The 72089-nt window shown below is 42.2% G+C and overlaps 1 protein-coding gene across 1 annotated transcript; it reads right to left on the reverse strand.

Moving 5' to 3' along the window:
- Positions 1-2964: 2964 nt before the first annotated feature.
- On the reverse strand, positions 2965-40397 carry LOC139407803 (protein cornichon homolog 3-like). Its single transcript, XM_071151665.1, has 6 exons — positions 40283-40397; positions 30529-30597; positions 25206-25253; positions 9089-9201; positions 5959-6102; positions 2965-3560 (listed from the first exon to the last, which is right to left on the reverse strand). The coding sequence occupies exons 1-6, from the start codon at positions 40358-40360 to the stop codon at positions 3533-3535; spliced, it is 480 nt and encodes a 159-aa protein (XP_071007766.1). The 5' UTR covers positions 40361-40397; the 3' UTR covers positions 2965-3532.
- Between the last annotated feature and the right edge of the window lie 31692 nt (positions 40398-72089).

Consider the following 72089-nt stretch of genomic DNA (forward strand, 5'->3'; position numbering starts at 1 on the left):
AGAGAATCCCACAATATTCCATTTGTATATAATGCTTTGTCAACCATATTTCATTTTGAATTGCTTTTGTTAAGAATACACAAAGCACACACACACACACACACATCACAAAAGCCATTCACATAGTCATGTAATGTTGTATATAAACACACAGGCCATGTAGTGTAATGCGGCAGGCAAAAATGCAGGATGTTCACCTTGTCTCTGTACAGGATGTGTCATCTCCCCTTCCCACCAGTAAAGAAAAAGCTACTGTCAGTGAGACTCTAAGGGCAGATAGGTGAAGAAGAAGACCTGTTTGTCCCACTGACAACCACAACTGTGCTGTGTCTGAGACAAACTGTGCAAAATAATGTAAAATATACTGTGTCTGTAAAAAAATGTATAGGTTCAGGACTTTTGTGAAACACAATTGCACAGTTGAAAAATATATGGCAAATAGAAATCAAAACTGGATTGTCTTCAGAGATAGATGGGAGGGGTTGAGTATGTATAAGCTGGAAGTAAAAGCCTAAGTGTTGTTGTTCATCAGTTTACTCCAATTAGGGGAGGAATGGTAGGGTTAGGGGAAAATAATAAAGGAACACAAATACAAAAATATATGCATTACCGTTCAAAGGTTTGGGGTCACTTAGAAATGTCTTTGTTTTTGAAAGAAAAGCACATTTTTTTAACATTAAAATAACAGAATTGATCAGAAATACAGTGTAGACATTGTTAATTTTTTTATGGAATATCTACAGAGGCGTACATAGGCCCATTATCAGCAACCAACACTCCTGTGTTCCAATGGCACGTTGTGTTAGCTACTCCAAGTTTATCATTTTAAAAGGGTAATTGATAGTTGAAAACACTTTTGCAATTATGTTAGCACAGCTGAAAACTGTTGTCCTGATTAAAGAAGCAACACAACTGGCCTTCTTTAGACGAGTTGAGTATCTGGAGCGTCAGCATTTGTGGGTTCGATTACAGACTCAAACTGTCCAGAAACAAAAGACTTTCTTCTGAAACTCGTCAGTCTATTCTTGTTCTGAGAAATGAAGGCCATTCCATGTGAGAAATTGCCAAGAAACTGAAGCTCTTGTACAACGCTGTGTACTACTCCCTTCATAGACCTGTGCCAACTGGCTCTAACCAGAATAGAAAGAGGAGTAGGAGGCCCCGGTGCACAACTGAGCAAGAGGACAAGTACATTAGAGGGTCTAGTTTGAGAAACAGACACCTCACAAGTCCTCAACTGGCAGCTTCATTAAATAGTACCCGCAAAACACCAGTCTCAACATCAACAGTGAAAAGGCGACTCCGGGATGCTGCAAAGAAAAAGCCATATCTCAGACTGGCCAATAAAAATAAAAGATTAAGATGGGCAAAAGAACACAGACACTGGACAGAGATATGGCTTTTTCTTTGCAACTCTGCCTAGAAGGCCAGCATCTTGGAGTCGCCTCTTCACTGTTGACGTTGAGCCTGGTGTTTTGCGAGTACTATCTAATGAATATTTTTACTATTTTCTACACTGTAGAATAATAGTGAAGACATCAAAACTATGAAATAACACATATGGAATCATGCAATAACCATAAAAGTTTTAAACAAAATCAATATATATTTTCTATTTTAGATTATTCAAAGTAGCCACCTGTTGCCTTGATGACAGCTTTGCACACTCTTGGCATTCTCTCAACCAGCTTCACCTGGAATGCTTTCTTGAAGAAGTTCCCACATATGCTGAGCACCTGTTGCTTTTCCTTCACTCTGCGGTCCAACTCATCCGAAACCATCTTAATTGGGTTGAGGTGGGGTGATTGTGGAACCCAGGTCATCTGATGCAGCACTCCATCACTCTCCTTCTTGGTCAAATAGCCCTTACACAGCCTGAAGGTGTGTTTGGTCATTGTCCTGTTGAAAAGCAAATGATAGTCCCACTAAGTGCAAACCAGATGGGATTGCGTATTGCTGCAGAATGCTATGGTAGCCATGCTGGTTAAGTGTGCCTTGAATTCTAAACAACTCATATTTATTTGTTTACCTGATACTAGGTGTCACCAGCAAAGCACCCACACACCATCACACCTCCTCCATGCTTCACAGTGGGAACCACACATGCAGAGATAATCCGTTCACCTACTCTGCGTCTCTCAAAGACAAGGCGGTTGGAACCAAAAATCTCAAATTTGGGCTCATCAGACCAAAGGACAGATTTCCACTGGTCTAATGTCCATTGCTCATGTTTCTTGGCGCAAGCAAGTCTATTTTCTTATTGGTGTCCTTTAGTAATGGTTTCTTTGCAGCAATTCGACCATGAAGGCCAAATTCACGCAGTCTCCTCTGAACAGTTGATGTTGAGATGTGTCTGTTACTTGAACTCTGTGAAGCATTTATTTGGGCTGCAATCTGAGGCTGTTAACTCTAATGAACTTATCCTCTGCAGCAGAGGTAACTCTTCCTTTCCTGTGGCGGTCCTCACGAGAGCCAGTTTCATTATAGCACTTGATGGTTTTTGCGACTGCACTTGAAGAAACTTTCAAAGTTATTGAAATGTTCCATATTGACTGACCTTAGTAATGATGGACTGTCATTTCACTTTGCTTATTTTAGCTGTTCTTGCCATAATATGGACTTGGTCTTTTACCAAATAGGGCTATCTTCTGTATACCACCCCTACCTTGCCACAGCACAATTGATTGTCTCAAATGCATTAAGAAGGAAAGAAATTCCACAAATTAATTTTTAACAAGGCACACCTGTTAATTGAAATGCATTCCAGATGACTACCTCATGAAGCTGGCTGAGAGAATGTCAAGAGTGTGCAAATTTGTCATCAAGGCAAAGGGTAGCTATTTTGATGAACACTTTTTTGTTTACTACATGACTGACTCTATATGTGTTATTTCATCGTTTTGATGTCTTCACTATTATGATACAATGTAGAACATTGTACAAATAAATAAATACCCTTGAATGAGTAGGTGTGTCCCAACGTTTGACTGGAACTGTATAAATATTAACCCCCAAAAATACATATTATCCCCCAAAAATATATGAGATATTGGCAACGACGCAGACAATTACATTGATTAAAGCCACAATCTATCTGCAATATTAAAACGGATCCACCCCCTAAAAAAAAAAAAAAACACTACTGTGTCCTACTATGGTAGTGGTGGTGCTACTGTACTTCTCCAGGACAGGCTGTGAGTACAAACATTGGCCAGGCAGTGACAGACAAAAGTAGATATGGTGGTCGCTGTGACTCATCATGGGCTGTTGACCTACAGAGCACTGTAAACAGTACTGTAAGGTCTCGTTACATGAGGAGACGATGGGGACTGGTGCTGAAACCCTTCCTTTCCCCCCAGACCAGACCAGCACAGCCCAGACTCAACAACTGTCCTTCTTCTCATGAAACAGAAAAGCTGTGACACAAAGTGCTCTTTTTTGCTCCAAAGTTGTTGTTTGCGCTAGCTAACTCATATTCCAGAAATCAGTCTCTGATATCCGGAGGATGGCTCAAATACAGAGAGTTCTGCTGTTATGAGGTTACCAAAGAGTAGACCATACTGGAAGACAAGAGAGGAGGAAAAACACAAGATAACAAATCAATGACTCAGACTACATGATTGGACCAAACAGAAAAGAAACAACAACAACTACAAACAACATTGACAAAAACTATTCGATTATAAACTGGTCCACTGGAATTAATACGCATTCAAGAAAGGAGCATTCAAGCGTTGTGTTAAAGTGTTTAAGAAACGTCTGATAAATCCATGCTTGGTTTAGTAGTGGTTGATGTGTTCAGGCTGGGTGTCTGGGTGGCTGCCAGATTCACTGAGACTTTGTTTGTGTTTGTTTATTTGAAGTTGCAATTAAAATAGCTCTTTAACGTTGTGCATATGGGCTTTTCAACTAGAAAGGATAAACGTTTTGCCTGTTTAAAACACAAGCAACTAAATAAGCAAGAAATATATGTCAGGCTGCGGTCAAGTTCTGCTTGAGTAATCTTATCGATAAATCAAACGTAAATATGAAATATTTATTTGACGAACTGGCCTCGAAATAAGAGGTAGGGCTACTGTATGTCCTAGCACACACAACACTTCTCATGAAATACACAATCTGATGGTTTATTCAAATGAGGACAGTTTTGTTCTTTACAAACCATGATTCATGTTAGCATAACAACATCTTGTGAACTGGTCAGACGAGCGAAGGTTTCCAAGAGGCCAACACCTAACATTTGTTCTTAGCATCAGGTAAACGAATAAACGTCTTTGAAAATAAGATAGCCTCCTAGCTAACTTTACTACAACAGCACATTTAGTGCTTAAACTAAGCATGATCACCTTGTCATCTGTCTGAATGTCATTGAGGTTGTTTTAATTCCCCCAGTAGTTTGGCTTTCATAGGCGAATACAGCACATTCCTCACTGAGCTAATAAACTTGTATATTGAGCTCGGCTTCCTTATCAAAGCAACATAGTCATTTCTTGTTCCCTTATATTTAAACGGATGTTAGGCTAATGAGCCGAGGCAAACCTGGCCATTGTAATTGAGAGGGTTATGCCTCCAGAGTCAATCTTTGATTTCCCATCAATCTGTGAGTGAGAGAGCATTACGCAGCTGATGCTTGATAGTTTCAGGCAGTGTGTGTGTGTGTGTGTGTGTGTGTGTGTGTGTGTGTGTGTGTGTGTGTGTGTGTGTGTGTGTGTGTGTGTGTGTGTGTGTGTGTGTGTGTGCGTGTGTGTGTGTGTGTGCGTGTGTGAGTGTGTGCCTCTGCATTTGTTTGTAAGTGTGTATGTATGTAAGGAAAAGTTTAGAGATCATGCCAAAGACAAGTGGAGATGTGAGTGAGAACGGGTAGGCTTTGGAGCAGTATTACAGTAGTAGACAAAGAGGGAAGCATTCATATACAGTAACGTAACATAACATCCCTAGCAGTGATTAAACATTAGGAAAAATCACACATCTCTTCAAGGTTAAACAATGGAGGACTCCATATTATTATATTGCTATGTTATATTCCATATTAGACTCCACTAGAGTGACCGTCTCCCCTGTGACAAACACCAGCAGGTCAGGGGGGCGGGAGTAATGTAGGTCAGAGGTTAGGGGTTAAAGATGATCTCCTTTAGGAGGCTCATTATCCAGGCAAGGTTGTGCATCAGTGCTACAGTATCGCTGAGGGGGGAAAAAGAGAGAGAGAAAGAGTGTGTGCAGGGGTCAGTAGGTCAGTGAGGGGGTCAGAATCACAAGGTGACAAACCCACTGAAGAGAGACTCACTAGTAGAAGGACAGCGGAGCACCAAATGGCAGGTCAGGTCCAGTACACGCTACAGCCGAGGGGAAGAGAGTCAAATGACCACATTCACCACTTCCGACTGGTCAATTACAAATTCACTGTGCCTCTGGTGAGATGTTACTACTACCAGGGGCTGTAGGGTCAATTCCATTTAGATTTAGTCAATATAAGTGATTGTTTAAAAGTTTTAGTTCAGGAATTGAAAATGTCCCAACCAGAACCTGAATTGGCTAAACTGAAAAGACAATTTACCCCTGCCCCTGGGCTGCAGGGCCAATACATTGTGACTGGAGGATATACTATGTAATGTACTGCATGGCTATGTAAACATCAATAAGAACTGAGCCTCCTAGATACCTGTGAAAAAGAACAGGTATCTATCTAGGAGGCTCACTGCTGGCTGCATGGAATACTGCAAGGACATAATGTCCTTGTGAATTCAGATGCTGGTTGAGGCCCAGTAGAAATCTACACTTGGGATCTTTAAACTTTAAACAGCCAATACAGCATGTATACATGTCTGAAAAGCATGTATACATGCCCTGAAAAGGAGTAACAACTATACTGTAGTTAGTCACTTTGAGGTGAAAGATGATCGTTGTCTGCATCTTAACACCTTACCAAAAAACACAGTGGAAAGTGTCTTTGTCACTCACCAGTAGAGATAGTAGAAGAAGGAGAGGACGAAGAAGGACATCTTGCACCAGGCCTCTTTTTGGCAGAACTTGAGTGTGTCCCCATTCATGACCGAGGCTGGGTCGTAGAGGAGCTCCTTAGTGTCTGTGGGGCTGTGGAAGTACCTACCGAATAGGGACACGACACACGAGGGGTAGTTGACCCGTAGAGACAGAAGGGAAGATGAAAGGAAGAATGGAGAGATGGAGGATGAGTAGGGGGGACACCCTCTTTACATGAAACATCTGACTGTTCATGATTAGTATGATTATGTTGTGCATGACTACAGGTAGTAGTAGTAGTTGTAATGCATGGTTTATGAACATAGGTCCATGTATTTACTTATGTAAATAGATACATGAACAGATGGTTTATAATGATTTACCAATAGTTTGCTAATGGGCAACAAACTATTCAATAATGGTTTATAAGTCATTTGTACTATAGACAGACTTAAAGAAATGATGACAGGGTTTTTGAAATTCATGAGAACAAGATTGCTACAGTATAAATGAGAATGTGCGTGAGAATGTGTTTTCAGTCAGCTTAATGTACCTGGTAAAATAAAGATTAGTCAATAATAAACATTCCAGAATCACAACCATTCTGCCCATTCCATTAACACATCTGTACCTCTCCCATCGGGGGGGGGGGGGGGGGGGGGGCTGTCTGTAACCTCAGCTCCACTACAGGCACAGAGAGAGGGACCCAGGTGGAGGTTGATAGAGAGAGACAGTGAGGGGGAAATGGTGGGGGCATAGTGGGGACAGGGGGGCAGCTGTCTATGTCTGTGTCTGCTACCAGGGTGAGTTCAGTCTCAACACAGAGAGACAGAGGGATCCCTTCTACTTTAGCAGTGCGCTTCCAGTGGACCCAGCGGCATTACCCTCCAGGTAGCAGAGACTGGAGATGGCTGCACTAGCTCAGTCTGACTAGTGAGGTGCTCTGCTGGGCACTAAGAGCCAGAGGCATTAGTTTCACTGGCACATTTTGGAGGCATTGGAAGCCAACCACACTTTTTGGAATGCGTAATGGTCCTCCTATGATGAGGCTATATGGAATTGGCCTTAAACTGAGACATTTTTCACAGAAATGTAGACACCGCTTTTCATCTGCAGTACCCAAATCCAGATAGCTGATGTTCTAATAGAGCTGCAAAAACTGGACCCCTACAAATCTGGACCCCTACAAATCACCTGGGCTAGTCAATCTGGACCCTCTCTTTCTAAAATGATCCGCTGCAATTGTTGCAACCCCCATAGCACGAGCTCCAGCAGGTATATTTCACTGGTCATCCCCAAAGCCAATTCCTACTTTGGCCGCGTTTCCTTCCAGTTCTCTGCTGCCTATAACTGGAATAAATTGCAAAAATCACTGAAGCTGGAGACACATATCTCCCTCACTAACTTTAAGCATCAGTTGTCAGAGCAGCTTACAGATCATTGCACCTGTACATTGCCCATCTGTAAATAGCCCACCCAACTACCTCATCCCCATATTGTTATTTTTTTTACTTCTCCTTTTCACCCCAATATCTCTACTTGCACATCTATCACTCTAGTGTTTAACTGCTAAATTGTAATTATTTCACCACTATGGCCTATTTATTGCCTTACCTCCCTAATCTTACCTCATTTGCACACACTGTATATAGACTTTTATATTGTGTTATTGACTGTACGTTTGTACTCTGTGTTGTTGTTTGTGTCACACTGCTTTGCTTTATCTTGGCCAGGTCGCAGTTGTAAATGAGAACTTGTTCTCAACTAGTCTACCTGGTTAAATAAAGGTGAAATAAATAATAATAATAAACAGTATGTGTCTGCTTTACACAGATAGTGATGCTCTGTTCCACTGTGTTGCTGCTGCTAAACCTAAATCTAAAAATTTCCCCTGTTGATGTGGCTGTGTGTCACTGAGCCCCTGCTGCATGTGGGGGCTGATAAAGAAGGAGGGGGACGAGCTGAAGACATTAGGCATCAGCTGTACTCACTGGGAAGGAAATCAGACGGACAGATCTATAGCTGCTGTGCGTCTCCCACCCTCATATCTCCACCTCTCTTTCGTTCACTCTTTTCTTTCTTTATTTCTTTCTCTTTCTCTCGCTCTTGCGCTCTCTCTCTCTCTCTCTTTCCATCTCTCCCTGTCTCCTCTCAGCTGTGCAGAGAGAACAGCATCTGTAGCCACTGGGCATCTGGCAGTCTGCAATTAATGAGTCAGAGAGCACTGCTGCGTAACTTCAACCGGCTGAGCAAAACAATCACAGAGTTCTGCAAGTGATTCACATCAAATAACGAAACAAGAACAAGCCAAAAGAAAAAAAGAATATAACGTGTTAATGGGAGGGAGCCGTGACAGGTGACCCATTTTCAGGGTGTGATATTGTCACGTTCTGATCGTAGTTATTTTATTATGTCTATGTTTTAGTATGGTCAGGGCATGAGTTGGGTGGGTTGTCTATGTTCTTTTTTCTATTGATTTGGGATTGCTGTGTTCGGCCTGGTATGGTTCTCAATCAGAGGCAGCTGTCAATCGTTGCCACTGATTGGTAGTGTTGGTGCCACACGGGACTGTTTCGGTTTGATTTCTTCACGTTTATTGTTTTGTTCATTGTTCATTACTTTATTAAAAAACATGAACACTTACCACGCTGCGCTTTGGTCCTCACCTTCTTCCACCACAGACAATCGTTACAGATATCAGATAATCATTACCAAAGTCACATACAGCCTGTCTGTCAAATTACAATTTCAACTTATTGAAGTGTTCAATTCATTTAAAAGATACAATATTTTTCTTTATTGCGGTAACTTTTGAAAAGCTCTATAGATTTTTACAAAGGATTTCTAACAAAACGCAAGGTATTGAAAGACTGTTTGTCCCTTTGTTGCGCAGAGACAAAACAATCTGTTCATATTTACAGTGACGGCAGACTCCACTAAACTCTACTTTGTCAGTCAAATTTATGTCCATGTTTTACGTTGGCCTTTGTCTATGAATGTCTCGTGAATATTTCAATATCAGTGCTTATCTTCTGGGCACCACACTGAATTCATGATATCTTACAAATGAGAGAAACACAACGTAGACTGGTCCAGCTTCGATAGTTACCTCCATGTGTTGTAGAAGAGGAGGGGGATGTTGAGGCCTACTGTCAGCCACTCCTGGGCACACAGGAACATGATACAGAACAGCCCATGGATAGAGTACTCTGGAAGCACCAACTGGCAGGGAGAGAATGAGGGAGTAGGGGGAGTGGGGCGGGCGAGAGAAAGGGAGGGAGAAGAGGGGGGTCGAAAGAGAAATGCTCTTGAGAGAGGTAATTTTACATCTCCTCATTCACAGATTATTCATCACCATTTGACATTAAACATACACAATAATCCATTATAGACAAGGGGTCATCGTTACGGTAACCTTGCGTGCTAGCCAGGCTTCTACAGCTTTTGAAAGACACTATCTCATCGGCAATCATAGATAGCTTGAGACAATTACACGCAAGGCTTCATGAGGTTATGGAGCAACTGGCTAGCATGGATAATGACTTATGTCAATACATTGGCAATTATCCTAAACTTAATTGTTATTGTGCCATGTCGTGTGTCTAAGCATTACTGTACCTAGGTTTTATCAAATGTATTCAAAATGGCAAGATGTGACACAGCAACCTCATCATCAGGGTTTTGAAACCTTCAACATAAGCTACATCATGTATTGCTCAGTAAGACCAAATGTTGTATTTTAGATAGCAGAGAAGATTAGTGAGTGTGGTTAAACACAAGATGGCAAACCTCCATCAGTCACATGAATGAATCCAACAGCAGCAGATAGTCATTAGAGCAGAGCTCCAAACATGGTTAGAGTCTGGCAAAGAGTGAGCACCGATATTACAGAGTAGTCATTAGCGCTAGCAACACCACATACAGCATCTCGCTCCCCAAAGAGCCAGCGCCGAGCCGAGCCTCATCTTTCATGTGGTGAAATTAACGCTGTGTGAAATTAAGATTTTGGAAGCAGCTCGGAGCCTTCCCAAAGAAATTTGCAAGTCAAAAATTAAAGCTGTGGTTTAAATTGAGTCTGCTCTGAAGAGATTTAAAGAACTTTGTGGGTATGATTATGACATGAATCACGCAAAATGTGTGGGCAGAACTGAAAAATTGTGTTCGAGCAAGGAGGCCTACAAACCTGACTCAATTACACCAGCTCTGTCAGGAGGAATGGGCCAAAATTCACCTAACGTATTGTGGGAAGCTTGTGGAAGGCTACCCAAAACGTTTGACCTAAGTTAAAGGCAATGCTACCAAATACTAATTGAGTGTATGTAAACTTCTGACCCACTGGGAATGTGATGAAAGAAATAAAAGCTGAAATGAATCATTCTCTCTGCTATTATTCTGACATTTCACATTCTTAAAATAAAGTGGTGATCCTAACTGACCTAAGACAGGGAATTTTTACTAGGATTAAATGTCAGGTACTGTGAAAAACTGAGTTTAAATGTATTTGGCTAAGGTGTATGTAAACTTCCGACTTCAACTGTATCTATGCTTAATGCTATTCTCGAAGCCCTTCAGAAGTTCATGAATATTTAACACACTACAAGGCACAACTGGAGCCCTGTCTGAAACACCTGGACTACATCATTCACAGCACTACATACAGTACTTCCTAATAACATAAAAATATATTGGAGCACAGAGGAGGAGCTCTTCAACAGCAGGTGATGGAGTAACTGCTCCTCAAACAGAACTATATATACACACACACACACACGCACACACACACACACACACACACACACACACACACACACACACACACACACACACACACACACACACACACACACACACACACACACACACACACACACACACACACACACACGACACGCCGCCACGCTCATTAAAACACAAATAATCACGCTAACCTTTTCATTACCCCCGCTAATTCTCAGCCCCCATCCATCAAGTCCCTACCCTCGCTGTTGCTGGCTAAACTCCTGCTGAACGCAGACAAACATTATGAACCGCTCCCATGCTAATGTACCAGGCATAACGGAATTGAACCTTCAACACAAAATACATTATGAACACATAAACACATTACTGTAGTCCTACAGTAACAACGAGGTGAGAGTAACAACACTGATGAACTGTATATGCATTTATTAGGGATCCCCATTGGCTGTTGCCAACGCAGCAGCTACTCTTCGTGGGTCCAAACACATTAAGGCACTTATGTTACTTATAAAATACAAAATATAAAACAGTACATCAAACAACATTATTACACCACTACATATCTACAATACAAAATGTATGATACCACCATACAACAATATTACAATGTACACTACTGTTAAAAAGTTTGAAATGTCCTTGTTTTTGAAAGAAAGGTAAAAATGTTGTCCATTAAAATAACATACATTACATCAGAAATACAGTGTAGACATTGTTAATGTTGTAAATGACTATTTGTAGCTAGAAACGGCTGATTTTAATGGAATATCTACATAGGTGTACAGAGGCCCATTATCAGCAACCATCACTCCTGTGTTCCAGCGGCTCGTTGTGTTAGCTAATCGAAGTTTATCATTTTAAAAGGCTACTTGATCATTAGAAAACCCTTTTGCAATTATGTTAGCACAGCTGTTATTCTGATTAAAGAAGCAATAATACTGGCCTTCTTTAGACTAGTTGAGAATCTGGAGCATCAGCAATTGTGGGTTCGATTACAGGCTGAAAATGGCCAGAAACAAATAACTTTCTTCTGAAACTCGTCAGTCTATTCTTGTTCTGAGAAATGAAGGCTATTGCATGCGAGAAATTGCCAAGAAACTGTGTACTACTCCCTTCACAGACCTGTGCAAACTGGCACTAACCAGAATAGCCCCGGTGCACAACTGAGCAAGAGGACAAGTGTCTAGTTTGAGGAACAGACAAGTCCTCAACTGGCAGTTTCATTTAATAGTACCCGCAAACCACCAGTCTCAATGTCAACAGTGAAGAGGCGTCTCCGGGATGCTGGCCTTCTAGGCAGAGTTGCAAAGAAAAAGCCATATCTCTGTCCAGTGTCAGTGTTCTTTTGCCCATCTTAATCTTTTCTTTTTATTGGTCAGTCTGAGAGGTGGCTTTTTCTTTGCAACTCTGCCTAGAAGCGCTTGAGTTTCAAGTTTGGGGAATAATATTTTTTCCATTAAAAAACACCTTTATAATAAAAGCATTACATGCATAATTGCATTTGCAGTCACTTTGATAATGGTATTTTCCGCTAATGGAACATTCACGCTTAAAGGCTACTACCACGTGCTCATTGCTGCGCTTATAATATGAAGAAATAGCCTAATAGTTTATCAACATTTTAAGCTAAACGTTCCAATCTGTTGCGTCAGACACATTGCATAAAACATGTTTTTTGATGCTAGTGGTTGTATTAATTTGGGATCTATCGCATCCCACAACTGTCCCAGACTATTTTTGGAATATTTATTTCTCGCACAGAATATAATAGGTTGACTTTTGTACTCTGGGTGATAATAGATTGACATAGGCTAGTGCTTTTGCTGTTTGTTATGCCAACTCATCTTGTTGGCTGACGAAAAGTAAATGTGGACAGTTTTTCCAATATCTTCAATATGCACCTCGGAATTGAATAAGGACATGTTCGGTTGTGTCCCCGATGTGTCTGTCTTCACTTGTAGCCTGTAGACCACTGGCCACAAAAGGCATGGATTTGTTTAGGGTGCATTATGGCCACACAAAGGGGATGCTGCTGAGAAATTCTAGGCATTATCAAGTGCTGGTCAAATTGTGAATGTGACTGGTGTAGTGTGTACAGCCTGCACAAAAAATAAAGCAGCGCTCATGCCTTTCAAGCGACTTTTTTCAAATCATCATTAGAGTCGCATCACGCAGCCTTATAAATGTATTAATCAATCAAAATCAAAAGATATAGCTCAATGTTTGTAGAACAACTAATGTTACATTAATAACTCTAAATTAAGCATATAGGAATTCCCATTTCTTTGTTGACTGCTCAACACAGAATAGCTGCATGTGCGCACTTTCTCAAATCCTTCGGAGAAAAGATCCTTTCTATTTTGTTTAGCTTTGTTCAATTGTATTCTTCATACTATGAAATAATGCCACGGAATTCTAAGCAAATCTTGTCTGCTAAATGAACTAGTGTAGTCCACAGCCATATGGCATAGCCAGATCAGGGCCTCACATAAGGACAACTCAGGGTATGCTATTCTGTTCTTCTGAAACAGACTACATTTTCTTCATATCATGTTTCTTTAGATCTGTCTAAATTAAATGATGGATTTATTGTGAAGATGTAGGCTAAATTACATGGATTTATTAGACTTTTTAATATGTAGATGTTCCAAAGGTCAGCACTTATGGAAGCCAGGAGATGCTAAATGTGTTGATGTTAATTAACGGTCAATTACCGTGAGACTGGCTGACAGAATGTTGTGACAGCCACAGCCCTAGTAACAGCCCTAGTAACAGCCCTAGTAACAGTCCTAGTAACAGCCCTAGTAACAGTCCTAGTAACAGCCCTAGTAACAGCCCTAGTAACAGCCCTAGTAACAGCCCTAGTAACAGCCCTAGTAACAGCCCTGGTAACAGCCCTAGTAACAGCCCTAGTAACAGTCCTAGTAACAGCCCTAGTAACAGCCCTAGTAACAGCCCTAGTAAAAGGTCATTGAAATATGGCAAGTAGGAGTGGCAATATCGTACTCTATTACCTTCAGTAATTTTCCAACCAGGTTGTCAGACCCTGGTGGCTTGTCATTGTTGATAGATAACAATCATTTTTTTCACTTCCTCACACTCACTTTACGGAATTCAAAACTACTCTGCTTGTCTTTCATAATTTGGGGGGGGGGGGGGCAAAACGGGACTGCCCAGTGAGAGCTCCTGACAGACGTTCACGATGGTGCATCAAGTTAGTTGGAGCCTCTCCAGCATGCTGACAATAAACAATGATTCATTTAGGATTGACATCGAGTGTCCCTGTGTAAGAATTTCCACGACACATTATCCAGATATTGACTGTTAGCACTTGGTGGTCTATAGCAGCTTCCCACCAGAATGGGCTTTAGGTGAGGCAGATGAACCTGTAGCCATATTACTTCAACAGTATTTAACACGAGATCCTCTCTAAGCTTTAAAGGAATGCGGTTCTGAATATAGAGGGTATAGGGTTGATCCAGCTGTGTGGAGCTCAGGGCTCATCTGGGACGAGCGAGGCTAGGATCAGGGCTCTCTCTCTGTCTTCCACATCTGACCACCCCGGGGCACATACATATTCTGATATCTCCACGACTCGACTCCTCGATGAGAAGTCAACTTGTAGCTATCTGTAAGAAGTAAGAACTAACTGAGGCCGTTTGTGCATCTCTCTCTCTCTATCTTTACTACAAAAAGGAGAGGAACCCCAGAAGGTGACAACACCTATTGTATGTCTGCTGCAGAGCTACTGCAACGTTTTTCTTTCTTCCAAAGATCACTCTTTACATTTACATTTACACATACACCTCACACTACATATTATCTTTAATTCCATCTCATTCATTCTAATGCAATACAAACACCCACATTTCCCTCTAACATGCCAAGCCAATATTCCAATAACAGCCACTGCTGCAAGCCAGAGCCAATCCACTCCACAGCCCCAGACAGTGGCAAAGCAGGGTTTAACCTGTTGGCCAATTCGAGCTGATGTCTGCGAGGGCCCCATTCAGCCACAGTTCAAGAGGCCAGAGTCCTTTTCGAGTGTGACTTTTGAGGCGCCCCCCTGGGAGGGAGAGCAGAGCAACACGGGGAGGCAGGCTCTCTACAGCACACAGTTAATGAGAGAGGGCTGCTGCTGCTGCTGTGGACCGACTGCTGGTCCTCTACTCCACTCAGGCGATCTACAGAGCTAGCACCCACTCTCCTCTACTCCACTCTCATCCTCTTCTCCCTCTCCTTGACAGTCCTTCACTCATTCTCTGCTTGCTGACTGTGAAGTTATTAGGCTGTGGAGTTATCTTCATGCCACTCGACGGCGGGTCGCTTGCAACAGCCAATTAACACCACTTAACGGTGATTATACGTCCCTCAACAGAACCAGGACCCCTTATGATGTAGCCTTCAGTACGCTCCCAGTACAACGGAACCAGAGGATCATACGGTTCAAAAATAAGTTTTAGACTAAGAAGTTTCATTTTCAGAGATCATACCCCTTCTGCTCCTAAAATCCTGCCTGGGTTTGAACTGCTATCATAGCTGAGAGAGAAAGGCTAAAAACAGACCAAACATGAAAGGGAAGAAACAGGGTTTACTAACTGAGGCCAAAGACAAAACCCAGCAAACTCATCTCGTGTCAAGGGCCATGACAGTGTGAGGTCCTTTATTCAGTATTCATGTTCATAATTATACAGTAGCAGTATGTTCATTATGGAATGAATACAATCAATTCCTCTTGGTAACTTGATGTAGAAAAGGGGTTGAAACTAACTAAAGGTCATCTGGTAACAGATATACAATCATGTATGAAATATTGTTCTTCCTAGCTCCTTTGCGTTCATGACTAACCTGGATATAGCTCTCATTTAAGCAGCAGAAAGTGTCTTCTGCTGTCGCCAGAGATCAAAAGAGCTCCTACTCTCCAATTACTGTCTCTCCCCTTACAACAGCAACGGTAATTAAGTGCGGCAAATAATTATACATATTTTCTCTTTAAAAGATACGTATTCCTCTGAGACCTGGGAGCAGATCAAGCCATAGTACATTTAGTTTGTCAAATTTTGCGGGTAGATGAAAAGTTGGCCACAAAGGCTAGACTGAAACGCTTCTGTAGAACATTAGTGTACACGTGCATACACGTCAAATCAAATCAAAGTTTATTGGTCACCTACACAGTTTAGCAGACGTTATGTATGTTACCAGCTCCTAAGACTGCAGTAAAATGTCAAACAGGTACACAAATAATACCTTTTAAAATATAAAAAAAAACAGAAAGCATAACAAGAAATCAAAAACATTTCTAAACGAATCCAATAGCAACCCAAATAACAGTGTAACAGTAATGCAAATGCAATCTATATGTATCTATACGAATTTACACCAGATATACTAGGAAGGGTATGTACAGCAGTAGATATACTAGAGTGAACTATGCCAAGAATCCAGTACTGTATATAAATGAATATACGGTGTGTATAAACAGCCTAGTAGAAATATTAGAATGAGCTATGATAAATAAATACAGAGCCCAAAACCTCATAGCAAAATTGATACATTTGCAAGAAATTAGTCTGGTATATAAATAATATACAGTATATGTATGTGAGTGGTGTGTATAGACATTATGGACAGTATGTGAATAGAAAAAGAGTGAATAGCAGTAGTTAAAAAGGATGAGCCATGACTAGAATATAGTATACTGAACAAAAATATAAACTTGGAATGTAAAGTGTTGGTCCCATGTTTCTTGAGCTGAAATAAAAGATCCCAGAAATGTTCCATACGCACAAAAAGCTTATTTCTCTCAAATGTTGTGCACAAATGTGTTTACATCCCTGTTAGTGAGCATTTATCATTTGCCAAGATAATCCATCCACCTGACAGGTGTGGCTTATCAAGAAGCTGATTAAACAGCATGCTCATTACACAGGTGCACCTTGTGCTGAGGACAATAAAAGGCCACTCTAAAATGTGCAGTTTTGTCACACAAAACAATGCCACAGATGTCTCAAGTTTTGAGGTAGAGTGCAATGGCATGCTGACTACAGGGATGTCCACCAGAGCTGTTGCCAGATAGTTGAATGTTAATTTCTCTACCATAAGCTGCCTCCAATGTTGTTTTAGAGAATTTGGCAGTACGTCCAACTGGCCTCACAACCGCAGACCATGTGTATGGCGTTGTGTGGGCGAGCGGTTTGCTGATGTCAACGTTGTGATCAGAGTGCCCCATGGTGGCAGTGGGGTAATGGTATGGACAGGTATAAGCTACAGACAATGAACACAATTGCATTTTATCGATGGCAATTTTAATAGACAGATATACTATGACGAGATTTTTAGGCCCATTTTTATGCCATTCATCAGCTGCGATCGCCCCTTATTTCAGCATGATAATGTTGCAAAGATCTGTACACAATTCCTGGAAGCTGAAAATGCCCCAGTTCTTCCTTGACCTGCATACTCACCAGACATGTCACACATTTAGTATGTTTGGGAAGCTCTGGATCGATGTGCAACTTCGCCCAGCCATTGAAGAGGAGTGGGACAACATTCCTCAGGCCACATTCAACAGCCCGATCAACTCTATGCGAAGGAGATGTGTCGCGCTGCATAAGGCAAATGGTGGTCACAGGAGATTCGGACTGGTTTTCTGATCCACGCCATAACCTTGTTTTAAGGAATCTGTGACCAACAGATGAATATCTAGATTCCCAGTCATGTGAAATCAATAGATTAGGGCCTAATTAATTTATTTCAATTGACTGATTTCCTTAAATGAACTGTAACTCAGTAAAATCTTTGAAATTATTGCATGTTGCATTTATATTTTTGTTCAGTGTACATATAAAGTGGTAAAACTGTATGTTAACATTATTAAAGTGAGCAGTGTTCAATGACTCTATGTACATAGGGCAGCAGTCTCTAAGGTGCTGGGTAGAATACTGGGTGGTAGTCGGCTAGTAACAATGACTATAGTTCAGGGCAGGGTACTGGGTGGAGGCAGGCTAGTGGTGACTGTTCAACAGCCTGATAGCCTGGAGATAGAAGCTTTTTATCAGTCTCTCAGTCCCAGCTTTGATGCAGAGTTCCTTGATGATCTTCTTGGCCTTCTTGCGACACCAGGTGCTGTAGATGTCCTGGAGGGCAGGCAGTGTGCCCTCGATGATGCGCTGGGCTGGCCGCACCACCCTCTCGAGAGCCCTGCGGTTGCGAATCTTACAATTGCCGTACCAGGCGGTGATACAGCTCAACAGGATGCTCTCAATGGTGCATCTGTAGAAGTTCATGAGAGTCTTAGGGGCCAAGCCGAATTTCTTCACATACATACATTTCCAACTGATTTCACAGAAATGTATATTTTCATTATAAAGATACAGAGTTGCTGCTTTGATAGTCCATCATACAGTAACTCCAAAGTCTTGTCTGACTTATTTTTTCTACTCAGCACCTCAGCGCATATTTTACATGCTTGAAGATAGAGTAAATCAGGAAAAACGGTTTCTAATCAGGTTAAACATTGTCCATGTTCTGAAGATCAAAGTCTGCTGACCACTCTTGTTTTACAGTACGAAATGTCTTGGGTTTAGAATTCTATTGCAATCCATTCCGGTGAAAGCCATGACCACTATACCCCAGAGTAATAGGAATGAAACAGAATCAAAACTCTGTGTCTATATAGCATGAGCTAGCGTGACTTCAGATGGCACTTGACAATTAAGTAGGCAACTGGTATCTCTGCAATATTCTGCTACTAGACCTTTCATCCTAGAATATATCAGGAATATATCAACACTCTGAAGTGCAAATGTCTGCTGCTAGCCCCTTTGGTCTAGTGTCCAGGGACAAAGCAGAAATATGCAGGGACCTGCTCTGCTCCTCACACCTCTTCTGGAAGAGTCATGGGATCATGAACACTAAGCTCAGACATGCCTTACTCACTCTTATAGCCTACAAAGAGAGGTAGAACAAGATACAATGACATAAAAAGTATGGGAAAAGTGTAGACTGATAATGTGAAGACTATACTAGAGGATCATATTGATCAAGACAATGGTTGGAACAGAGGTGTAATGCCCATAGGGGGCACAGGGGCATGTGCCCCCTCAGATGTGTCCTGTAAAAAAACAATATATATATAGATATATATATTTTTGTTGTTGTTGTTGTTTCTCTGTAATACTACATGCTTCTACACCTGCATTGCTTGCTGTTTGGGGTTTTAGGCTGGGTTTCTGTACAGCACTTTGAGATATCAGCTGATCTAAGAAGGGCTATATAAATACATTTGATTTGATTTGAGTTACTGGCCACCTACTAGTGATTTTATGAAGTTGGCTTTAGCTTGCCCAGATAGGGCAAGAGTTGCTTTCCAACGAGATATCCGGGATTGTAGCATACTCTGTTTCATGGAAACATGGCTAGCTGGGGACTCAAGCTGGGACTTCAGTGCATCATCTCTCCAGTAAGAAGAAGGGTGGGGGTGTATGTTTCATGATTAACAGCTCATGGTGTAATTTTAACAACATACAGGAACTCAAGTATTTTTGTTCACCTGACCTAGAATTCCTCTCAATCAAATATCTCCCAAGAGAACTCTCCTTGGTTATCGTCACAACCGTGTATATCCTCTCGCAAGCGGATACCAAGACAGTCATCAAGGAACTACTGGACTTTGTGCAAACTGGAAACCATATATCCTGAGGCTGTATTTATTGTAGCTGGGGATTTTAACAAAGATAATTTGAGAACAAGGCTACCTAAATTCTATGAGCATGTCAATTGCTGTACACAATCGAGTAACACAAATGAACATTGCTACTATAACTTCCGCGATGCATTCAAGGCCCTTCCCCGCCCTCCTTTTGGCAAATCTGACCATGACTCCATCTTGTTGCTCCCCTCCTATAGGCGGAAACTAAAACAGGAAGCGCCCATGCTTAGGTCTATTCAATGCTGGTCTGACCCATCGGATTCAACGCTTCAAGATTGCTTCGATCACGTGGACTGGGATATTTCCGGGTAGCCTCAGATATTAACATTGACGTATACGCTGACTCGGTGAGCGAGCTTATAAGGAAGTGTATAGGAGATGTTGTATCCACTGTGACTACTAAAACCTTCCCTAACCAGAAACCGTTGATTGATGGCAGCATTCGTGCAAAGCTGAAAGCACGTATCACTGCATTTAATCATGGCAAGGCGAGAACATCCTTGCTTCATGGCCTGAGCTACAGGCAGCTAGATTTGGGTATGTCATTTCAGGCGAAAATGCACTCTGCTCATTCAAATCATGCACAGAGAAATGACAGTGAGATGAGCACTGATTTTATGCAGTTCACAATATCCACCAAAGTGAGTTAATGTGCTCAACAGTCTGAACCGATGATTTGGGGGATTTCCAGTACGACTGTCTCGCTCTGTCTAACTATGTCTGTGACTGTCTATCAGTAAGTGAAGTAAGTGTAAGTGAAGTATCCTAAGCATACTGTGGCATATATGCAGCCCGAGGTCCTCTACAAAAAAATATTTTTCTCAATCAGAGCACAGAAAAAATGTAATGCATTTTTTATAGTACCTCAAATTGGGCAAATATGTTAATATACTGTATATATATGAAGGAGATGATCGTTGGCTAGAGGAAAAGGAGGGCCGAGCACACCCCCATTCTCATCGACGGGGCGGTAGTGGAGCAGGTTGAGAGCTTCAAGTTCCTTGGTGTCCACATCACCAACGAACTGTCACGTTTTCCAAGACACTTGTGAAGAGGACACGACAATGCCTATTCCCCCTCAGGAGACTGAAAATATTTGGCATGGGTCCTCAGATCCTCAAAAAGTTCTACAGCTGCAACACTCCAGCCACCCCCCCCCCCCCATTTTTAAGCTGTTGCTACTCTCTGTTTATTATCTATGCATTCACTTTACCTCTACCTACATGTACATATTACCTCAATTACCACGACTAACCTGTGCCCCCGCATATTGACTCTGTCCTGGAACCCCCTTATATAGCCTCATACTGTTATTTTATTGTTGCTATTTAATTATTTGTTATTTTTCTATTTTCTTATTTTTTCATTTACATTTTTATTTATTCAATGTTTAACACTTATTTCCTTCTTAAAACTGCATTGTTGGTTAAGGGCTTGTAAGTAAGCATTTCACTGTAAGATCTACACCTGTATTTGGCGCAGGGGCGGCAGGTAAGCTAGTGGTTAGAGCGTTGGGCCAGTAACTGAAAGTTTGCTGGATTGAATCCCCAAGCTGACAAGGTAAAAATCTGTCATTCTGACCCTGAACAAGGCAGTGTAGGAATATATCGAAGATACACAATGCAGAGGATGAGAGGACTAAAAACTAGAGTACTAATGGTCAATAGCGAATTGTAAATAGGAGTTGGGTTTCAGTTCATCATCTGTTTAGGATCTGTGGAATGTCACTCCTGAACTCAGAGAGACGTGTGCAGGGGGAGCAGGATACTTGTTATTTGGCCATTGGCCAAGTTGTACTGCAAGGACTTCTGATTGGTCAACCCCAGGCTAGGGTGGGGCATCCTGTTCCTTGGTTCGAGGGGGAAATGCTGAGGACAGGGGAGACTGAACATCTGACTCCCAGCACAACATCTTGATTTGTCCTCTCTGAAAAAAACTATTTTTCTCCCCCTGATTTGCTTTGGAGTTTGAGTTATTGAAGAATAACATAAATTGCTAACTAACTGTTCCCCGGTAGGCCGTCATTGTAAATAAGAATTTGTTCTTGACTGACTTGCCTAGTTAAATAAAGGTTTTAAAAAATGTGACAAATACAATTTGATGTGTTACAGTGAGAATGAATATGCATCCCACTATCCAACCGTATAGAAGGTGAGGAGAAAACCAGCAACAGTGTGGACATCATACACTTGAAACAACACACATAATGTCCCAGTGTGACAAGAAAGCCCTGAATCACAGTAAGTATAGCCCCAGGTCCTCAGTGCAGTGTACCATGTTGTACTTCCTGCTCCACATCAACAGTCCTTACAGGAGCTTCGTCAAACCAGCAGCTCCTCTGTAGCTACATCATCTGACTACACCACAAGCCACTTGTGTCTGTACCCTGGTAAACATCTTCTTTCCCATCTAGCAGCACTCATCTCATCTGTCAAGCCAAACCCGCCCTGCCTCCCCACTCCTCTACTAACTGAAAATCCTTTAGGGGGGAGGAACCTTTGTACTTAAACATCAAAAGTAGCTCCTTGTTTGAAGAATAAACACGCAGCGCTACGGCAACCACCGGAGACTGTTCCGTGCTCCTCCGCTCGCTGGGCACTGATTGGGTGTGAGGGAGATTCACCATGACACTCACATTGGAGAAGAAATAAAAAAAACAAGGCTTCTTCATCCAGGAGGTTTTGTGCGACCAGGACATGAACCGTACTCCATTAGGGAGGAAAAGAGGACTGAACATGGGATAAGAAGCAGAGACAGAGGTGTAATGGTAAGTGCTGGAGAAGTCTTCCTGCTGGGGACGTTTCTATTCTTCAACAGCCCGAGCATCAAAGCAGAGGAGTAGAGTAGCACTAAAGCAGGGGCTCAATCAAAATACTGGAGGCTACAGGAGTAACACCTACACAAGTTACCCAAATCAATGAATGACGTGGAGAAATACTAAATGGAAACATGAATGAATCGATCCAAGATTCAATGTGCAGTATTAAATTCATTAAATTAATTCTTAGATAAATGCAAACCTCATTCATCCACTGGGTTGCAAGAAAACAACACCAACACCTATGTCCTGTACTCCTCAAATCCCGGTTCCATTTCCAATGCCCAACACAATGCGCTGGCATGATTATTATTCATTTCAATTACTTAAAGGTGGCTGTGAATCGCCAGTTGAGTGTTATTTCCCTCTCTGCCACTGCCTGGGATCAGAGTAGCCGTTCTTTTGCATAAGCTCTGATTATTCTGGCGGGGGAGAAGTACGCAATTTCATGCACCTGGGCGAGGGACAGAGGGAGGGTGTTGAGGAAACACTCAGTCCTATTCCTTATCAGTGCTGAGCTCACAAGGATTTGTTTGTTCTGTCAGTATGCTGCATTTCCACATGCAGGATTTGAGGAAGAGTTTAAAAAAAAATGTATTTACTTATTTTTACATGTCCTACTGTAGTGTAATAATATGGCTCTGGGAACTGGGGAGACCTGTTAGAAACACAAGAGGACTATAGTACAGTCAAGTAAGAGAGGTCTAGTATTAACAGTTCAAAATCCATTTTCAATATCCCGTGAAGACAGATCCACAAACACAGCTATCTACCAAGACTTTCTAATGGTAATCCATGGTAATCCTCTCTTCCTTGGTTGTGTCATAGATTTACATTAATATTTCTTCATCATATCTGTGTGCAACATACAGTACAACCTTGCTCCATTAATAGCACAAACTGCAACATGCAGACACACAAAGAGGATATATGCTTCTTTGACTAGTAATGGCACTACCAATGACTTTCTACCCCATTACATTAGGAAACAGCATAAGAGGAGAAGTGCGAACAGCTTGATGTGCTAAACTTCTGGTAACATAGTAGGACAGATTAGAAGGATTATGCTCCTCATCACTTTATAACCCCTTACATTGGGAAACAACATTCGAGGTGTTCTGAGAACTCTCCATGAGCTGAACTTTGCTTGGGAGTAAAACAGTAGGTCAACATGACACTCCCCATCCATTTTCCAAAGAACCTGTTGAAGTGTTGTGAGAAGTCTAGTTTGCTGTGCTAAATAGTCTGTGGTAGTGCAGCCTGAAGGACTGGAGGCTGTCTGTTCAGTCTGTGGTAGCGCAGCCTGAAGGACTGGAGGCTGTCTGTTCAGTCTGTGGTAGTGCAGCCTGAAGGAGTGGAGGCTGTCTGTTCAGTCTGTGGTAGCGCAGCCTGAAGGACTGGAGGCTGTCTGTTCAGTCTGTGGTAGCGCAGCCTGAAGGACTGGAGGCCGTCTGTTCAGTCTGTGGTAGCGCAGCCTGAAGGACTGGAGGCTGTCTGTTCAGTCTGTGGTAGCGCAGCCTGAAGGACTGGAGGCCGTCTGTTCAGTCTGTGGTAGCGCAGCCTGAAGGACTGGAGGCCGTCTGTACAGTCAGACATGGTGGCATGGCATGGGTCCAGCCAAGCGCTGTGGGAGGGAGTGGAATCCTCCATGACTCAACACCATACAGGCTCTCTGATGGTGTTGAATCACCGGAGCGCAGCAGCTCTCCCTCATCTCCCTCTCTCCCTTTCTCTTTCTACCCCCCTCTCTTCATCTCTATATCCTTCTCTCATCTACCTCCATTACTCTCTCCTTCTCTCTAGCTCATCTCCCTCCAACGAAAGAGGAGAGAGAAAACGGTCCTCCTGTGTATTTTAGGATCAGGACGAAGCGGTGATGCAGGTCCCAGAGCCTTGCTGCTGTGAGTCAACTTCAGTACTCACTGAGATGTGTGGGGACTGGGGAGGGAGAATGAGACCAAAATAAAAAGAGAAAGATAGATGAGCAGCACTCTATGATTGGTTCTGCTGCTGTGACAACACCGCTGTTTCGCACCCTCAAACCAAGGCACCAGCTAGTGCTTCTCTGAGACTGTATCGCAACGCACAGCACCTGCTGCCAAAAACAAGCCCATATAAACACCACAATCTATCAAAAACAAGATCAATATAGTATTTTATGTAATATGGCTCAGATCGGCAAATGCTGAAGGAATACATTTGGAACATACAGGGAGCAAACAATAACCATATCTTCAGTAACATTGTCCATTCAGTGCTGAAGAGCTTCTAGAAACGATGAACTCTCACAAATGAGCTCTATGATTCCAGGCAGGGTAGGACAATAAGAGTCAACCACTGTTCTGATGTAGTGTTGGTGTAGCTCCACACTGTAGTCTCCAGGGGTGACAGATGAGCCTCAGGCACAGTGTCCACAACAGAGATAAAGAACAACAACAGCCTCCACTTCATCAGCCCAAGGCGCACACACACACACACACACACACACACACACACACACACACACACACACACACACACACACACACACACACACACACACACACACAGAGAGAGAGAGAGAGAGAGCAGAGGTAGGGTGAAGCCTCACAGGCCACTGAAACAGATGTCACGCTGAGACTGAGCTGAAAGAATCCTTTTGTCTCTCAGTCTCAGACGGTAACCTCAGGCTCACTGACCACAGGCACTGGACACACACTGTCTTTTTATAAAGACAAGGTAGCTTTCTGAAGGCAAGGGCAAGCTTTAATCTTCACCAAAAATGTTTCTCATTCATAATGTCAGTTGACTAAACAGGAATATGAATGTTTTGACATACAGTAAGTACAGCACTGTACTCACCCCTGTGCAAAGTCTAGATATAGACTTTGGTGGCTCTAAAATGTAGGCTAAATGACATAATCATATGAAGTAATGAAGGAAGTGTTTTAAATAGGACAGTGTTCAGTAACTATTTACCTTTCTCAGCAGGCAGCAGATTCTCTCAATGTTCCGGAGTCGCTCTCTCTGAAGAGGCCAAACAGGAAACAGGAAACAGTTATATCCCTACATTAAATATACATATGGAAACACAACAGAGGTAGCATGATTTGACTGGCCTGTGAGACTGGATTTGCACTGTGCAGGCCTACAGTGAGACATGGAGGAGGCTGGTTCCTTCCTCCCCACCTCTGCTGAGCTCTAAGCAGACGCTGCATTTTCCTGTGTCTGTCTGTGTGTGGTGCTGGGGCTTTGTCAAGCCAACCCAGCAATGCTTAAAGCACTTGTCTATCAAGGGCCATATTTAGAAAAAACAATGCCAGACGAGCCGAGGAGGCGGGCAATACTTATTGAATGGCGCATGTGAGCAGCATGGCATATGGCGATTGCATAGAAACGTTTCCTATTTTAGTCTCCAGCAGAGACTTGGTTGATGTGCTATCTGGAGGATGAATGGTATATGAATGGCGTACAAACAGGCTTATCTTCCACTGCGGGGTGCTCGTGAAAAGGTTTGGGAGGGGGGGGGGGGGGGGGGAGTTGAATATTATTCCCTAAAAGCTGTACTAATGAAGACTAAACATACATATTTGATTAGTATTTTTGAAAATCCCCCCACTACAGAATAACCTCCTCTGATGGATATAATTCATCATGAGGCCCACTGTACGCCTCTAAATAATGTCATCTGAGGTAACACTACTGTAGAAGAGCCAGCCCAGCATACGTTGGAACTCAGACCATTGTAATGGTTCTACGGGCCCACTCTGTCGGGGAAATGTGCAGTCTGGTGGCTCATCTTGATTTGAGCATCAGACAGCTAGTCTCTGCCATTTTTATCTCTCATCTCAAAATCCGATAGGACACATTATCTACACTTCAGCCTGCTTGAAATTGTTTTGGGTAAAGACGGTGGAACGTTTCTTAAATTACCTCCTGTTTCTATACTGTTATTCAATTTTAAAAGTGCAAAGTGTATTGAGATGTTTTAAATTCACTTTAAATGTTCACTTTAACTTAAGTCCAATCCACTGTCTTTAAAGTGGAGAAAGGTGCTATTATATTAGGTAGAAGTATGAAAGAGGTTGGAGTTGAGGAGATATGAAATTGAGCTGCGGGTAATCTCATATACATTCATGAACTCAATCTGCAGAGTACTTTCATGTTCTCCAAACAGATATTGCTCCCTCCCCCTGTCCTCTCACGACCCACTGCAGCACATCAGCATAAGAAAACCACAACATCTATGAGAAGATACAGTAAATTAGTTCTATTATGAGACTGCAGCACCTTATTTGGGGCGAACCCGAATTTGCCTCTGACATGTTTTCCTCTCCTCTCTCCATCTCGAGGAGGAATATGAACGAGGCCATGCTAATGTATTCCAGTGGCAGCCATGGAGACGGCAGATAACTGCCGAGGTATCAACACTTCTCATTAGCAAGCAATTAGAATGGGTTGGCGTTGAAATGTTACTCAGCAAGAATTTGCTTGACAAGCAAGTGTGCCGGGGCACTGTAAATATGATAAACAAATGTAAACTGAGGCTGAGAAGGGAGAGGAGAGATGGGGAAGTCTGAAGGAACTGTTGAGAAAAGAAGAGGAGTGTTTGTCAGGTTAGAAGGCCTTCTCTGGAGTGTACCTTCACAGAGTACACTAAAGTACACACAGCGCTTTGTCGGAGGACTGAATGGATATGGGCTAATTACTGGTTCACTTCCTGCAGAAGAGGAGAGGTGAAATGACGATCCAGTAATAGGGAGGTTGATGTATTGTCAGTATTGTGCACGTAGTTCGCTTCCTACTGTGACTGAGGACATGAGATCTGAGGTCTCCGTGCTTCTAACACTGCCAAAACAAGCCTTTATGAACCCTTTTCTCTAAGGGAGTAGGGTGAAGGCAGTGAGCCAACAACCCAAGTTCAGTATCCGGTCGATTACATGGGCCAGTGGTTACCTAACCTGTAAAGCTTTTGTAGTTTTCCTGTGTCCAAACAAGTGAAGAAACCCACTGACTCTAGCCAGGACCCAGTCTTACTGTAATCTAAACCACCAGGTCCCATTTCACCATTTGTGGAAACACTAATTTAGAATTTGACTAAAGAATGAAATCAAATGTAACTTATACAGTAGTATGAGCAATTCCATGACCAGTCTAGGGTAATAAAATCATAACACGAGAAATACTCCTCACTCTGCATGATAATGAAACTATGAACACTTCTTCCCTGGAATTCATTTATTCATTGTTTTATCAGTCAGATTTATCAGTCAGATTTGAAAGCTGATAGAAAGTTAGTCCTGAGTCGGAGAAGCAACAGATGTAAATCAGCATCACAAAGGACAAGCAGGGCCGTGAGCGCTGTGGGGAATATTAAAGCATCATGTTTTCGTATCAGGCGCTGCACTGGTGTGTCGTCTGAGAGTCTCAGAAGAGATAGGTAGCTAGGCACTGATCTCCTCAAAATAAACAACATTGACAGGGCTGAAATACATCTGGGCCTAGAGTGCGTCCCCATATTCTGCAAGACCCAGAGGACTTACTGTATATACTAACACACACACACACACACACACACACACACACACACACACACACACACACACACACACACACACACACACACACACACACACACACACACACACACACACACACACACACACACTCTAGGAATTAACCTACTTTTTTCAGTCCACTGTACACTGTGTTGGTACTCCTACCTATTCTAGTCCCAATGATACGAGGCCTTGCCTTCATACCTGTGCCTGTAGACACAGAACCATAGAGACTCACAGCTGTATGTTTGTGTTTGTGGTTCGTGGTTTGTGTATTTGCCTCTGTGTGCTTGTGTTTGCCTGTGTGTGTGTGTTTTCCTCTGTGTGTGTGTGTTTGCCTCTGTGTGTTTGTGTTTGCCTGTGTGTGTGTGTGTGTGTGTGCGTGTGTGTGTGTGTGTGTGTGTGTGTGTGTGTGTGTGTGTGTGTGTGTGTGTGTGTGTGTGTGTGTTTGCCTCTGTGTGTTTGTGTTTGCCTGTGTGTGTGTGTGTGCGTGTGTGTGTTTGCCTCTCTCTCTGTGTGTGTGTGTGTGTGTTGTGAGAGCCCGGTGGATCCTCCCTGCGGTTCCTCCAGGGTCAGCCCTGACTCCCAGAGTGCCCCCTGGGGGAGGGGATGATGACAGTCAGCCACTAATTAGCTTGCTGTCTGGGTGTGAGGCTGAGGTAGCAGAGGTGGCAAGGGTGGTGCCCAGGGAGGAAGACATCAATCTCCAACACTCCCCTCAGGACTCATTGATGTGGTTGAGGTGGAGAGTGGGAAGGAGAGAGGGTGGGAAGGAGAGAGATGGAAGGAAGGAGAGAAAGAGGGAGGGTCGTATCCATGTCACAGTGGATAGGATGGAGGCCATGGGGAGAAAGACAAGTTGTGCAGTGGACTTCACTAAAGACCTTTCTATTTCAAAGTACAGTATTTAAGTTGCACAGTGATAAAGTATTTAAGTTGCACAGTGATAACGACACGTTTTGACTTACTGTTAGTCTCTCTCTCTGAGATCAGAGGGATTTGTATCAAGTGTAGCATCCAGATGCAGTTCATAATTACATGCAATGCAAATGCGGCAAAATCTGACTGTGTTGCTGGAATTTGAGATCATTTTCAAAGCTACGACAATGACTTCCAAGAAAAGTAATTCACAAATGTGCATTTGAAACTGCTCAGCAATCCTGTTCCATGAATACGTTGTCTCTCCATCCAACTTTTCTCTCTAGTCATCCCAAAGGACACACAGCTGTGCTGCAACAGTACAGTAAGTCAAAGTCACCTTCAAACTACAGTATGCTGTCACAGGGACATCATAGATAAACTGCTCAAATCACTTAAGGAGTAAGAAAGATTAAAAACCAAGAAACCCCAGAGGGAATCAAAGGAGAGGAACGATAATTGATTCAGAGTGTGCATCTGAAATGGCATGACATACTGTAGCGCATCACTTTCGACCATAGCCCTATGTGGGCCCTGGCAGCCTTATGTGGGCCCTGTTAGCCCAATTTGGGCCATGGTAACCCTATGTGGGCCCTGGTAGCCCTATGTGGGCCCTGTTAGCCCAATGTGGGCCTTGGTAGCCCTATGTGGGCCCTGGTAGCCCTATGTGGGCCATGGTAGCCCTATGTGGGCCCTGGGAGCCCTATGTGGGCCCTGGGAGCCCTATGTGGGCCCTGTTAGCCCAATTTGGGCCATGGTAACCCTATGTGGGACCTGGGAACCCTATGTGGGCCCTGGGAGCCCTATGTGGGCCCTGGTTGCCCTATGTGGGCCCTGGGAGCCCTATGTGGGCCCTGGCTACCCTATGTGGGCCCTGTTAGCCCTATGTGGGCCCTGGGAGCCCTATGTGGGCCCTGTTAGCCAAATGTGGGCCATGGTAACCCTATGTGGGACCTGGGAGCCCTATGTTGGCCCTGGGAGCCCTATGTGGGCCCTGGTTGCCCTATGTGGGACCTAGGAGCCCTATGTGGGCCCTGGTTGCCCTATGTGGGCCCTGGTTGCCCTATGTGGGACCTGGGTGCCCTATGTGGGCCCCGTTAGCCCAATGTGGGACCTGGGAGCCCTATGTGGGCCCTGGTTGCCCTATGTGGGCCCTGGTTGCCCTATGTGGGCCCTGGTTGCCCTATGTGGGCCCTGGTAGCCCTATGTGGGCCCTGGTAGCCCTATGTGGGCCCTGGTCAAAAGTAGTACACTATAGAGGGAATAGAGTGCCATTTCAGATGCAGCCAGGGAGTTGCGGCCTCTAAACCTGTGATGTGAGGTATCTACCAGTCAGTCAGTCCCAGTCCGGAGGAGGAGTTAAGGAGGAACATAACAGCATGCAGCCAACTGGTTCCTGTATTATTAATGCAGAGCTGCAGATCACACATCTCTGCCAAGCCCATACACGCACACACACACACACACACACACACACACACGCACACGCACACGCACACACACGCTCACACACACAACACAGCTGCACACATGCGCAGACACACACACGTACGCATGCAGACACACACAGATGCAAACACACGCACCACATAATTCCCCAAAACAATCATCACACACACCCAAACTCACACTAACGCACAATAGACACGCTGCACACACACACATATTCCCGAAAATACACTCATGACACATCATACACTAATTCACAACACTTGTCACATGCTCACATATTCCACAAACATTCGCCACGCTGAACTGAGAGCATGTCTGACAGTAGTACATGAGTAACATGTGAGTGTACTACCACAGCAGAGAAACATACATACCGCATGGAGTGGATTGCCCTGATCGATGGGGACCTTAAAGTCTGCCTGCAGCTCATCAAAGGCTGTTATCTGAGAGAGAGTGAGAGCGGGAGAGAGGGGGGAGACGTGTTTTAGATCTCTGTTAACATCAGTCTTTCTCAGTCACAGTGGCTGTGTTAGTACCTGTGTCACTGTCTGTGTCAGTGGCTGTGTTAGTACCTGTGTCACTGTTTGTGTCTGTGGCTGTGTTAGTACCTGGTCACTGTCTGTGTCACTAGCTGTGTCAGTACCTGTGTCACTGGCTGTGTCAGTGGTTGTATGGGCCGTCTGAGAAATAGCACAGTGTTCACAACACAGAATGACCAGCAGGATCAATTAGACAGATAGACAGACAGAGCAGCAGTAGGACACTATGGAGACAGTGGTTATTACAGTGTTATCCCTGTGGCCACACGGAGGCACAGCAGATGCAGAGGCAGGGAGTCTACAGTATATGTTTGTGTGTGTATGTAGCTGAGTCCTCTGGGTTGTGTGTGTATGTATGCCTTTGTTGTGGGGTTATTGGCAAATATCTGTGCATAAGTGTGTGGCAGAGGGGTTTTACTGAAGACAGAGAGCAGTTGGAACAGTAGCATAAAGCTGGGCTCCCACAACACACAGTAGAAGGAGCATTGATGTCAGACAGCATGGATGGACTGTTTGTAAACACCTGAGGCAGTGGGGTGTGATGAGTAGAGCTGTTGACTGTGACTGTATTACTGCCACATCGGCGGTCACGAGTCATGAAGGCAGTCAAATTCCACATTACCGTTTAGTCAGGGTAATTAGACTTCTCCAAACTCTGATGCTGCTTCTGGTCATTAGTAGCCTACCAAACGTCCTAACTGCCTGGTACTCAGCACTCTATTGTCCCTCTAATCACTCTGACATCAATGCAAATGTATTCGAAAATCTAATCGAACACTTCATGAGAGCCCATGAGCTCATGTTGCGCAACATTTCTATAAGCTATGCAATTGCAGGAGAAAACAAAATGATGGCCACTAATAAAAAGACGAGGATCCCATCAGCTTTTTATAGGCTAGGCCTACTATATTTATTCATCAACCTTCCTAATATTAAGCACATTACTTAACTTTACAACAGGAGTATAGCCTACATGGTTGGCATGAAAATAAACCACGGGGAAAAGCGTCAAATGCCACACATATATTATTTAGTACATGTAAAGACAAGATTAACTCAAGAATAGTTTGATGGGTGACAATATTAGCCTATCATTTGTGAATTATATATTATCACTTGTGAATGATGACCAGCATAAGAAATAATGCCTTTTTTTGCGACTTTTTCTAATCATAGTCACGCACCTCATGTAGTCTAGCATATAGGCCTATATGTTTTAATAAGGTTTGTATCACAACTAAAGTGGCCAAATAGCTTCTTAAAGTTAAGCACATTAATCATGAATCATTAATCCCCTTTACAAGGGGTGTAGAGCCTAACTGGCATAAATAAGCAGCGAGTGACTTTCAAGTTTGGGGAAGATCATTTTTACCATAAAAATTCCATGTGAGAAATTGCCAAGAAACTGAAGATCTCGTGCAACGCTGTGTACTACTCCCTTCACAGAACAGCGCAAACTGGCACTAACCAGAATAGAAAGAGGAGTGGGAGGCCCCGGTGCACAACTAAGTGTCTAGTTTGAGGAACAGACACCTCACAAGTCCTCAACTGGCAGCTTCATTAAATAGTACCCGCAAACCACCAGTCTCAAAGTCAATAGTTAAGAGGCTTTTCCGGGATGCTGGCCTTCTAGGCAGAGTTGCAAAGAAAAAGAAAGAAAATAAGAAAATATCTCTGTCCAGTGTCGGTGTTCTTTTGCCCATCTTAATCTTTTCTTTTCATTGGCCAGTCTGAGATATGGCTTTTTCTTTGCAACTCTGCCTAGAAGCGCTTGAGTTTCAAGTTTGGGGAATAATATTTGTATTTATTTATTTATTTTTAGTAGCTACTATCTTGTCTCATCACTACAACTCCCGTACGGGCTCGGGAGAGACGAAGGTTGAAAGTCATGCGTCCTCCGATACACAACACAACCTAGCCGCACTGCTTCTTAACACAGCGCGCATCCAACCCGGAAGCCAGCCGCACCAATGTGCCGGAGGAAACACTGTGCACCTGGCAACCTTGGTTAGCGCGCACTGCGCCCGGCCCGCCACAGGAGTCGCTGGTGCGCGATGAGACAAGGACATCCCTACCGACCAAGCCCTCCCTAACCCGGACGACGCTAGGCCAATAATGCCACGGAATTATAAGCAAATCTTGTCTGCTAAATTAACTAGTGTAGCCCACAGCCATTTGGCTTACAGATATCAGGACCTAACATAAGGACCTAATGAAACAGTACAACTTTACGTCCATCCCCTCGCCCTGACCTGGGCGCGAACCAGGGACGCTCTGCACACGTCAACAGTCACCCTCGAAGCATCGTTGCCCATCGCTCCACAAAAGCAGAGCAAGGGGAACCACTACGTCAATGTCTCAGAGCGAGTGACGTTACCGATTGAAACGCTATTAGCGAGCACCCCGCTAACTAGCTAGCCATTTCACATCCGTTACACTAACATAAGGACAACTCAGAGTATGCTATTATTTTCTTCTGAAATACACTACAATTTCTTCATTTCATGTTTCTTTTGACCTGTCTAAATCAAATAATGGATGTATTGTGAAGGTGTAGGCTATATTACATGGATGTATTTTACTTTTTAAAATGTGTGGAAGCCAAGAGATGCTAAATATGTTTATCTTAATTAAAGGTCAATTACCGTGAGACCGACAGTTATTTGCTTGACAATCATCAGCTGACAAAATGTTGTGACCGCCACAGCCCTAGTGATGAGAGGATGAAATATTCTGTAAATACACACCATATACAGTATTCATGCTTATCATCCTCGTCATATGAGGAGACAACTTGGATGCACACAGTTGACATCAGGTGTATGTGTACGTTACATCCATTCATGAGCATGACTGGCCACAGACTATGGTTGACTGGCAACTCAACTGTTGTTGTCTGCTTGTTTGTGGGAGACCCTGGCCCTCTTTGAACACGTCCCCTACCTTATGTCACTGCCATACTGCTTGAGGCATTCATATATAAAAAAATACATTCAAAATAACACCTCAAACATGAGGCAGAGAACATCAATTCCGATGCAAAGACTACAAGTTTCGTGTTCATAACATTAAGCAGCTATGGCTACTTATTCAGGAGGATGTTAAACCCGCTTGAGATGGGTTAATTTTCTCAAGGTACATTTTTAATCAACGCTGAGCAGAATACAATTAAAACGGTTTGATGACTGGGTGCAGTACATCTCTAAAACTGGAAAGGTAATCATGGACTGAAAGATCTGTTCTGGACTGCACACAGTCACTGCAGGCTGATGCGCTACATGTGTGACATGTGCCCAGTGCAACCACTTGGAAGCCTCACAAACGTTTCCTCGGTGAGTGGAGATTGCCCATTTGGGGATTGCTGCTCTTTTTGAAGTGGCAGCCGGTAGCAGTAGCAGTGCTACCTGAGGGGAATGGACTTTATACTGTGTTTTGATTTATTTTGCGTTTACTGAAGCTTTCTATCCAAAATGATTTAAATGACATGGTGCCATATGTGGGGAGGGATGGTTCAGCTTCCTCATGATTGACTGGCCTTATTAAACATGCTCAAATCTGTGTAGGCCTACAGTATATCTCCAAAGACCAGCATGGCAATGTTGTTCTTTCCCCCAGATCAGAATAACAAAATCCCTACCTCCTTTTGCCAGAAAAATAAAATCGAATGAAACTGTATTGTCCATTCAGGATGCAACATTTTTCTACGGCATCACCTTATGTTTAAACGATCACATACACATACAGTACCAGTTAAACATTTGGACACACCTACAGTACTCATTCAAAGGTTTTTCTTTATTTTGACTATTTTCTACATTGTAGAACAATAGTGAAGAAATCAAAACTATGAAATAACACACATGGAATCATTTAGCAACCAAAAAAGTGTTAAATCAAAATATATTTTATATTTGTGATTCTTCAAAGTAGACACCCTTTGCCTTGATGATAGTTTTGCACACTCATGGCAGTCTATCAACCAGCATCGTGAGGTAGTCACCTGGAATGTATTTCAATTAACAGGTGTGCCTTGTTTAAAGTTCATTTGTGGAATTTCTTTACTTCTTAATGTGTTTGAGCCAATCAGTCGTGTTGTGACAAGGTAGGGGGGTATACAGAAGATAGCCCTATTTGGTAAAAGACCAAGTCCATATTATGTCAAGAACAGCTCAAAGAGAAAGAGAGACGACTGCCCATCATTACTTTAAGACATGAAGGTCAGTCAATCTGGAAATTTTCAAGAACTTTGAAAGATTCTACAAGTCCAGTTGCAAAAACCATCAAGCGCTATAATGAAACTGGCTCTCATGAGGACCGTCACAGGAAAGGAAGACACAGAGTTCTCTGCTACAGACGATACGTTTATTAGAGTTAACTGCACCTCAGATTGCAGCCCAAACAAATGCTTCACAGAGTGCAAGTAACAGGCATATCTCAACATCAACTGTTACGGATGATCTTCACATATGTGGTTCGCACTGTGAAGCATGGAGGAGGTGCGATGGTGTGGGGATGCATTGCTGGTGACACTATCTGTGATTTATTTAGAATTCAAGGCACACTTAACCAGCATGGCTACCACAGCATTCTGCAGCGAAATGCCATCCCATCTGGTTTTGCACTTCGTGGGACAACAGTATAATTTTTTTTTCAACAGGACAATGACCAAACACACCTCCAGGCTGTGTAAGGACTATTTGACCAAGAAGGAGAGTGATGGAGTGCTGCATCAGATGACCTGGCCACAATCTCCTGACCTAAACCCAAGAGATGATTTGGGATGAGTTGGACCGCAGAGTGAAGGTAAAGCAGCCAACAGGTGCTCAGCATATGGAAATTCCTTCACGACAGTTGGAAAAGCATTCCAGGTTGAGAGAATGCCAAGAGTGTGCAAAGGGTGGCTACTTTGAAGAATATAAAATATAAAATATATTTAGATTTTTTAAACACTTTTGTGGTTACTACATGATTCCATATGTGTTATTTCATAGTTATGATATCTTCACTATTATTCTACAATGGAGAAAATAGTAAAAATAAAGAAAACCCTTGAATGAGTATGTGTCCAAACTTTTGACTGGTACTGTATATTCTCACATCATACACGTTTAAATGGGTTTCATGATTACAACTATTTCATACAGTTGAAGTTGGAAGTTTACATAAACTTAGGTTGGAGTCATTAAAACTCATTTTTCAACCACTCCACAAATGTCTTGTTAACAAACTATAGTTTTGGCAAGTCGATTAGGACATCTACTTTGTTCATGACACAAGTAATTTTTCCAACAATTATTTACAGACAGATTATTTCACTTATATTTCACTGCATCACAATTCCAGTGGGTCAGAAGTCTACATACACATGACTGTGCCTTTAAACAGCTTGGAAAATTACAGAAAATGATGTCATTGCTTTAGAAGCTTCTGATAGGCTAATTGACATAATTTGAGTCAATTGGATGTGTACCTGTGGATGTATTTCAAGGCCTACCTTCAACTCAGTGCCTCTTTCTTTCTTTGGTTCATCCTTGGGAGCAATTTCCAAACGCCAGAAGTTACCACATAAATCTGTACAAATAATAGTATGCAAGTATAAACACCATGGTACTGGTCTGATGAAACAAAAATAGAACTGTTGGCCATAATGACCATCGTTATGTTTGAAGGAATAAGGGGGAGGCTTGCAAGCCGAAGAACACCATCCCAACCGTGAAGCACGGGGGTGGCAGCATCAGGATGTGGGGGTGCTTTGCTGCAGGAGGGACTGGTGCACTTCACAAAATAGATGGCATCATGAGGCAGGAAAATTATGTGGATATATTGAAGCAACATCTCAAGACATCAGTCAGGAAGTTAAAGCTTGGTCTCAAATGGGTCTTTCAAATGGACAATGACCCCAAGCATGCTTCCAAAGTTGTGGCAAAATGGGTTAAGGACAACAAAGTCAAGGTATTGGAGTGGTCATCACAAAGCCCTGACCTCAGTCCCATAGAAAATCTGTGAGCAGAACTGAAAAAGCGTGTGCGAGCAAGGAGGCCTACAAACCTGACTCAGTTACACTAGCTCTGTCAGGAGGAATGGGCCAAAATTCACCCAACTTATTGTGGGAAGCTTGTGGAAGGCTACCCGAAACGTTTGACCCAAGTTAAACAATTTAAAGGCAATGCTACCAAATACTAATTGAGTGTATATAAACATCTGACCTACTGGCAATGTGATGAAATAAATAAAAGCTGAAATAAATAATTCTCTCTACTATTATTCTGATATTTCACATTCTTAAAATAAAGTGGTGATCCTAACTGACCTAAGACATGGACTTTTTACTAGGATTAAATGTCAGGAATTGTGAAAAACTGAGTTTAAATGTATTTGGCTAAGGTGTATGTAAACTTCCGACTTCAGACTGAGCTGGATGCGTTGCGGTAATGAGAATTTCATTAGAAAATGCAATAAAATACAAAAATAATTCATTCCTAAATTGAAATGACTGTTTGTGCAAGGTAGAGAACACTATAATCTTTATTATAATATTTTGTTACATTACTAAATGACATGTTTTTTATTTAAAATCATTACTGCCATGGTTTTTAATGGTTTCATGAGAATGACCCTAATGTTTTGTACACTCACAGCCTGCAAGATTAAGATAAATGTTATTATACTGCACATAGATCGAAATGATAAGCAATATGTCCTTCCCACGTAACACCATGCTCAGAGGCCAGTAGCATTGAGTGGAGGAGTCAGTGTGAGGGTTCGTTAGACTTGTGAATGTCCTGTACTTGCTAGAGGCTCCAGTATGAGGCACACATTGAATCAGCAGGAGAGAAACCACTAATACATATGACTCCTTCACAGTTCCCACCTACGCTTACTAACCAGCATCCATTAAATGTCAGAAAAACAAAAACAACATATGGCCACCATGAGATTGAATGATGTTAACTTAACGTATGCCCTCTTTGCCAATGGGGCTTAACACATCATATGGGTACGGGGTGGGGGGATCTCCCATAATTTACTGGTTCCACAAGAGCCGTTCACATGGACCTGTTAATGGACACTCATAATACATCATGACAGACCTGGGTGACATGGACAAAAATAAATTGACTGAATAATCATGATAACAATCAATTGAACGATACGTTTATAACATTAATGTGCATAATTTACTTTTTTATACCACTCTTAAAACTACTACTACTACTACTACTACCATGTTGTGGCTATTGTTGGCCCGTTTCATTTCAAACTTCACATTCTAGTAGAGGTTACTTATCGTTATTATTGATATCAGTAAATTGTCCTCGATAAATGATCGGGATCAATCATTTTCGGTTTATTGTCACCCAGCTCTACATTAGGGGCTCTGGTACACCGAGGGAAATCATCTCAACCATTTTGTGTCTGTACGTTTCGGAGCAGTGTGGAGTTTAGGAGAACACAGTTAACCTAGTATGTTAATTAAAATACCCTCTAATCTGTTACAGGCAGTCCCAGTAGTGGTGTAACTGGGATTACATGATTGACTAATGATATTTCAATCTGGACAGAACATAGCTAACTAACCAGTGAGGAGTGACTTGTAGGAGCGTTGATCAACCTTGAGCTAGTTTGCCATGTATTAATCGATTAGGATTCATCAAAGTGCATCCGTTACAACACGTTAAAGTACATAGAGTCAAGGGTTTCAGATCATTCAAAGAACTTGACGACTGAACGTCAGCTTGTCTTTGGCACTAACATAAAAATGTTATGTGTGGTCTGGACTTGTGAAGAAGCGTCATCACTGAGACTGAAATGATGGTTTCTTGGACACGACATCTCAACAAATCATAGACATCAGTCAACGTCGTGTCTGACAGGGTTCTCATCAGTCATCCCCCAGTATAGTACATGCCCTGTGAGAGATGAGGCTGCTTGTTAACAGGCAGTGATTAACGACAAGACATGTCCTGATATTCCAAACGTCCTTCCTTCTGAGTACCTTTCCCTCTGTAAATATGAGAGCTCAGACAGAGGAGTTTAGAGCATGTCAGGAGAGGAGAGAGGAGGATGTGTAGGCCATGTTAAACCTGTCAGGTCCACTTAAAAACAAGCAGAACTATAGTAAATCTGTCAAGTAGAGGGATAAGATAATGGGCAGGACAATTAGATGACAGACAGTTAAAAAATATTGTTTCTCCCTGTAGCACGTATGGGCACATTTCACTGTCAAACTGCATGGGACCATGTATTGCAATCACTTAGATGGTGTCTAGATGACAGCCATGCTGTCATGTGAAAAGGGCTGGTCATTTAAAACCTTTTTTTTCTATAAATGTGATAGTAGACTGCATAACAGGCTATTCCCATTATGCTCACTTACTGTACAGTGAATACTGTAGCTTTGTCTGTAGCTTATGCCCGTGTTTGTGAATGAGAATCAGGCTGCTAGAGATATCTACACCCTGCCATCATAACCATTGTGGTTCCCATATGTCTCAGTTTGGTTTGGAACATGGTGCTTTAAGAGACCACGTTTGTGGGTCTGATTCCCGCATGGCCAGAATACATTGAAATGTGTATGAGTTGTAAAGTCATTTCGGATAACACTGTGTTAAATTACCACAATACAGTATATAATAGTGATATAAACACAATGAAAACAGCTATGTGGGAGAATAATGTTCTAGGTATAAGCTGTATAACTGTAATGTGTTCTTCAAATCGTGAGTTGCAGTCTCATTATATGCTAGATGGGATTTGTCCACTGCTCTGTAGTCCTACACGGGCCTGACAGACAGACAGATGCCATGCCTCCTCCTGTAATTGCTGGGGCTCAGTAGAACACCTGAAGCTCTTCAATCTCAGGTCTGTTGCTATGCAAAGGCACGACGGGGGCCAAGGGCATTGCGACCTGACCCAAATCTGCCGTCACATAAAACGCCGCAGGAGGGCGCGAAGGCTTTGAGAGTAAATATTTCGATTATTAAAATTTTGTAATGCATTCATATTGGAGTTTCTGTATTGCAGGGATTTTAACAAAGACAATAACAAACAGATACAAATATGAGGGAGGGAATGTGTCTCAGTGGGCTAGAACAGCGTGTCCAACGTCTCCAACAGATTTCCCCAAAAATTCCAGAGCGGTGCGTAATGCCCGAGTCAAGCTAATTATTGTAAAACCTTTTGATAAAACTATATTTAACAAAATTTGCAATAACAATATAAAACCAATATGACCGTCATGTAGTAGAATTAAGTGAAAATGCAAGCAAAGAATTCTGTGTTGGGCTGAACGTCCGAGATATGGGTGCACACCTGTCAATTTTGGGATTTTCTTCCCCCTGCCCGTTAGAGCTGGTGGGTTTACAAAGGAAGGTTGGGCATTGAAACTGCACCTTTCGAAACATCAAAATACGTATTGATTATCTTGAGCAAGGCACTGGGGATGTGAGCAGGTAAATACATACATTAGCCTACGCACTATTACGCAATATTATCCATAACCATTCAAAATCCCCAAAAAGGCTGTGAATGTATTTTTTTAAACTCATAACACAAACCATAATTATATAGCAATAAAAACTCCACTTACATGCCATATCGCAAAGAAGATCAGAGAAGCACAGAGGACCAGCGACAGCATATAGCAGAAGGCAGCGAAAGTGAACATAATTGAACACCACGAGAAATATCACCCAAAAGAGAACTCGGCTGAATTATTTTTTTAAAAGGATTATGTTGCCATGGCAAACCGAAGTGATAACGACACCATCACTTTGCCCTGAATGTTGCAACAAATTGTTGCAGAACGTCCAACGTCCGCGGTCTCACTTTGAAGTCCAAACGTGTTGCCGCCAAATGTTTTAATTGGAAATTAGACCAGTGGACTCGATATGGTGAAAACGGACAGACATTGTTACACAATAGCAAAGTCTAAGCGATGTCTTGAAATTGATATCAAGAGATCCAAATTATGCACAAAAGCATCCAGAATAGGAATACTGCTTTTGACAGGTAAATGTTATCCATACAGTGACTAAAGAGAATCTTGTCGGCTACTATGTGATGGTATCTCCCCAACAATCCTGGCACTAGGCATAATAAACAGCGTCTTCAAACCACAGTTAACCTATAGCTCCACCACACCGAAGGCGCAGAGTCTGGCGCCCCAACAGGTGGATTTAAAGGGCCAGCGTTCAAGCTGTAGGGTTTATCAACTGTATCTTCCCAATTCCTATCCAAAAGCACATGCTTTTTAAGCTTAATTAGTTTTTTTTTTGCAACTATAGGCTACTCTAGGCTATATGGTTGTCATGTGAATCGTAGACGGAGCATCCCAAATAAGCCACACATTCACACAGACAGGGTTTAAAAATCAAAGAACGCCTAAAATGATTCCACATATTATTTAAATGTTGAGTATGGTTTGGATGGATATATTGTGATGGAGTTACAAATTGTGATTGACTCTGCCAAAGCCTTTGCCAATTTACGGACATTTGACAGGGCACCATTATGAGAAAGTCAAGTTATAGGTTTTGACTATAAAAAACGTTTAATAGCCTACCACTATTATACACTATATATACAAAAGTGTGTGGACACCCCTTCAAATTAGTGGATTCGGCTATTTCAGCCACTCCCGTTGCTGACAGGTGTATAAAATCGAGCACATAGCCATGCAATCTCCATATACAAACATAGGCAGTAGAATGGTCTTCCTGAAAAGCTCAGTGACTTTTAACGTGGCATTGTCACATGATGCCACCTTTCCAACAAGTCAGTTCGTCAAATCTCTGCCTTACTAGAGCTGCCTCGGTCAACTGTATGTCCTGTTATTGTGAAATGGATACTTCTAAGTGCAACAACGGCTCAGCTGTAAAGTGGTAGGCCACACAAGCTCACGGAACGGTACTGCCGAAATGTGTAAAAATCGTCTGTCGTCGGTTGCAACACTCACTACCTAGTTCCAAACTGCCTCTGGAAGCAACTTCAGCACAAGAACTGTTCATCGGGAGCTTCATGAAATGGGTTTCCATGGCCGAGCAGCTGCACACAAGTCTAAGTTTACCATGCGCAATGCCAAGCGTTGGCTGGAGTGGTATAAAGCTCGCCACAATTGGACTCTGGAGCAGTGGAAACGCATTCTCTGGAGTGATGAAACACGCTTCACCATCTGCCAGTCTGAAGGAGGAATCTGGGTTTGGCGAATGCCAGGAGAACGCTATCTGCCCCAATGCATAGTGCCAACTGTAATGTTTGGTGGAGGATAAATAATAGTCTGGGGCAGTTTTTCATGTTCCGGGCTAGGCTCCTTAGTTCCAGTGAAGGGAAATCTTAACGCTACAGCATACAATGACATTCTAGACAATTCAGTGCTTCCAACTTTGTGGCAACAGTTTGGGGAAGGCCCTTTTCTGTTTCAGCATAATTGTTTATTTATTTAACCTTTACTTAACTAGGCAGGTCCGTTAAGAACACATTCTTATTTACAATGACGACGTAGTGTACATGACAACCCCCCCCCGTGCACAAAGCGAGGTCCATACAGAAATGGTTTGTCGAGATCGGTGTGGAAGAACTTGACTGGCCTGCACAGAGCCCTGACCTCAACCCCGTCGAAAACCTTTGGGATGAATTAGAATGCCGACTGCTAGCCAGGCCTAATCGCCCAACATCAGTGCCTGACCTCACTAATGCTCGTGTGGCTCAATGGAAGCAAGTCCCCGCAGCAATGTTCCAACATCTAGTGGAAAGCCTTCGCAGAAATGTGGAGGCTGTTATAGCAGCAAAGAGGGTGCAACTCTATATTAATGGCGATGATTTTTGAATGAAATGTTCGACGAGTAGGTCGTCCACATACTTTTGGTCATGTAGTGTATATAGGCCTAGTAATTTGTCTGTTGGCGCCATCTAGTGATTATTGTCTGACCATACAAACAATAGCGCCACTTTGATGTTCAGACCATAGAATTAGGAATTAGAATACTACTAGTAAAAAACTAGTAATAGTGATCTCTATGGTTGTGACACATAAGACAATTATAACGTATTTAATTAGTACAAAATATCTCCATGATTGAAGCCTTTATAAACCCTTTGAAATACCAACATAGATGCTTCACAAATATTGAGCAAATTCATAATCAAAGCTGTTATGACAGGACATACATCTGCCACTTAGCAACGTAGCATAGGCCTAACCCTTCCATGCTTTGCACAAGTAACCCTTTTCATACCTCTCAGAGAAGTTTGTAATTTTCCCCTAGCAACAGCTTGTAACTTGCATGTGACTGGAGTCCTTTTATCCTAGGTTACAAGCTTTTCTTACAGGCCTATTGTCAGTGCCACCTTTAGCCTTTTTGCAGTTTTAAAGCTGATTTCCTGCAAATCTTCACATTTTATCACAACTTATGCCATGTTAAACTTCTATCTGAGTAACAGTGACTAACAAAAGGCCCTTGGAGGTCAGGGCCCCTGAGCACATGCCCTGTGCGCCCGGATGGTAATTTGGTGATGATTACTACAAGGTTTAGATAGCTGGCTGGACTAACTTACCCAGAAATCTACATTTCTAAATGGAACCTTGTGTATTCTACTTTTCTAACTCTTAACAGTAAGTTGAGACCCGGACTGAGTTTTTGTTTGACCATGTTCCCCTATGTAGAAGAGCTCTGATACCCGACCCAAGCCCGACAGGCCCAAACATTATACAACGACTTAGGGTTGGGTAGGGCTTGTTTTTTCATCAATAACTAGAGTACGGGCAGGGCTTGGGTAACCATAAATTGATCATTAATATTTTGAAGCTCGTGCTCTGCTGAGCATTACATTCACAGCTGACTAAAACCATAACTTGGTATCAGAAGTGCTTTAACCTCGTCAAATATAAGACAGGAGAGTTTAGATTGATGAAAAGTAGCTAACAGCTGCTGACTGCTCTCTCACGTCTTTTCACTGAGCAGAGCAGCCCAAGTAGAGCCGTTGCTATGGATACTCACCAGTTCAGAGCAGAGAGCATGCAGAGTGAGCAGCGCTCAGGGAGCGAGTGACAGACAGGAGCAGCTAATGGATTTACTAATGGAGGAAGTTAGGGCAGGGTCGGGCAGGTCATTAAATTTGGCAGAAACAATCGGGCCTGGATAGGGTAGGGCCTGAATGTCGCCGGCATAGGTAGGTCCCGGGATTAAAATACATGCCCGTGCAGGGCTCTAGCGAATAGTCTATGGAATTACTTTTGTGCCTTTAATACCAAGCAAACCTGAACATTAATCCAAAAGAGAGCAAAATAAATACAATTGCAAGGAAATCATTTGGAAAATAAAGAACAAATGAAACCCCCCAAAAAAATGTATGTGAAACCTTTTCAATGATAGTGCGTTTGCATTGAAACACTTCCCTCTTCGCCTGCAATCTTTGGTTACATTACCCTGCCCTTTGCTTTCCCTACCTTTTTTTGTGGTTGCAACGTTTTGGTGCATTCATTCCATGTAGGCAGGGTTAAGAGGGAGCCTAAGATTATGTGCTTATATTACTCAACTGGTTTTGGAGTGACAGGTTAGCCCAGGGTCGCACTGTCCAGTTTTTCTGCAAATTGTGCAACTTTGAAAACGATGTTGCGGTACTTCTAAATTGCATTGTGGCCACCATGGCATTTCTCTTTAAAAAAATGATAATTTCACTGTGACCTGCTACTGCTGACGATCAGGGAGTGAGGCAGACTGCTGCTGGGTGAGTGAGTGAATCAGTGAGTGGTAGGGAGGGAGAGAAAGGCTCGGGGTGTGCGTGTGTTGACACAGTCGTTGGTGTTGAAAGACGCCTCAGCAGGCAGTCATCACAAAGGATGTGAGAACAACAATTTAATTAACTAGCACTAGCTAGCTACATACTAGTCCCTCATAATTCTAGTTTTCCGCGTTCGCTGTATCCTGACCCCCCCACTCTTACCAATCATTACTAGAGCCAACACAGCAAGGAAGAGAAACTGATAAATGATCATCCAACAGTCAGAGAGAGGGAAATATGTGCTTTCTCTCTGGGTAGCCTATGTAGCCAGAGTTCGAAATTAAGGTCGTCCTGGGGATACAAAATAAATACATGCCACCTGCTGGAGAAGACAGATTTTGGGTTGAGTTACCTCTCTCACTTCGTCTCTTCCTCTCTGATTCAATTCACTTTTGCGTATAGTCAATTATAATTAATGACAGAGGTACATATTGTCATAAAGGATTGTATACGTACAAATCGGTCAGTTAAAACGTAGGCAACAGTAAAACAGATTGAGTTGGAAACTGTTGGAATACCTGCCCATTTATCATAGTCCAAAACGTGTACAGTACGCACAGCGGTTTTGTAGAATATTGGACTATTGGCTTTCATATAATATAATTCTTAGCGCAGCTCAAGAAATTTCTCCAACTGTCAACACATTCAAATGAATAGAGGACGAGTACCGGAGACACGTTGGTTGGGAATTGTGGGGAGGCCTGTGTGTTCCCAGTGGATGGTGGTCTCAGAGACGTGTTGCTATGTCACAATGAGCCTGCGGACTGTCCCGTCCTAGCTAGCATCTGTGGACTATGATTTACGCTTTATACACAGGACACACGATGGCTGTAGACATAATTACAGTGACCTATTTCAAAAACAACTTGTGTGCCTCTAATCATTTGAAATCATTGAGATGGGCACAGATAATCTAACGTATACATATGTGCAAAATAACCAAGTGGAGACCTAGATGGCAAGATAAATCAACGTAACAACAGTGGCGTGTATTCATGGATGCCAAGGGAAGCCTGGCTTCCCCCCCAAAACATTGAAATAATGTATATTTTGTCTCTCTGTGTTTTCATAATATTCCTTGCATTTAGCCTCTTGCGAATTGATCTTACCGGAAAATCAAATCAAATCAAATGTATTTATATAGCCCTTCATACATCAGCTGATATCTCAAAGTGCTGTACAGAAACCCAGCCTAAAACCCCAAACAACAAGCAATGCAGGTGCAGAAGCACGGTGGCTAGGAAAGACTCCCATGAAAGGCCAAAACCTAGGAAGAAACCTAGAGAGAAACCAGGCTATGAGGGGTGGCCAGTCCTCTTCTGGCTGTGCCGGGTGGAGATTATAACAGAACATGGTCAAGATGTTCAAATGTTCATAAATGACCAGCATGGTCAAATAATAATAATCGCAGTAGTTGTCGAGGGTGCAGCAAGTCAGCACCTCAGGAGTAAATGTCAGTTGTCTTTTCATAGCCGATCATTAAGAGTATCTCTACCACTCCTGCTGTCTCTAGAGAGTTGAAAACAGCAGGTCTGGGACAGGTAGCACGTCCGGTGAACAGGTCAGGATTCCATAGCCGCAGGCAGAACAGTTGAAACTGGAGCAGCAGCACGGCCAGGTGGACTGGGGACAGCAAGGAGTCATCATGCCAGGTAGTCCTGAGGCATGGTCCTAGGGCTCAGGTCCTCCGAGCCCTAGGAAATAAATTCACACAGGACACCGGATAAGACAGGAGAAGTACTCCAGATATAACAAACTGACCCTAGCCCCCCGACACATAAACTACTGCAGCATAAATACTGGAGGCTGAGACAGGAGGGGTCAGGAGACACTGTGGCCCCATCTGATAGATTAATAGATTATTAGGTTCTATCTCCCCTTTCTTGGAGGCTTAACATGTTTGATATGTAATGTGTGATAATGTGAATGTATCTCAGAGAGCTGATGTTGTGACGAGCCTCCATGAAATGTGCAGTCGTTTCTCTGGTCAAGAGTCCTGATATTACTCCTAATTAAAAGTCTCATTAAAATTAGGCTATTTAAATTTTTTGTACGTGCATTTATGGCTCAGTTGACAGCCCCATTTATCTATTTCAGTAGTAGGCAGTAGGCTACTTTTATTAGTCTTTTAAATCACTCTGAATGACCTAGGTCATATGAGTAGACCCATGTTGGCATATCAAAACATTAACAAAATGTTTTAATTCAAATCAATTTGGGATTTTTCATCTTCAGTTTGGGACGATTCTGATACAATGATGAAAAAAGTTAGCCTCAAACCCTGTAGCATATGTAGCAAGTTAGCTAGCTAAGCTAACATGAGCGGCGCAGGGGGGCAGAGATTAGGACAGAGAGGATCCGATTATTTCTATTACTAATGATCAAATTATAATAGTAGTGATTGATTGATTTATAGTAGAATAAAACTCTCTTGATGTACTGGACTCATGATGGAGCTCCTCTCTTTCCTTTCCATCTTGCTTTAAATATTCTGTAATGCAGCAGTGGCAATTTATACCACTAGAGGTTCTCATACACAAATGAACAGCAGAGTTGTAAAAGACAGGAGAGCAAAGGAGAGCAAAATCGAATGAAAACCCAAATTCAATGTGCCAAAGACCATTGGGTAGATTTTCCTCTTTATCTACAATGTGAAACCCATACGGATGGTTAAGAGCCTATCAGATAGTGCTTTGTTTGGCTATAGAGCTGTCAATACACCATGAAATGCTGAAATATAATTAAACAACTCACTATAAGGTTGATAAATGTGTCAAATGACCATTTGTGGTTATTTTTCATGCTCATCTCCAATGTCGGGCTGTATCACCGCCTGGTACGGCATCGGCACTGCCCACAACTGCAGGGCTCTCCAGAGGGTGGTGCGGTCAGCCCAACGCATCACCGGGTACAAACTACCTGCCCTCCAGGACACCTACAGCACCCGATGTCACAGGAAGGCCAAAAAGATCATGAAGGACAACAACCACCTGAGCCACTGCCTGTTCACCCCGCTACCATCCAGAAGGTGAGGTCAGTACAGGTGCATCAAAACTGGGACAGAGTGACTGAAAAACAGCTTCTATCTCAAGGCCATCAGACTGTTAAACAGCCATCACTAACACATAGGCTGCTACCTACATACAGACTTGAAATCATTGGCCACTATAATAAATGAATCACTAGTCACTTTAATAATGCCAATTTAATAATATTTACATATCTTGCATTATTCATCTCATATGTATATATTGTATTTTATACCGTCTATTGCATCTTACCTATGCAGCTCTGTCATTGCTCATCCATATATTTATATGTATATATTGTTATTCCATTCCTTTACATAGATTTGTGTGTATTAGGTAGTTGTTGTGGAATTGTTAGATTACTTGTTAGATATTACTGCACAGTCGGAACTAGAAGCACAAGCATTTCGCTACACTCACATTAACATCTGCTGACCATGTGTATTATTTTTCTTGTAATTCTTATTTTTCAGGGGGTATTGCAGCACCCTCAGCACCCCAACTTCCCGTGGCTATGCCGCTAGCAGCATTTTAGCCACATACTGTTATACTAGCTGTCTAGTCTGTGTTTTATGAACGTGCAATAAGCATAAAAAACATTTATGTAAGGAATTGGAAACTCGTTCTCATTCTGAGAAATAAGGTAGGCCACTTAATTTCAACATCTGAACAAAGTGGACAGGCTAGCATGCTGTTCAAATAGTTGGACGGACAGAAGGGTGTGTTCGTAACAATTATACTGTTCTACCTTGTTAGCTAGCGAATAGAATAAAAATGACACTTTTTCTATCAGCATGTAGTCATAAAAATCCCCCAAATGGGCATTGGCAAATGTATTAACCCCATAGTGAATTTTACCATTTGATAGTGTATTGACACCTCTATAGCCAACAGAAACACTATTTGATGGCCCATTTATCCATCTGTATGGGTTTGTAGATCAACATGAAAATCACCCAAAATGGTCTCGGAGACATTTATCAACCATAGAGAACAGTTGAATGATATCTACCATTTGATTCAGAGGGGTTGGATTAAATGCGGAAGACACGTTTCAGTTGAATGTATTCAGTTGTATTATTGACTATGCATCCCCCTTTCCCTTTCCCATTTAAGAGTGTATAGACATCTGTAGCCAACAGAAACACTATCTGATAGGTCCTTTATCCATCAGTATGGGTTTCACATTATAGATAAACATGAACATCACCCCAAAAAGGTTTTGGACACATTTATCAACCCTATAGTGAGCTGTTGAATGACATTTCATAATTTGACAGTGTATCTGTCAAACTGCTTTGCTTTATCTTGTCCAGGTCGCAATTGTAAATGAGAACTTGTTCTCAACTTGCCTACCTGGTTAAATAAAGGTAAAATAAAATAATAAAAGTGTCTTCAGAAAGTATTCACACCCCTTGACTTTTTCCACATTCTGTTGTGTTACTGAATTTAAAATAGATGAAATTGAGATTTTGTCAATGATCTACACCCAATACCCCATAATGTAAAACTGGAATTTTGTTTCTACACATTTTTCAAAGTTAATATAAAATTCAAAGTTGAGAGTCAAGTATTCAAACCCTTTGTTATGGCAAGCCTAAATAAGTTCAGGAGTAAAAATGCGCTTACCAAGTCACATAATAAGTTGCATGGACCCATTCTGTGTTAAATAATAGTGTTTAACATGATTTTTGAATGACTACCCCATCTCTGTACCCCACTCATACAATTATCTGTAAGGTCCCTCAATCTAGTAGTGCATTTCAAGTACAGATTCAACCACAATGAATAGGGAGGTTTTTCAATCAATGCCTGTCAAAGAAGGGCACCGATTGGTAGATGTGTAAAAATAAAAAAAGCTGGGTACTGAATATCCATTTGAGCATGATAAAGTTATTAATTAGGCTTTAGATGTTGTATCAATAGACCCAGTCACTACAAATATACAGGAGTCCTTTCTTACTCAGTTGCCAGAGAGGAAGGAAACTGCTCAGGTATCTCAACGAGTCCTACGGTCATTTTAAAACAGTTGCAGAATTTAATGGTTGTGATATGAGAAAACTGAAGATGGATCAACAATATTGTGCCAATACACTATCAAATGGTACACTATCAAACGGTACAGAATAAAAATATTCCAAAACATGCATCCTGTTTGCAACAACGCACTTAAGTAATACTGCAAAAAATGTGTCAAAGAAATTAACTTTTTGTCCTGAATACAAAGTGTTATGTTTGGGGCAAATCCAACACAGCACTGAGTACCACTCTTCCTATTTTCAAGCATGGTGGTGGCCGCATCAAGACAACATTAAATGTTCCTGAGTGGCCTACAGTAGTTACAGTTTTAACTTAAATCTACTTGAAAATCTATGGCAAGACTTGAAAATGGCTTTCTAATAATGATTGACAACCAACTTGATAAAGTTTTAAGAAGAATAACATGTTTTGTCTCAGGGTGGTGAACACTTATCAAAATTACAGAGCATTTTGTGTAGATAATTGACCAAAAATGACCATTATCTCCATTTTAATCCCACTTTGTAACACAATAAAATGTGGAAAAAGTCAAGGGGTGTAAATATTTTCTGAAGGCACTGTATGTAGCCAATAGCAATACTATCTGACAGCCAGTTTTTCAAACAGCATGTGTTTCCCATCAGATATAATCATTTTAATCACCCAATATGGTCTTTGACACATTTATCAACCCTATAGTTAGCTGTTTAATTATATTTCACTATTTCATAGTGTTACACGGAGTGGAAAAGGGGAACCCAAGGGCAGACTCAGACGAGGAGAGTGGGATGAAGTAACCAAGGTATTTATTGAAACACAGGGGGAAGATGGAGTGCGGGTCAGCGGAAGCTTGGGCGGGTTGCTGGAAACCAGGTGCGGAGGCTGAGGCTGGAGCGAGAGGGGTTGGGACAGGGTAAGCAGGTCCGGAAGGGAATAAAAGGGAGTAGTAGAGTGGGGAATCCAGGACAAAGTAGCAGGATGACGAGACGTGGAACTGGAGACAGGGCCCAGAGTCAGAGCGGGCGGAACTGTAGCGGAGAGGAAAACAGCATCAGGCAAGGAAAACAGGCACAACAGGATCTAATAGTAACAAACGGCTAGAAAGACTGACTGAGCAGAGATTACGATCTGACAGTGTGGTAGTGGCAGGACTGAGTATTTGTAGAGGTCTTGATTATGGAACAGATTGCAGCTGGTGGGGATCTGCTCTGACTCCAGCACACCTGTCTCCGCCCACACAATCACACACACAGAGGGAGAGAGTACTGGGGGAGTGGCGGCAGGTCAAGGAGACACAGGATGAGCAGCAGAGGACGTTGCAGGAGCAGATGTGACACATGGTGTTTTGACACCTCTAAAGCTAACATAAACACTATCTGATAGACGCTTAACCATCAGTATGGGTTTCAGTGTAGATAAACAGGAAAATCAACCCAAACAATCTTTGCCACATTGGATTTTGCTCTCATTTTGTCTATTACAACCCTGCCGTTTACTTATGTATGAGAATCTCTCGTGGTATAAATTGGTACTGCTCCATTCGAAGTTACAGCACATTTATAGTTGATAAATCTGTGATTTATAGTCTTGTTTAGTAATCTCAAATTAGATCATGCAAAATGTATAGAAGATGTGCAATTACCATTTTATTATATATTTTGAACTGGGTGATCATAATGTCATAATAACATCATAAAACACAATACTGTATCGATGTAAAATCATTTCTCAATAAATAGCTTGACCGTTTATCAATTTGAATCAAGAAAAACGGATGGCTTATCAATAAAAATACATATTTTTAATCAAGCTATTCACTAATTATGCCTATCACGGCTCAGGATATGACCCAGATGCAGATATATTTATTATGACAAAGGGGCAGGCAAAGGGCAGGTCGAGGGCAGGCAGAGGTTCGTAATCCAAGGCAGAGTCAATCAGGGACAGGACGACAGGCAGGCTCAGGGTCAAGACAGGCAGAAAAGTCAGAACCGGGAAGACTGGAAAACAGGAACTTGAGAACAGGAGAAACGGGAAACACGCTGGTAAGACCTGACAAAACAAGACGAACTGGCAACTGACAAACAGAAAACGCAGCTAAGGCCTCCCGGGTGGCGCAGTGGTTAAGGGTGCTGTACTGCAGCGCCAGCTGTGCCACCAGAGACTGGGTTCGCGCCCAGGCTCTGTCGTAACCGGCCGCGACCGGGAGGTCCGTGGCCCAGCGTCGTCCAGGTTAGGGAGGGTTTGGCCGGTAGGGATGTCCTTGTCTCATCGCGCACCAGCGACTCCTATGGCGGGCCGGGCGCAGTGCACGCTAACCAAGGTTGCCAGGTGCATGGTGTTTCCTCTGACACATTGTTGCGGCTGGCTTCCGGGTTGGATGCACGCTGTGTTAAGAAGCAGTGCTGCTTGGTTGGGTTGTGTATTGGAGGACGCATGACTTTCAACCTTCGTCTCTCCCGAGCCCGTACGGGAGTTGTAGCGATGAGACAAGATAGTAGCTACTAAACAATTGGATACCACGAAATTGGGGAGAAAAAAGGGTACAAAATATATAAAAGAAAAAAAAGAAAACGCAGCTATAACTGCACAGGGGATAATGGAGAAAAATAGGAGACACCTGGTGGGGGGTGGAGACAAGCCCAAGACATGTGAAACAGATGGCAGTGATACAAAAAAGTTATTAATGCAAAATAACATGTAATTTCATTAAAATAGGGAAATTGTTTCTCAGTAAGCCTTTGAAATACAAAGAAAAAGACAATGTTCAATGTATTTTTAATCAAGCAAGAATGTATTTTCAACTTTGATAGAAAGAACAGGGAAAAAGCAAAAGTGGGAAGGGTGTTTCGTCATGAGAGCGACCAGTATATCGAGCGAGCTGATTTCAGATCTCCAGCGGGCACTGATGAAATCAATATTTGGGCAGAGTTTCTAGGGCAGAGGTACTCAACTCTTACCCTACGAGGTCTGAGGACTGCTGGTTTTCTGCTCTACCTAATAATGAATTGCATTACACCTGGTGTCCCAGGTCTAAATCAGTCCATAATTAGAGGGGAACGATGAAAAAATGTAGTGGAACTGGCTTCGAGGTCCAGAGTTGAGTTTGAGGGCTCTATGGGAACATTCCTTGACAAGGTAACACAGGCTGACACCGCCTATTGTCTCCAACAGCTTTTTAGATTACATGCACTAAACCTAAATCTAGATAACACAAATGACCACTACTACATACAGTGTATTCGGAAAGTATTCAGACATCTTCCCCTTTTCCACATTTTGCTACATTACAGCCTTATTCTAAAATGTATTAAATTAAAAAAATCCTCATCAATCTACACACAATACTCCATAATGACAAAGCGAAAACATATTTACATAAGTATTCAGACCCTTTGCTTTGAGACTCGAAATTGAGCTCCGGTGCATCCTGTTTCCATTGATCATCCTTGAGATGTTTCTACAACTTGATTGGAGTCCACCTGTGGAAAATGCAATTGATTGGACATGATTTGGAAAGGCACACACCTGTCTATATAAGGTCCCACAGTTGATAGTGTATGTCATAGTGTAACTCTTTGTTGTGTGTGGTTGATTGAGACGATAGACGTGGACTTTGGAGATCAGGTAGTTTTAATTAAGCAGAACTCACTCATCCTGCATCTGCATCCAAAAGGAAATAAAACATTTGTAGAGCACATATGTTCCGTGAATCGTCGCCTCTTTCTCTCATAGTGCATCAAAATGATTTTCGAATACAAAAATTAGTACAGCCTCTCCTTATTATACATAACATATTTTACATAGATAAAACCACATACCTGCATCCAAAAGGAAATAAAACATTTGTAGAGAACATATGTTCTGAGAATCGTCGCCTTGAGGATACAGTGGTAGATTGACACATGGAGGCCTTCCTGCGGCGTTCATGTTCATAGAATCTCTCCTGTACTTCCCTCGCAGTCCATTTCTCAGCAGACTTGTATTGGAATAGTGCTGCCAGTTTGGGGTCAGGGCAGTATGTTACAAACATCCTGACGACATCGGAGTTGGAGCTGTCAATCTTCTTACCTGGTCTTTTAAGGCCCTCGTCAGCGACATCTACGGCTTTGTTCAATCGAACCCAATACTCCATAACAGCCTCTCCGGGTACAGGTTTAGTATTGTAAAAATCAGCCAAAGGCATGCATGAATAGGCCAATTCGCTGAAATTCTGTTTCAGAATGTCAAATACAATCTCTGGCTTCTCTGTAGGATCAACAGTTGTCTCATTGCGTAAATGTATCTTTACCATGTCTCTTGCTTTGCCAGATAATCGACTAATCATCTCATCTGATTGTTCCCCAACAGGACATCCCTTCCTCCATTCTCATCAACTCCTCCCATTCATGAATGGAGCATTTGTCTGTACCATCTCCTCTATATGTAGGAGGCTCCTTTATGTCTGATTGCATGATAAACTTCATTTTACTGAGGTCTACATATCCTACGGTCTCTGAATGATGATCACTTATCTTTTCTGTACTTACTGGTGGCTCATAAGTACTGGACCTGCCACTCTGTAGTTCTTCCCTAATGGAGCTCCCTATTTCCCGGGCTAGCTGAGTGACCAGCTCAGCTAGACCATCTACAGGGGCGTTTGGATTAACATTAGATGAAGGGCTTTCATCCACATGTTTTTGTGGAGCAAAACATGGGGGAACCTCCTGCAGCTACACGCTTTACAGGGGTTTGATCAGAGTAAGAGAAAAACCTCCCCTTCCCAGCCGTGAATTTGGGTTCATCACCATTATAAGATGCCATGCCACTAAACCACTAATGTTACGTTAAAATGTCTGTTGATGAACACACTTGTATGTCAGTTAACTATAAACAGCGCTCTCAGTACATCGTTGTCAGAAAAAAAATAAACAGGAAAGAAAAGACTGCAGTTACGCTTTTTGCCACAAGGCGGCAAGAGTACCTCAATGATGTAATTAGTCTCTGGAGGAGCAGCGCCGCGGTGATTGAGCTGACGTCGATCAACGACGAATCCGGGTCGAGAAGGCACCAATGTAACCGGTGCTGTACTGCACCGTTGTAACTCTGCGTTGTGTGTGGTTGATTGAGACTATAAACGTGGACTTTGGAGATCAGGTAGTTTTAATCAAGCAGAACTCACTCTCTGCATCCTGCATCTGCATCCAAAAGGAAATAAAACATTTGTAGAGCACATATGTTCTGCGAATCGTCGCCTCTCTCATAGTGCATCAAAATGATTTTCGAATACAAAAATTAGTACAGCCTCTCCTTATTATACATAACATTTTTTACATAGATAAAACCACATACCTGCATCCAAAAGGAAATAAAACATTTGTAGAGCACATATGTACTGAGAATCGTCGCCTCTTTCTACAACAGATGCACAATAGGGGGGACTGGGATAATTCGAGGAGCTAGCCATCATTCACACATACAATAGCCTGCTAATAACTTAGCTAGCTATTAACCACATGTTGAATTCAGAATGTTGATATCATCCTAAAAAGTACAATTACAAGTGCATCTTAACAATACCATCCACTTATGAGTAACCTATAATATACAACATTATTCATGAACAAAACACTGTGTGACTTTGTGATTAAAAGAATCAAACTTTTCTGAAGAGGACAGAAAAAGCGTGCCTTCCTCTCATAGTGCATCAACATGATTTGAGCACGCAGGGCAAAACGTAAGTACACACTCCCCTACTCCCAGGATGCAGGCATGCATAATAACAAATCAACATGACATATTGATATATGAACCTGGTGAAATTCACATAGTACTTTAACAACTGTTACAATAGCAAAAAGCAAGCCATGAGGTCAAAGGAATTGTCCATAGAGCTCCGAGACAGGATTGTGTCGAGGCACAGATCTGGGGAAGGGTACCAAAACATTTCCGCAGCATTGAAGGTCCCCAAGAACACATTGACCTCCATAATTCTTAAATGGAAGAGGTTTGAAACCACCAAGACTCTTCCTAGAGCTGACCAACAAACTTCTGTAAACTCTGAACAGAAGGGTGTCCATGTGGTTAGACTGTACTTTGTCTTGATAGTGGGCCTACCGCTAACCTGATTCTATCCTGTTTTGGATTGACTTCAATTAGATTTTTATTTTTGTTCATTGTTTGTTTTTGATCAGTCTTTTCCCCTATTATTCACTACTTCCACTAGCCTATTCCATTATGTTTATGGATAAAACCAGAAAGGTTGAACCCATCCTTTTGAACATTTATAGGCGGTAGATCAGCTTTAATATTGCAGATATCTGCATCATTGCCAATCCCTCATATATACCAAAATATATATATATATAAAAAAAATATATACATATATACTGTATATATGTTATTTTAAATATATTTTCCTTTATTATTTTCCCCTAACCCTACCACCCCTCCCCTAATTGGAGTAAACTAATGGACAACAACACTTCAAATCAAATATTTTTGGTCACTTACACATGGTTAGCAGATGTTAATGCGAGTGTAGTGAAATTCTTGTTCTTCTAGTTCCGACTGTGCAGTAATATCTAACAAGTAATCTAACAATTTCACAACAACTACCTTATACACAAGTGTAAAGGAATGAATAAGAATATGTACATATAATATATGGATGAGTGATGGCCGAACGACATAGGCAAGATGCAGTAGATGGAACAGAGTACAGTATAAGAGGTGAGTAATGTAGGGTATGTAAACATTATATAAAGTGACATTGTTTAAAGTGACTAGTTGTAACGGCAGATCTCCTCTTCGTCTGAAGAGGAGTAAGGATCGGACCAAGATGCAGCGTGGTAAGTGTTCATGACGATATTTTAATTAAGACAAATTAACACTCGAACAAAAACAATAAATGATAACGTGAAATCTACAAAAAACGAAAAAGTACCGTGTGGCGACAAACACCCACAAACCAACAGTGAAACCCAGGCTACCTAAGTATGATTCTCAATCAGAGACAACTAACGACACCTGCCTCTGATTGAGAACCATACTAGGCCGAAACAGAAACCAAACATAGACTGCACACCCCAACTCACGCCCTGACCATATTAAATAAAGACAAAACAAAGGAAATAAAGGTCAGAACGTGACACTAGTGATACATTTATTACATCCAATTTGTAATTATTATTAAAGTGGCTAGAGATTTGAGTCAGTATGTTGGCAGCAGCCACTCAATGTTAGTGATGGCTGTTTACCAGTCTGATGGCCTTGCGATAGATGCCGTTTTTTAGTCTCTCGGTCCCAGCTTTGATGCACCTGTACTGACCTCGCCTTCTGGATGATAGCTGGGTGAACAGGCAGTGGCTCAGGTGGTTGTTGTCCTTGATGATCTTTTTGTCCTTCCTGTGACATCAGGTGGTGTCGGTGTCCTGGAGGGCAGGTAGTTTGCTCCCGGTGATATGTTGTGCAGACCTCACTACCCTCTGGAGAGCCTTACGGTTGTGTGCGGAGCAGTTGCCGTTCCAGGTTGTGATACAGCCCGACAGAATGTTTTCGATTGTGCATCTGTAAAAGTTTGTGTTTTTGGTGTCAAGCCAAATTTCTTCAGCCTCCTTAGGCTTCTACTTCCAGTTTATACTGTATATACTATAGACGTTTTACAGACACAGTATATTTTACAAGAGTTATATTTTGTTTGTTTTTAGTCCCATCCTTTAGCAACCTCAACCCCTCACATCTATCTCTGAAGACCATCCAGTTTTGATTTCTATTTACCATATATTTTTCAAATGTTCTGTGATGTTGACCCATATTTTGCCTCCTGCTCATACAGTAAGACCAAGACCATAAGCTAAGGCATGTTTAGCTTTTCACAAACACCGTCATGCTCTGGAAATCGGTTTGCCAGGGTGTTTCTTTCAGAGAATTTGCTAACAAGGAGCCAGCACCACTTAAAAAGTTGGCAATCTCATTAGAGGTTGTTGTTGTATTGATTAGGATTTAATCACAGCAAGCAAGCCTGCCGTTCATGGCTCCCTTTAAAAACAGATCCATCTTTGAATGTTTTCAATGGGCTGAATGTGAAAGCCTCCCATCTCAAGTTACTGACTGAAACCGTTTGTTGTCAGCACATTTATAATGTGGATACAAATGACTGCCGTACGACTGCATTGTTATGCAAGCTGTATATCATTAATCATAGATTTTGTTTTGATGTTGTTGCGCTTTTCTGTTGTGGTATTTCAGATGCCATAAGGCCAATACAATTGTATTAGTTGTAATGACTTTGGGTTTGAACAATGGCCACGGGCATGTTGGATAAATCGTTACAGACTCCCACAGTGCATTTGAATACCCCTGCAGCATACATGCCTCTTTTGTTTCAGCTTATTTAGCTTAGCAGTTCTCATTTATTTACTTCTTCATTAGCTATTTGACATATACACTTCCATGCATATGCCTCCCTGTGCTGCATATTGTAGGAGTTTTTTTTAAACCGTTTCAATGGATGTATTTGAAATGTAAAACTTACAGTAGGCACTTCTCATGATTCCACATCCGTTTTGATTTTAAAAAATAAAGAAAATAAAGTTAAATTAGGACACACTGTTAATTAGGACTCCCTAACTGCCACATTTCCATGTTACAGTGCTTGTTTACGGAAGACAGACTGAAGACAGAGGCGACCACCTGTGCTAATGCTTTCCACTAGATCAAAAATAAAGGAGGACCAAGGCACTCTTCATATAATTAAATAAAATGCCTTTATGTGTATGGCATGTTCAATTGAAATAAAGTTAAACAGTTCTTGTGCCGACGTTGCTTCCAGAGGCAGTTTGGATCTCGGTAGTGAGTGTTGCAACCGAGGACAGAAGATTACGCGCTTCTGCACTTGGCGGTCCCGTTCTGTGAGCTTGTGTGGCCTACCACTTCGCGGCTGAGCTGTTGTTTCTCCTAGACGTCTCCACTTCACAATAACAGCACTTACAGTTGACCGGGGCATCTCTAGCAGGGCAGAAATTTGACAAACTGACTTATTGGAAAGGTGGCATTCTATGACGGTGCCATGTTGAAAGTCACTGAGCTCTTCAGTAAGGCCATGATACTGACAATGTATACACCTGTCAGAAACGGGTGTGGCTGAAATAGCCGAATCCACTCATTTGAAGGGGTCATACTTTTGTATATATAGTGTAACTGAAAAGCAGCATTCCCCAAGTGAGAATGGCCTTCACTTCAGCAGTGATGAATTCAATAACTTCTTCGATGAAAAGAACATGATCATTAAGAAAGCAAATTACGGACTCCTGTTTGAATCTGCTTAGTTCTCCTGTCCTATCTGGAACTGCGATGATTAACAACGTAACCTACTGTTGTTACCATGACAAAGACCAAAGCCGGCAGGAGTACCGTTGAGGACAGTGGTGTCTCTGTCACAAGAGAAGGATTTTTTTATAACAAACAAAAATAGTTCTACAAGCAGTTGTTACAACAACAAGAAAATAGCTTCAAGTGTTTTGTCCAGATACCGGTTTAGTCAACTAATAAAAGAAGGGACGATCTGACTGGAGAGGTCCAGGACCTGTTTGCTGTTTGCTGTTCTCCCAGGGTCAGCTCGAGGAGTTGAAACAGGGGAACGGCAAGATGACAGCAAACTGTAAGTCATTGAGAGAGGACATCAGTTCTGTATGTGAATCCACGATAACAATGACAGAGAAATCAGATTATCTCGAGGGACAATCAAGGCGGAACAACATGGCTGTGCAGAATCTCCACATGAGACCTGGACAGAGTCTGAGGACAAAGTGAAGGAAATGATCTAGGAGAAACTGAAGATGGAAGATTGAGGTGGAGCGCGCCCACAGGACTAGAAACCCCGCCACTGGCCCAGGTGACAGTCCCAGGACGATAGTGGTCAAGTTCCTGAGGTTCAAGGACAAGGTAGCTGTTCTGGAAAGAGCCAATAACCTGACAGGAACGTATATCTTCCTCAATGAGGACTATACTGAAGCTGTGCGCCAGAAGAGGAAATAACTCATCCCAGCCATGAAAGCTGCCAGAGCGCATGGGGACATTGCTTACATCTGCTATGACAGGCTCATTGTTCACCGTCCCTCCCAAAAGCCTGGAAGGGATGAGAGAGCCAAGCCTATGGGTTTGTAGCTTCAACCCCACAGCACATACACACACACCAACACACACCAACACACACCAACACACACCAACACACACCAACACACACCAACACACACCAACACACACCAACACACACCAACACACACCAACACACACCAACGGATTAATGGACTGCTGAATTTATATTTTTCTATTGCTTTGTTTGCTCTTTTCCATATTATGTCTATCTCTGATAAGCTACCCAGGAAATAGATGAAAATAACCTATATTAATATATGTAGCCATAGAAATAATGTGAATGAAATCAATAACTCGCTAAGATCAGATAACATTCTTATTTGAGCTATTTCTGAGACTCACTTGGATAATTAATTTGATGATACAGAACAGAATGCAGAATGGTTTGTTAAATATTCACTCCCTGTACTTGCTTCCCGACTCCTAGTGTACACGTGACATGGGGCAAAAGAAGTGGCTAATAAGTCTGGCTGCACATCTGACTGGCTGACTCACTGCAAATTGAGAAATGATGGTACTAAACTCAACAAAAAGAAGAACAAACTGTATTCTGAAGCCAAGACCAATGATACAATTTTTTTTTTGGAGTACTTCAAATTAAATTATGGGCACAAAGACAAATTCAACTCCTTCTTTCATCGAATCAGATGGCTTATTCATCACAAAACCATTTGATGTTGGCAATTATTTTAATGATTACTTTATTGGCAAAGTGGGCAAACTTTGTCAGGAAATGATAACAACGAACAGTGAGCCATCGTACTCTTGCATATGAAAAACTAATAATGAAGGAAAAGCATTGAGTTTAAATTTTGTAAAGTTAGTGTGGGAGTTAGTGTCAATAATGACAAACCTCCTGGCATTGACAACTTCAAATCAAATCAAATCCAATTTAATTTGTCACATACACGTGGTTAGCAGATGTTAATGCGAGTGTAGCGAAATGCTTGTGCTTCTAGTTCTGACAATGCAGTAATAACCAATGAGTATTCTAACCTAACAATTCCACAACTACTACCTTATACACACAAGCGTAAAGGGATAAATAATATGTACATAAAGATATATGAATGAGTGATGGTACAGAACTGCATAGGCAAGATGTAGTAGATTGTATCGAGTACAGTATATACAGTGGGACAAACAAGTATTTAGTCAGCCACCAATTGAGCAAGTTCTCCCACTTAAAAAGATGAGAGAGGCCTGTAATTTTCATCATAGGTACACTTCAACTATGACAGACAAAATGAGAAAGAAAAATCCAGAAAATCACATTGTAGGATTTTTAATGAATTTATTTGCAAATTATGGTGGAAAATAAGTATTTGGTCAATAACAAAAGTTTATCTCAATACTTTGTTATTATACCCTTTGTTGGCAATGACAGAGGTCAAACATTTTCTGTAAGTCTTCACAAGGTTTTCACACACTGCTGCTGGTATTTTGGCCCATTCCTCATTGCAGATCTCCTATAGAGCAGTGATGTTTTGGGGCTGTTGCTGGGCACACAGACTTTCAACTCCCTCCAAAGATTTTCTATGTGGTTGAGATCTGGAGACTGGCTAGGCCAGTCTCCAGGACCTTGAAATGCTTCTTACGAAGCCACTCCTTCATTGCCCGGGCGGTGTGTTTGGGATCATTGTCATGCTGAAAGACCCAGCCACGTTTCATCTTCAATGCCCTTGCTGATGGAAGGAGGTTTTCCCTCAAAATCTCACGATACATGTTCTCATTTATTTCTTTCCTTTACACGGATCAGTCATCCTGGTCCCTTTGCTGAAAAACAGCCCCAAAGCATGATGTTTCCACCCCCATGCTTCATAGTAGGTATGGTGTTCTTTGGATGCAACTCAGCATTCTTTGTCCTCCAAACACGACGAGTTGAGTTTTTACCAAAAAGTTATATTTTGGTTTCATCTAACCATATGACATTCTCCTAATCTTCTTCTGGATCATCCAAATGCTCTCTAGCAAACTTCAGACGGGCCTGGACATGTACTGGCTTAAGCAGGGGGACACGTCTGGCAGTGCAGGATTTGAGTCCCTGGCGGCGTAGTGTGTTACTGATGGTAGGCTTTGTTACTTTGGTCCCAGCTCTCTGCAGGTCATTCACTAGGTCCCCACGTGTGGTTCTGGGATTTTTGCTCACCGTTCTTGTGATCATTTTGACCCCACGGGTGAGATCTTGCGTGGAGCCCCAGATCGAGGGAGATTATCAGTGGTCTTGTATGTCTTCCATTTCCTAATAATTGCTCCCACAGTTGATTTCTTCAAACCAAGCTGCTTACCTATTGCAGATTCAGTCTTCCCAGCCTGGTGCAGGTCTACAATTTTGTTTCTGGTGTCCTTTGACAGCTCTTTGGTCTTGGCCATAGTGGAGTTTGGAGTGTGACTGTTTGAGGTTGTGGACAGGTGTCTTTTATACTGATAACAAGTTCAAACAGGTGCCATTAATACAGGTAACGAGTGGAGGACAGAGGAGCCTCTTAAAGAAGAAGTTACAGGTCTGTGAGAGCCAGAAATCTTGCTTGTTTGTAGGTGACCAAATACTTATTTTCCACCATAATTTGCAAATAAATTCATTAAAAATCCTACAATGTGATTTTCAGGATTTTTTTCCTAATTTTGTCTGTCATAGTTGAAGTGTACCTATGATGAAAATGACAGGCCTCTCTCATATTTTTAAGTGTGAGAACTTGCACAATTGGTGGCTGACTAAATACTTTTTTGCCCCACTGTACATATGAGATGAGTAATGTAGGGTATGTTAAAATTATATTAAGTGGCATTGTTTAAAGTGGCTAGTGATACATTAAAAAAAAAATCCATTATTAAAGTGGCTGGAGTTGAGTCAGTATGTTGGCAGCAGCCACTCAATGTTAGTGGTGGCTGTTTAACAGTCTGATGGCCTTGAGATAGAAGCTGTTTTTCAGTCTCTCGGTCGCTGCTTTGATGCACCTGTACTGACCTCGCCTTCTGGATGATAGCGGGGTGAACACGCAGTGGCTCGGGTGGTTGTTGTCCTTGAGGATCTTTATGGCCTTCCTGTGACATCAGGTGGTGTAGGTGTCCTGGAGGGCAGGTAGTTTGCCCCTGGTGATGCGTTGTGCAGACCTCACTACCCTCTGGAGAGCCTTACGGTTGTGGGCGGAGCAGTTGCCGTACCAGGCGGTGATACAGCCCGACAGGATGCTCTCGATTGTGCATCTGTAGAAGTTGTGAGTGCTTTTGGTGACAAGCCAAATTTCTTCAGCCTCCTGAGGTTGAAGGCGCTGCTGCGCCTTCTTCACACTGCTGTCTGTGTGGGTGGACCAATTCAGTTTGTCCGTGATGTGTACGCCGAGGAACTTAAAACTTACTACCCTCTCCACTACTGTCCTGTTGATGTGGATAGGGGGGTGCTCCCTCTGCTGTTTCCTGAAGTCCACAATCATCTCCTTTGTTTTGTTGACGTTGAGTGTGAGGTTATTTTCCTGACACCACACTCTGAGGGCCCTCACCTCCTCCCTGTAGGCCGTCTTGTCGTTGTTGGTAATCAAGCCTACCACTGTGATGTCGTCCGAAAACTTGATGATTGAGCTGGAGGCGTGCATGGCCACACAGTCGTGGGTGAACAGGGAGTACAGGAGAGGGCTCAGAACGCACCCTTGTGTGGCCCCAGTGTTGAGGATCAGCGTGGTGGAGATGTTGTTACCTACCCTCACCACCTGGGTGCGGCCCGTCCGGAAGTCTAGTACCCAGTTGCACAGGGCGGGGTCGAGACCCAGGGTCTCTAGCTTGATTACGAGTTTGGAGTGTACTATGGTGTTAAATGCTGAGCTGTTGTCGATGAACAGCATTCTCACATAAGTATTCCTCTTGTCCAGATGGGTTAGGGCAGTGTGCAGTGTGGATGCAATTGCGTCGTCTGTGGACCTATTGGGGCGGTAAGCAAATTGGAGTGGGTCTAGGGTGTCAGGTAGGGTGGAGGTGATATGGTCCTTGACTAGTCTCTCAAAGCACTTCATGATGACGGAAGTGAGTGCTACGGGGCGGTAGTCATTTAGCTCAGTTACCTTAGCTTTCTTGGGAACAGGAACAATGGTGGCCCTCTTGAAGCATGTGGGAACAGCAGACTGGGGTAAGGATTGATTGAATATGTCAGCCAGCTGGTCTGCGCATGCTCTGAGGACGCGGCTGGGGATGCCATCTGGGCCTGCAGCCTTGCGAGGGTTAACACGTTTAAATGTTTTACTCACGTCGGCTGCAGTGAAGGAGAGTCCGCAGGTTTTGGTAGCAGGCCGTGTCAGTGGCACTGTATTGTCCTCAAAGCGTGCAAAAAAGTTATTTAGTCTGTCAGGGAGCAAGACATCCTGGTCCGCGACGGGGCTGGTTTTCTTTTTTGTAATCCATGGTTGACTGTAGACCCTGCCACATACCTCTGTGTCTGAGCCGTTGAATTGCGACTCTACTTTGTCTCTATACTGACGCTTAGCTTGTTTGATTGCCTTGCGGAGGGAATAGCTACACTGTTTGTATTCGGTCATGTTTCCCGGTCACCTTGCCCTGGTTAAAAGCAGTGGTTTGCGCTTTCAGTTTCGCGCGAATGCTGCCATTAATCCACGGTTTCTGTTTTGGGAATGTTTTAAGCTGTGGGTATAACAGCATGCGTATAGAGAAGAGCACTCAACATGTACCACACTGACACAATTACTGATGATTGGTTGAAATAAATAGTTAATAAGAAGATTGTGGGAGCTGTACCGTTAGATTTTAGTGCAGCCTTTGATATTATTGACAATAACATGTTGTTGAGATAGCATATGTGTTATGGCTTTTCAACCTCTGCCATATTGTGGATTCAGAGCTATCTATATAATAGAACTGAGTTTTTTATGGAAGCTTTATCTAACATCAAACATGTAAAGTGTGGTGTACCGCAAGGCAGCTCTCTAGGCCCTCTACTCTTTTCTATTGTTAAGTAAACTGACTATTTCTCAGGACCAGATGCTAGAATATGCATATAATTGACAGATTAGGATAGAAAACACTCTAATGTTTCCAAAACTGTCAAAATATTGTCTGTGACTATAACAGAACTGATATTGCAGGCGAAACCCTGAATAAAATCAAACCAGGAAGTGGCCTCTATTTTGAAAACGACATGTTCCATAGCCTCAAATTGCTCAATTTAAAGGGATATCAACCAGATTCCTTTTCCTATCGCTTCCTCAAGGTGTCAACAGTCTTCAGACATAGTTTCAGGCTTTTATTTTGAAAAATGAGCCAGAACGATAACATCGCGTCAAGTGGTCACATCAGTCTTTCTCGCGCAACAGAAATTGTTTTTCCCTCTCCTACTGTGAAGGACATTTGCGGTTGATATATTATCGATTATATATTTTAAAAACAACCTGAGGATTGATTATAAAAAAAGTTTGACATGTTTCTGTGGACATTACGGATATTATTTGGAATTTGTCTGCGTTGTCGTGACCGCTCTTTCCTGTGGATTTCTGAACATAATGCACCAAACAAACGAAGGTATTTTGGATATAAAAATAATCTTTATGGAACAAAAGGAATATTTGTTGTGTAACTGGGAGTCTCGTGAGTGAAAACATCCGAAGATCATCAAAGGTAAACAATTAATTTGATTGCTTTTCTGATTTTCGTGACCAAGCTACCTGATGCTAAGTGTACTTAATGTTTTGTTATGCGATCTATAAATTTACACAAACGCTTGGATTGCTTTCGCTGTAAAGCATAATTTCAAAATCTGAGACGACAGGTGGATTAACAAAAGGCTAAACTGTGTTTTGCAATATTGCACTTGTGATTTCATGAATATGAATATTTGTTGTAATATTATTTGACTGTGGCGCTATGCTATTCAGCGGTTGCTGATGACAATTATCCTGCTTAAGGGATGGGTAGCGTCAAGAAGTTAATTAACAAAGAGTTGCAGTCTGTTTTGAAATGGGTGGCCAGTAATAAACTGGTCCTGAAGATCTCTTAAAACTAATAGCATTGTATTTGGTAAAAAATAATTCCTTAAATTCTAGACATCAGCTGAATCTGGTATTGAATGGTGTGGCTGTTGAACAAGTCGAGGAGACTAAATTACTTGTTACCTTAGATTGTACCTTAGATTGTAAACTGCATGGTCAAAACATATAATGGTTGTAAAGATGTGGAAAGGTCTGTCCATAATAAAGAGATTTTTTTGACACCACACTCCACAAAGCAAATCCTGCAGGCTCTATTTTTATCTTGATTATTGTCCAGTCATATGGCCAAGTGCTGCAAAGAAAGACCTAGTTAAGCTTCAGCTGGTCCAGAACCAAGAACGTCTTGCTCTTCATTGTAATCATAGAGCTAATATTAATACTATGCATGCCAGTCTTGAGGAAAGACTGACTGAGTCACTTTTTGTTTTTATAAGAGACATTAATGTGTTGGAAATTCCAAATTGTTTGCATAGTCCACTTACACACAGCACTGACACACACACTTACACCACCAGAAATGCCACCATGGGTCTTTTCACAGTCCCCAGGTTCAGAACAAATTCAAAGAAACAGGGGCAGCAGGTAGCCTAGTGGTTAGAGCTTTGGTCCAAAAACCGAAAGGTTGCTGGATCGAATACCCGAGCTGACAAGATAAACATATCTGTCGTTCTGTTCTTGCTCAGGGAGCAAGGCAGTTAACCCACTGTTCCCTGGGTGACGAAGACGTGGATGTTGATTATGGAAGACCCCTACACCTCTCTGATTCAGAGGGGTTGGGTTAAATGCAGAAGACACATTTCAGTTGATTGCATTCAGTTGTACAATTGACTAGGTATCCCCCTTTCCCCAGTATTATAGAGAGCCATGAGTGAATAGAACACCCTTCTGTCTTATGTAGTGCAAGTGAACAGCAAACCTGGTTTAAAAAAACAAATAAAACAACATCTCTCCCCCATGTGACCTACTTTTTGTGTGTATATACTGACATGTATGTGTAACTGATATATTCACACTACATGTTAATGTTTTTAAATGTATGCAAAGTCTTTTGTCTGTAATGTGTGTTTTTGATATATGTCAGGCCCCAGTAAGACTAGCTGTCGCCATTTTCATCGGCAAATTAATCAATGGTAAGTTTCGGTGTTCCTCAAGGTTCCATTTTAGGACCCTTATTGTTTTCAACATATATTCTACCTCTTGGTGATGTCATTCGGAAACATAATGTCAACTTTCACAGCTGGACAACACACAGCTGTACATTTCGACGAAACATGGTGAATCACCAAAATTGCCTACTTTGGAAGCCTGCGTTTCAGACATGAGGAAGGGGATAGCAGCAAATGTTTTACTTTCAAACTCTATCATAACATAGATACTAGTTCTAGGTCTCAAGACACAAAGAGATCTGCTGTTTGATCTGACAATTCATTTTGATGGTTGTACAGTCATCTCAAATAAAATTGTGAAGAACCTTGGCGTTACTCTGGATCCTGATCTCTCTATTGATGAACATATCAAGAATATTTCATTCTAAAAAAAAAACAGACTAAGTGGACAAAGATCGTACTTTTTGGAGAAATGTCCTCTGGTCTGATGAAACAAAAATATAACTTTTTGGCCATAATGACCATCGTTATGTTTAGAGGAAAAGGGAGAGACTTTCAAGCTGAAGAACACCATCCCAACCGTGAAGCACGGGGATGGCACCATCATGTTGTGGGGGTGCTTTGCTGCTGGAGGGACTGCTGCACTTCACAAAATAGATGGCATCATGAGGCAGGAAAATTATGTGGATATAATGAAGCAACATATCAAGACATCAGTCAGGAAGTTAAAGCTTGGTCGCAAATGGGTCTTCCAAATGGACAATGACCCCAAGCATACTTTCAAAGTTGTGGCAAAATGGCTTAAGGACAACAAAGTCAAGGTATTGTAGTGGCCATCAAAAACCCCTGACCTCAATTCAATAGAACATTTGTGGGCAGAACTGAAGAAGTGTGTGTGAGCAAGGAGGCCTACAAACCTGACTCAGTTACACCAGCTCTGTCTGGAGGAATGGGACAAAATTCATCCAACTTATTGTGAGAAGCTTGTGGAAGACTACCCGACACGTTTGACCCAAGTTAAACAATTTAAAGAAAATGCTACCAAATACTAATTGAGTGTATGTTAACTTCTGACCCATTGGGAATGTGATGAAAGAAATAAAAGCTGAAATAAATCATTCTCTCAACTATCTTTATGACATTTCACATTCTTAAAATAAACTGGCAATCATAACTGACCTATAACAAGGAATTTTTACTAGGATTAAATGTCAGGAATTGTGAAAAACTGAGTTTCAATGTATTTGGCTGAGGTGTATGTTAACCTCTGACTTCAAATTAACATATCATATATATATACATATAGTACACTGGTGAGCTGTACAGGGAGTTTCCCATCTTCCATTGCTTGTACCGCTATCCATGCTACCCTGTTGTGGTGTGACCGGTCCAAATCTTTCCGGGTGCTCATACACTCTGGGTTCGAAGAGAGCTTTATGGACGCTACCGTGGTGTCGGAGCTGGGAATTCCCACACAACCCCTCTCCATTCCCATGGACATCAGCGCGTTGGATGGGCGCTCTATTGGCAGGGTCACCCACACCACGTATCCAATTAACCTGAGAGTGTCGGGTAATCACAGTGAGTTTATGCAGTTCCTGCCCATAGAATCCCCTCATGGTTTTGGGGTTTTCCTGGCTCCAGAGGCACAATCTCCTGATCAACTGGGTTACTGGTTCTATCCTGTGTTGGAGCCCATTTTGCCATGGGAATTGCCTGAAGTTGGCGCTGCCTGTCCCGGGACGTCTTCCTGCGAGCTTGGGAAAAGCCCCGGACCTCTCCGCCGTTCCCGCGAAGTACCAGGACCTCCAGGGGGTTTTCAGTGAGGCCCGTGTCACTGTGCTTCCTCCGCATAGGCCCTTTCCCCATCTCCAAGTTCCTTAGCCTCTCTGCTGTTTGTCTTCTGTTGCCCCATACCCCTCATATACATCCCACTTTTCATGCGTCTAGGATAAAACATATGTCTCCCAGCCCTTTGTCTCCTGTTTTCAGGAGCCTGCCTGCCGTCCTTTAACTGCCCGACACTGACCTGATCACAAACCTCTGCCTGCCCTCGACCTGCCCTTTGCCTGCCCCGTGTTGCTAATAAATTATCTGAGAACTGTACTATCCGCCTCCCGTGTCTGCATCTGGGTCATATAAGCCATTACACTCTGTAACTGTTATAAAATCAACATTGGCCTCATGATGCAATCCCTGAGTGGTTTCCTTCCTCTCTGGCAACGGATTTAGGAAGTGTGCCTGTATCTTTGTAGTGACTGGGTGTATTGATACACCATCTCCAAATAGGTGTTCTTATTTGCATACAATGGTTCACAGGAAAACCTCCCTGGTCTTTGTGGTTGAATCTGTGCTTGAAATTCACTACTCGATTTAAGGACCTTACAGATAATTGTATGTCTGGGGTACAGAGATGGGGTCCTCATTTTAAAATGATGTTAAACACTATTATTGCACACAAGTGGAGTCCATGCAACTTATTATGTGAAGTAAGAACATTTTTACTCCTGAACTTATTTAGGCTTTTCATAACAAAAGGGTTGAATACCTATTGACTCAAGACATTTCAGATTTCCATTTTTAATAACTTTTTGTAAACATTTCTAAACACAATTCCACTTTGACATTATGGGGTATAGTGTGTAGGCCAGTGACACAAAATCTACATTTGATCCATTTAAAATTAAGGCTGTAACCACTTTTTGGGAAGACATTCAAGGGGTGTGAATACATCCGGAAAGCACTGTATGTATACTGAACATAAATATAAACACAACATGTAAAGTGTTGTTCCCATGTTTCATGAGTTGAAATAAAAGATCCCAGAAATTGTCCATGCTGTACACCCAAAAGCTTTTTTTCAGAAATATATTATGCACAAATGTGTTTACATCCCTGTTAGTGAGCATTTCTCCTTTGCCAAGATAATCCATCCACCTGACAGGTGTGGCATATCAAGAAGCTGATTAAACAGCATTATTATTCCACATGTGCACCTTGTGCTGGGGACAATAAAAGGCCATTCTAAAATGTGCAGTTTTGTCACACAACACAATGCCACAGATGTCTCAAGTTTTGAGGGCGCATGCAATTGGCATGCTGGCTACACGAATGTACACTAGAGCTGTTGCCAGAGACTTCAATGTTCATTTCTATACCATAAGCTGCCTCCAACGTCGTTTTAGAGAATTTGGCAGTACGTCCAACCAGCCTCACAACCGCAGACCATTTGTAACCACGCCAGCCCAGGACCTCCACAACTGGCTTCTTCACCTGCGGGATCGTCTGAGGCCAGCCACCCAGACAGCTGATGAAATTGTGGGTTTGCACAATCAAAGAAATTCTGCACAAACTGTTAGAAACTGTCTCAGGGAAGCTCATCTGTGTGCTCGTCATCCTCACCAGGGGCTTTACATGACTGCAGTTTGTCATCATAACCGACTTCAGTGGGCAAATGCTCACCTTCAATGGCCACTGGCATGCTGGAGAAGTGTGCTCTTCATGGAGGAATCCTAGTTTCAATTGTACCGGGCAGTATGGCGTCATGTGGGCGAGCAGTTTGTGTGGGCGAGCAGAGTGTCTCATGGTGGAGGTGGGGTTATGGTATGGGCAGGTATAAGCTAAGGACAATGAAGACATTTGCATTTTATCGATGGCAATTTGAATGCACAGAGATACCATGATGAGATCTGAGTGAATAAAATGGAAAGAAATATTGTGTAATTTTACTCCCTCCAATACTGTGCATTCTTGTGGCTGTCTAGCAGCAGTATGACTCTAGCCAGGTTCCCCCATGCTTCATATGACCTTATCTGGGTGGAACAGACATTTCTATTGACTGACCATTTTTTGTGTTGCTTTTTTATCCTATAATTGGAAAACAATTGCTTTCTGAGAGCAGTAGCTGTATAGTTCCAATTTCACTTGAAAAGGGCATTAAGGATTTGAAAGATTCTGGAGATTTAGATTCTAAAGATATAATGTAAGTAGGTATTATTGCTACAGGCACATTTAAGTATTTATTTTACCCTTTTTTTACCAGGTAAGTTGACTGAGAACACGTTCTCATTTACAGCAATGATCTGGGGAATAGTTACAGGGGAGAGGAGGGGGGATGAATGAGCCAGCTGGAAGCTGCGGATGATTAGGTGGTCATGTTGGTATGAGTGCCAGACTGGACATTTAGCCAGGACATCAGGGTTAACACCCCTACTCTTACGATTAGTGCCATGGGATCTTTTAGTGACCACAGAGCGTTTAACATCCCATCCAAAAGACAGCACCCTATGGCTGTGTCCCCAATCACTGTCCTGGGGCATTGGGCTCTTTTTTTAGACCAGAGGAGTGAGGGCTTCCTACTGGCCCTCCATCACCATCTGGTCTCCCATCCAGGGACCGACCACAACAGATCCTGCTTAGCTTCAGAGGAAAGCCAGCAGTGGGATTTTATTTGTACTTAATTTATTTTTAATTTAACCTATATTTAACTAGGCAAGTCAGTTAAGAACAAATTCTCATTTAGAATGACAGCCTACCCCCGCAGCTAGAAAGTATTGTAGTATGAATAACCCAGCGTATCCACATCCAACACCTTGCGTTTGATAAAGGATGGGCACTTAAAGAAGCTCTTGTATTGAATTTTGACTGTGTATTTTCTGTACGGAGTTGAATTGTAGAACTGACGAAACACTTGATATTCTTTGATAGGGTTAGTGCCTGTTGACATTTAAATGGCCTTGCTTATCATGAAGGAACATTTAATACCCCTGACATTCATTAAGGGTGATTCCTCATTAAAATAGAACATGAAACACCATGATGATCTATTTAATCCATAGAAGGGTTCTTTGGAGGAAGGATTGTTGACATAACACAGTGGATTCCAGAATTTTTGGATCACTTAATTGATAAAAAAAAAAAGACTGTATGGAAAATTAAAAAACAAATGCTGTACACTGCTGCTCATGCTCCCAGGTGATTTAATGATAACATCAGGCATCCATATTGCTGGTGGGGGTGGAAGGTCGTATATATAGGGGCAGTATTCAGTGACATCACTTCCTGAAACACGAGGTATAAATATCAGGAGGTTCGCAATATCAACATTCGCTGTATCAAAATATATGACCATTCACATGGAATGTGATCAATATTTACAGTAATATACAGTGAGGGAAAAAAGTATTTGATCCACTGCTGATTTTGTAAGTTTGCCCACTGACAAAGAAATTATCAGTCTATAATTTTAATGATAGGTTTATTTGATCAGTGAGAGACAGAATAACAACAAAAAATCCAGAAAAACGCATGTCAAAAATGTTATAAATTGATTT

This window comes from Oncorhynchus clarkii, chromosome 4, assembly GCF_045791955.1.
Source record: "Oncorhynchus clarkii lewisi isolate Uvic-CL-2024 chromosome 4, UVic_Ocla_1.0, whole genome shotgun sequence".
Taxonomy (NCBI): domain Eukaryota; kingdom Metazoa; phylum Chordata; class Actinopteri; order Salmoniformes; family Salmonidae; genus Oncorhynchus; species Oncorhynchus clarkii.

Excerpts from the sequence above, each read along its gene's own strand:
- LOC139407803 (XM_071151665.1), bottom strand. The coding sequence starts at position 40,360 with ATGTTCACTTTCGCTGCCTTCTGCTATATGCTGTCGCTGGTCCTCTGT. Across the intron at positions 30,598-40,282 it reads TCTTCTTTGCGATATGGCAT|ATAACAGCCTTTGATGAGCT; the intron begins GTAAGTGGAGTT and ends ACTCTCTCTCAG. Across the intron at positions 3,561-5,958 it reads TTCTTCTACTATCTCTACTG|TATGGTCTACTCTTTGGTAA; the intron begins GTGAGTGACAAA and ends CTTGTCTTCCAG.